The 55,849-nt window shown below is 46.4% G+C and overlaps 1 protein-coding gene across 2 annotated transcripts; it reads left to right on the top strand.

The window, feature by feature from the left end:
• The first annotated feature begins 16,011 nt into the window (after positions 1-16,011).
• Positions 16,012-42,437, top strand: bcl10 (BCL10 immune signaling adaptor). Of its 2 annotated transcripts, none has more exons than XM_078219014.1 (3): positions 16,012-16,213; positions 34,038-34,323; positions 38,889-42,437. In XM_078219014.1, exons 1-3 carry the CDS (start codon positions 16,163-16,165, stop codon positions 39,254-39,256), a joined length of 705 nt encoding a protein of 234 aa, XP_078075140.1. In that variant the 5' UTR covers positions 16,012-16,162; the 3' UTR covers positions 39,257-42,437. The 2 variants fall into 2 exon arrangements, with proteins under 2 accessions (XP_078075140.1, XP_078075139.1); XM_078219013.1 differs by having other exon boundaries at positions 38,886-42,437.
• Positions 42,438-55,849: the final 13,412 nt, after the last annotated feature.

The raw sequence follows: 55,849 nt of genomic DNA, 5'->3' as shown, positions 1-55,849 counted from the left end.
CCACCTTCTCAAGGGCAAAATTTATTTATTAGTGTCACAAGTAGGCTGACATTAACACTGCAGTGAAGTTACTGTGAAAATCCTCTAGTCGCCACACTCCGGCGCCTGTTCGGGTACACTGAGAGAGAATTTAGCACGGCCAATGCACCCTAACCAGCACGTCTTTCAGACTATGGGAGGAAACCGGAGCACCTGGAGGAAACCCACGCAGACACAGGGAGAATGTGCAGACTCTGAACCGTGCTGCAATTAGGACTGGGCCATAAAAGCTGCCTAGCCAGCGACACCCATATCCATAAATAAATTTTTAAAATCTGCTTCAGAAACCATCCTTCACAAAGAATCCCTGGGAAATTCAGGAAACATCTCTTCACCCAGAGAGTGGCTAGAATGTGGATAGCACAGGGAGTGGCTGAGGTGAATATTATCGATACATTGACGGGGAAGCTGGATAAACACACACGGAAGAAGGGAATAGAAGGAGATGTTGATTGGATGAGATGGAGAGGGGGTGGGAGGAGGCTTGTGTGGAGCATAAACACCAACAGGAACATTTGGGCCGAATGGCCTGTTTCTGTGCTGTAAATGTGATGTCATTCTGTGTAATTAATACTGGTTTCTTGAACTGTGTGATGGCCACTTCATCACTGTAACTGAGAGTAAGTTGTGTAAGCAACACATTTCCCAGCTAATTGCAGCCACAATGGTAAAGATTTTCACCTGTCATATTAGCTGATTTGATCAGTCTCAGGGAGCAGACTAATAAAGGCAATTTGCCAGCTCCGTCTGCCTGGAAATAGAAAGATATCAAAGAGAAATAGTACAAGGATCAACTTGTCACTGAGGTACAGATAACCCGCCCCTCGGGGAACATGCAAAGTGAGCAATCATAGGCATAATGCCAAAAGCCAGTTTCACCTTGCCAGTACATTAGCTTACATCATTGCAAAAAACCAATTATTTTAAAACCAGGACTTGTATTTATGTAATGCTTTTATGTCTCAAATGCTACCAGCCAACAAGGTGTAGTCACTAAGATAAAGGCAAAATACTGCAGATGCTGGAATCTGAAACAAAAACAGAAAATGCTGGAAAATCTCAGCAGGTCTGACAGTTTCTGTGGAGAGAGAATAGAGCCAATGTTTCGAGTCTGGATGAACCTTCACTGTTTAATGCACACAGAAAGATCCCAGAAACAGCAATGTCATGTTGATTGAGGACTATATATTGGTCAGGGCACTTTAGGATAATTCCATAGTGCCATAGTTACATAGTCACATCCACTCGATTAGGCAGCTGGGGGCTTGGTTTGCCTTATCTGAAAGACTGCACCATCAGCAGTGCAGGACTCCCGCAGTACTGGACTGCGGAATCCGCATTGTGTCAAACGGGTCTTGAACCCAGAACTTTCTGATTCAGAGTTGAGGTAATACCGATTAAACCACAGCTGACAATGGCATTTGTACATAAACCTCAGGCTATTTTACATAATTCATTCCCTCCATCACTGACATACAGTGACAGCAATGTGTCACTTCCATCCATAGCAACTCACCATGGCTCCTTCAATAGCACCTTCCAAACTCACACCTTCCACCATCTAGAAGGACAAGAGTCACAGTTGCATGGGAACATCTGCATCAACTTCTGGAATTAAAACTCTACTGATGACCATGAAAGCATTGTTGATTGTTGTAAAAACACACCTGGTTCACTAATGCCCTTTAGAGAAGGAAATCTGCTATGCTTACCCAGCCTGGCTTACATGTGACTCCAGAGCCACAGCAATGTGGTTGATTCTTAAATGCCCTCTGGAATGGCAAAAAAACCCACAGACCACCCAGGATTGAACTAGGCACTGGAAACGTCACTGGGCAAACCCAGCCCTGTCAACCCTGCAAAGTCCTCTTTCTAACATCTGGGGGCTTGTGCCAAAATTGGGAGAGCTGTCTCACAGACTAGTCTGACATAGGCATACTCATGGAATCATACCTTACAGATAATGTACCAGCCACTACCATCACCATCCCTGGATATGTCCTGTCCCACCGGCAGGACAGACCCAGCAGAGGTGGCGGCGCAGTGGTGTACAGTCAGGAGGGAGTTGCCCTGGGAGTTCTCAACACCGAATCTGGAGCCCATGAAGTCTCATGACACCAGGTCAAACCTCCTGCTGATTACCACGTACCATCCCCCCCTTCAGCTGATGAATCAGTACTCCTCCATGTTGAAGGAGGAAGCACTGAGGGTTGTGGGTGCAGAATGTACACTGGGTGGGGATTTCAATGTCCATCACCAAGAGTGGCTTGGTAGCAGCACCACAGACCGAGCTGGCCGGGTCCTAAAGGACATCACTGCTAGACTGGGACTGCGGCAGGAGATGAGGGAACCAACAACAGGGAGAAGCATACCTGACCTCATCCTCACCAAGCTGCCTGCTGCAGATGCATCTGTCCATGACAGTATTGGTAAGAGTGACCACCGCACAGTCCTTGTGGAGACAAAGTCCTGTCTTCACATTGAGAATAACCTCCATCGTGTTGTGTGGCACTATCACCATGCTAAATAGGACAGACTTTGAACCGATCCAGCAACTCAAGACTGGGCATCCATGAGGCACTGTGGGCCATCAACAGCAGCGGAATTGTACTCCAGCACAATCTGTAACCTCATGGCCCAACATATCCCCAACTCAACCATTCCCACCAAGCCAGGGGATCAACCCTGGTTCAATGGAGAAGTGCAGGAGGGCACGCCAGGAGCAGTACCAGGCATACCTAAAGATGAGGTGTCAACCTGGTGAAGCTACAACACAGGACTATTTGCATGCTCTTTCAGAGAGTCGGTGCAGATTCCATCGAACCATAGAATCCCTGACAGTGCAGAAAGAGGCCATTCAGCCCATTGTGACTGCGCCGACTTTCCAAAACAGCATCCCACTGAGGCCCTCCTTCTGCCAAATCCCCACAAACTCACGCATTTACCGTGGCCAATCCACCTAAGCCTGCAGATCCTTGGGGTGTGGGAGGAAACCGGAGCACCCAGAGGAAACCCACGCAGACACGGGGAGAATGTGCAAACTCCACACAGATAGTGACCCGAGGCCGGAATCAAACCCGGGTCCCTGACGCTGTGAGGCAACAGTGCTAACCACTGTGTCACCTGCTGCCCCTTAAATATCAACATCTGCTGCATTGGGATTCTAACCCAGGTCCCCAGAGCGTTATTTTGGGTCTCTGGATTGCTAGTCCAATGATCATACAACTATGGCCTTGCCTCCCTTTGATGGGCTGAATGCCCTTCTGCGCTGTTGAGATTCTGTGGTTCTACAGTTCTATAACCTTCTTTCCATCATAAGGTCAGAAGTGAGGATGTTCGCTGAAGGCGAATGGTTCAACACCATTCGCTACTCCTCAGATACTGAAGCAGTCCACGTCCAAATGCAACAAGTCCTGGACATTATCCAGGCTATGGGCTGACAAGTGTCAAGTAACATTCATACAGACAAGTGCCAAGCAATAACCATCTCCAATAAGAGAGGATTGAACTATTGACATTCAATGGCATTACCATTGCTGAATCCCCTACTATCAACATCCTGGGGGTTACCATTGAAACTGAACTGGACTAGCCAGATAAATACTGTGGCTACAAGAGCAGGTCAAAGGCGAATCATGTGGTGAGTAACTCACTTCCTGTCTCCTCAGAGTCTGTCCACCGTCTACAAGGCACAATGAGGTGTGTAATGGGATTCTCTCCACTTGCCTGGAGTACAGCTCATCAACTTTCAACAAATTCAACAGCATCCAGGATAAAGCAGCCACTTGAGTCCTACCCCTTCCATAAACATTCAATCCCTCCACCACCGATGGACAGTAGCAGCCATTTGTACTGTCTACAAGATGCACTGCAGGAGTTCATCAAGGTTCCTTAGGCAGCTCCTTCCAAACCCACAATCACTTCCATCTAGAAGGAGAAGGGCAGCAGATACCTGGGAACACCACCACCTGCAAGTTCCCCTCCAAGCCACTCACCGTCCTGTGTTGGAAATATATTGCCATTCCTTCACTGTCGCTGGGTCAAAATCCTAGAACTCTGTCCGTAACAGCACTGTGGGTGTACCTACATCACAGGGACCACAGCAGTTGAAGAAGACAACTCACCACCACCTTCTCAAAGGGGCAATAAATGCTGGTCTAGCCAGCGACACCCACACCTGGAAAAATTAATTTTTAAAAGTTCCCCTCCAAGACACACACAGTCACCAAGGAATTAGAAAGTCTATCAACATGAAAATGCAAGAGCCCATTATCAGCAAACCCATCCATTGAAATAAATATTAATGAGAGTCCAAGAAAGTGATATCCAATAGACGCATTTGATTGTTAAGGATCTAACCAGGTCAGTGGATAAAGGAATACTCTAAATAATAGCTTGACTTGAACAAAACATTTAACACAAAGAGGGGATCAAGAATGAAAATGAAAATTGAATACTGTCTTGAAAATAGGAACAGAAGGAAGCTATAATGTGGAATTATTTAACTTGGCAAGCAACAACTAGTGCAATCCCTCTAGGGTCTGTTCTGAAACTTCCAGTGTTCCATTTATAAATAGCTCAAGCAAGGGGTATTACAAGAAAAATGTCTGTTTTGGTTCCAATGCAGATTTCTGAAAGATGGGGTATGCATGGAGGGAGTCATGTGCACATAATTAACATCTGCAAATGACACATGGCACTGGCAAATATAAGGTAATGTCGGCACTTAAAAATGACAACTATTTGTGATACAGTGACAACTATTATCTTCCAAAACATTGAGATGACAGCTGAGCAATCCTTTAAAGTCTTTGCACAGCTGGAATGAGGATTGTTAATACTTGATAATGAGTTGACTGGACTGCGTTTGGAGTGCAGAACCTATTCCTGAAGTAATTCCTGGATTCAAATAACGGTCGATTTAACCCATGGCTGTAGCATTAGTGTGAAACTATTTTGCTTTGCTGTGACTCTGCAGTTACAGTATTACTACAGCCTGAATCCGCAGTCCAGATTCCGAAATGACGCTGGAGCGGCACTTTGGCACAGTGGTTAGCACTGCTGTGTCACAGCTCCAGGGACCCGTGTTCAATTCCCGGCTTGGGTCACTGTCTGTGTGGAGTCTGCATGTTCTCTCCGTGTCTGCGTGGGTGCTCTGGGTGCTCCAGTTTCCTCCCACAGTCCAAAAGACGTGCTGGTTAGGTGGATTGGCCATGTTAAATTCTCCCTCAGTGTACCCGAACAGGTACCAGAGTGTGGTGAGTAGTGGATTTTCACAGTAACTTCATTGTAGTGTTAATGTAAGCCTACTTGTGACACTAATAAATAAAACTTAACTTAAATCCATTGATTCCCTGCAGCAAGATATTTTGGTTCACCTTGTTCCAAAGGCAGATTCATCAACACTTAAATTAGACAAAAAAAGTTTGGCTTTGGTTCCAAATTAAAACCACCATACATCACTTTCAAACATGTAATACAAATGTACATTAAAAGCAGACAGCTCGAATTACTGAGAGCAGCCAGTTGGAGCAGTGATATTCATTAGAAAATGACAGAATTGATGAGTAATGGGCAAGTCATAGCCAACAAATGAAGCTGGTTTTATTCTTGAGGAGGTAATGGATGTGGTGAATTAGGGAGTTATTTCTATAGAATTTCAAAAAGCATTCAACAATGTTCCATGGAAAAGACTAAAAAATGCGATTACATAGAATTGAAGGGAGCCTAATAGAGTCATAGAGTCATAGAGGTTTACAGCATGGAAGCAGGCCCTTCGGCCCAACTTGTCCATGCCACCCTATTTTTTAAACCCCTAAGCTAGTCCCAATTGCCTGCATTTGGCCCATATCCCTCTATACCCAACTTACCCATGTAACTGTCTAAATGCTTTTTAAAAAACAAAATTGTACCCACCTCTATGACTACCTCTGGCTGCTTGTTCCAGACACTCACCACCCTCTGTGTGAAAAAATTGCCCCTCTGGACCCTTATAAGATCACCCCACAGCCTTCTATGTTCCAGAGAAAAAAGTCCCCAGTCTATCCAGCCTCTCCCTATAACTCAAACCATCAAGTACTGGTAGCATCCTCGTAAATCTTTTCAGCACTCTTTCTAGTTTAATAATGTCCTTTCAATAATAAGGTGACCAGAACTGTACACAGTATTCCAGGTGTGGCCTTACCGATGTCTTGTACAACTTCAACAAGACGTCCCAACTCCTGTATTCAATGTTCTGACCAATGAAACCAAGCAGGCTGAATGCCTTCTTCACCACTCTGTCCACCTGTGACTCCACTTTCAAGGAGCTATGAACATGTACCCCTAGATCTCTTTGTTCTGTAACTCTCCCCAACACCCTACCATTAACTGACTAAGTCCTGCTCTGGTTCAATCTACCAAAATGCATCACCTCGCATTTATCTAAATTAAACTCCATCTGCCATTTGTCAGCCCACTGGCCCAATTGTTCAAGATCCTGGTGCAATCAGAGATAATCTTCTTCACTGTCCACTATGCCACCAATCTTAGTGTTATCTGCAAACTTATTAACCATGCCTCTTAAATTCTCATCCAAATCATTAATATAAATGACAAATAACAGTGGACCCAGCACTGATAACATCAATAGCAAATGGATAGGAGGATAGGAATCTGGGGAGTAGCGATGATGGATATGGATAGAACATAGAACATAGAACATAGAACATTACAGCGCAGAACAGGCCCTTCGGCCCACGATGTTGCACCGACCAGTTAAAAAAAAAACTGTGACCCTCCAACCTAAACCAATTTCTTTTCGTCCATGAACCTATCTACGGATCTCTTAAACGCCCCCAAACTAGGCGCATTTACTACTGATGCTGGCAGGGCATTCCAATCCCTCACCACCCTCTGGGTAAAGAACCTACCCCTGACATCGGTTCTATAACTACCCCCCCTCAATTTAAAGCCATGCCCCCTCGTGCTGGATTTCTCCATCAGAGGAAAAAGGCTATCACTATCCACCCTATCTAAACCTCTAATCATCTTATATGTTTCAATAAGATCCCCTCTTAGCCGCCGCCTTTCCAGCGAAAACAATCCCAAATCCCTCAGCCTCTCCTCATAGGATCTCCCCTCCATACCAGGCAACATCCTGGTAAACCTCCTCTGCACCCTCTCCAAAGCCTCCACATCCTTCCTGTAATGTGGGGACCAGAACTGCACACAGTACTCCAAGTGCGGCCGCACCAGAGTTGTGTACAGTTGCAACATAACGCTACGACTCCTAAATTCAATCCCCCTACCAATAAACGCCAAGACACCATATGCCTTCTTAACAACCTTATCTACTTGATTCCCAACTTTCAGGGATCTATGCACACATACACCTAGATCCCTCTGCTCCTCCACACTATTCAAAGTCCTCCCGTTAGCCCTATACTCAACACATCTGTTATTCCTACCAAAGTGAATTACCTCACACTTCTCCGCATTAAACTCCATCCGCCACCTCTCGGCCCAACTTTGCAACCTGTCTAAGTCTTCCTGCAAACTACGACACCCTTCCTCACTGTCTACCACACCACCGACTTTGGTGTCATCAGCAAATTTGCTAATCCACCCAACTATACCCTCATCCAGATCATTAATAAATATTACAAACAGCAGTGGCCCCAAAACAGATCCCTGAGGTACACCACTTGTAACCGCACTCCATGATGAATATTTACTATCAACCACCACCCTCTGTTTCCTATCCGCTAGCCAATTCCTGATCCAATTTCCTAGATCACCCCCAATCCCATACATCTGCATTTTCTGCAGAAGCCTACCATGGTGAACCTTATCAAACGCCTTACTAAAATCCATATATACCACGTCCACTGCCTTGCCCCCATCCACCTCCTTGGTCACTTTCTCAAAAAACTCAATAAGGTTAGTAAGGCACGACCTACCTGCCACAAAACCATGCTGACTATCACCTATCAATTCATTACTCTCCAAATAACTATAAATCCTATCCCTTATAATTTTTTCCAACATCTTGCCGACAACAGAAGTGAGACTCACCGGTCTATAATTCCCGGGGAAGTCTCTGTTCCCCTTCTTAAACAATGGGACAACATTCGCTAACCTCCAATCTTCTGGTACTATACCAGAGGCCAACGACGACCTGAAGATCAGAGCCAGAGGCTCTGCAATCACTTCTCTTGCCTCCCAGAGAATCCTTGGATAAATCCCATCCGGACCAGGGGATTTATCTATTTTCAGACCCTCCAGAATATCCTGCACATCCTCCTTATCAACTGTAATACTGTCTATTCTACTCCCTTGCAACCCAGTGTCCTCCTCAGCTATATTCATGTCCCCTTGCGTGAACACCGAAGAGAAATATTGGTTCAATGCTTCACCAATCTCCTCCGGTTCCACACATAACTTCCCTCTGCCATCTATAACTGGCCCTAAACTTGCCCTAACCAACCTTCTGTTCTTGACATACCTATAGAACGCCTTAGGATTCTCTTTAACCCTATCCGCCAAAGTCTTCTCATGTCCCCTTTTAGCCCTTCTAAGCTCGCTCTTCAACTCCCTCTTAGCCAATCTAAAGCTTTCTAGTGCACTACCCGAGTGCTCACGTCTCATCCGAACATAAGCCTCCTTTTTCTTTTTAACCAACAAAGAAACTTTTTTGGTGCACCACGGTTCCCTAGCCCTACCAATTCCTCCTTGCCTGACAGGGACATACCTATCACAGACTCGCAGTAGCTGCTCCTTGAAAAAACTCCACATGTCGGACGTTCCCAGTCCCTGTAATCTCCTAGTCCAACCTATGTTTCCTAATTCTCTCCTAATAGCCTCATAATTACCCTTCCCCCAGCTAAAACCACTGGCCCGAGGTTCATGCCTATCCCTTTCCATCACTAAGGTGAACGTAACCGAATTGTGGTCACTATCACCAAAATGCACACCATAGAAACAAAGAAACTAGAAGCAGGAGTAGGCCATTTGGCTCTTCGAGTCTGCTTCGCCATTTATTTTGATCATGGCTGATCATCGAATTCAATATCCTGATTCTCCCTTCCTCCCATATCCCTTGATTCCATAGAAACCATAGAAATCCTACAGTGCAGAAAGAGGCCATTTGGCCCATCGAGTCTGCACCGACCACGATCCCACCCAGGCCCTACTCCCATATCCATACATATTTACCCGCTAATCCCTCTAACCTACGCATCTCAGGACACTCAGGGGCAATTTTAGCATGGCCAATCAACCTAACCCGCACATCTTTGGACTGGGGGAGGAAACTGGAGCACCCGGAGGAAACCCACACAGACACGAGGAGAATGTGCAAATTCCACACAGACAGTGACCCAAGCCGGGAATCGATTCCTTTAGCCCAAGAGCTATATCTAATTCCTTCTTGAAATCACGCAATGTTTTGGCCTCAATTACTTTCTGTGGGAGTGAATTCCACACATTCACCACCCTCTGGGTGAAGAAATTTCTCCTCACCTCAGTTCTAAAAGGTTTATCCCAAAGGGTTGTGAATCTGTGGAATTCGCTACCCCAAAGTGCGGTGGATTACTGGGACAGCGAGTAAATTTAAAGAGAAGTTAGACAGGTTTTTAATTGGTAAGGGTTGAAGGGTTATGGGGAGAAGGCAGAAAAATGGGGATGAGGAGCATATCAGCCATGATCGAATGGCGGAGTGGACTCAATGGGCTGAATGGCCTAATTCTGCCCCTATATTTTATGAACTTATCCTCAAACTATGACTCCTAGTTCTGGACTCCCCCGCAATTAGGAACATTCTTTCTGAATCTATCCTGTCCGACCCTGTTAGAATTTTATACGTTTCTATGGGATCCCCTCTCACTCTTCTAAATTTCAATGAATATACTCCTAACTGCCTTAATCTCTCCTCATATGACAGACCTGCCATCCCAGGAATCAGCCTGGTAAACCTTCGCTGGACTCCCTCTTTAGCAAGGACATCCTTCCTCAGATAAGGACACCAAAACTGCACACAATACTCCAGAGGCGGCCTCACCAATCCCTATACAATTGCAGCAAAACATCCCTATCCCTTTACTCAAATCCTCTCACTATGAAGGCCAACACACCATTTGCCTTCTTTACTGCCTGCTGTACCTGCGCACTTACTTTCAGCGACTGATGCATGAGGACACCAAGGTCTCACTGAGTATCCACCTCTCTCAATTTACACCCATTCAAGTAATAATCTGTCTCCCTATTATTGCTACAAAAGTGAATAACCTCACATTTATCCACATTCTACTGCATCTGCCATGCAAATGCCCACACACTCAGCCTGTCCAAATCATGCTGAAGCATCTCTGCACCTCCTCACAGCTCACCCTCCCACCCAACTTTGGATCATCTGCAAATTTGGAGATAATACATTCAGTTCCCTCTTCCAAATCGTTAATATATAATGTGAACAGTTGGAGTCCTAGCACAGATCCCTGCGGAACCCCACTAGTCACTGACTGCCAATCAGAAAAAGACACATTTATGCCAACTCTTTGCTTCCTGTCTGCTGACGAGCTTTTTGTCCATCTCAAGAAGTTACCTGCAATCCCATGCGCTTTAACTTTACATAGTAGTCTGTTATGTGAGACCTTGCTGAAAGTCTTCTGAAAGTCTAAATAATCCACATCCACAGGTTCTCCTCGGTCAACTCTACTAGTTACATCCTCAAAGAGTTCCAATAGATTTGTCAAGCATGATTTTCCTTTTGTAAATGCACGCTGACTTTGTCTGATTATACCACTGCCTTCCAAATGCCGAGTTATGAAATCCTTGACAATAGACTCTAGCAACTTCCCCAGTACCGACGTTAGACTCACTGGTTTATAGTTTCCTGTTTTCTCTCTACCTCCCTTTTTGAATAATGGGTTTACATTAGCTACCCTCCAATCTGTAGGATCCGGTCCAGAGTCCAAAGAATTTTGGAAAATAACCACCAACGGATCTATTATTTCCAGGGCCACTTCCTTAACTACTCTGGGATGAAGATTATCAGGACCTGGAGATTTATCCACCTTCAATCCCATCAATTTCCCAAAAACCATTTCTCTACTAATGCTGATTTCTTTCAGTTCCTCACTAAAACTTATTTCTCTCAGCACTTTTGATATATTATTCATATCTTCCTTTGTGAAGACTGAAGCAAAGTACAAATTTAATTCCTCAGCCATTTCTTTATTCCCCGTTATGAATTTTCCCGTTTCTGACTGTAAGGGGCCATCATCTGTCTTTGTCAACCTTTTTCTCTTTACAAACTTAGTGGATTATAGCTGATTAATTCCTTTGTGGACTATTACTGATTAATTACTTACTTACATAAATTGGCCAGGTGTGGTTATTGGCCAGGTGTGGCTATTGGCCAGGTGTGGTTATTGTACAGGTGTGGTTATTGACCAGATGTGGTTATTGACCAGATGTGGTTATTGGACAGGTATGATTATTGACCAGGTGTGGTTATTGACCGGGTGTGGTTATTGGACAAGTGTGGCTATTGGACAGGTGTGGCTATTGGCCAGGTGTGGTTATTGAGTAGGTGTGGTTATTGATTGGCTAGGTATGGTTATTGAGTGGGTGTGGTTATTGGCCAGGTGTGGTTATTGAGTAGGTGTGGTTATTGGCCAGGTGTGGTTATTGATTGGCTAGGTATGGTTATTGACCGGGTGTGGTTATTGACCAGGTGTGATTATTGACCTGGTATGGTTATTGACTAGGTGTGGTTATTGACCAGGTGCGGCTATTGGACAGGTGTGGTTATTGACCAGGTATGGTTATAGAACATAGAACATAGAACATAGAACATTACAGCGCAGAACAGGCCCTTCGGCCCACGATGTTGCACCGACCAGTTAAAAAAAAAAAAAAAAACTGTGACCCTCCAACCTAAACCAATTTCTTTTCGTCCATGAACCTATCTACGGATCTCTTAAACACCCCCAAACTAGGCGCATTTACTACTGATGCTGGCAGGGCATTCCAATCCCTCACCACCCTCTGGGTAAAGAACCTACCCCTGACATCGGTTCTATAACTACCCCCCCTCAATTTAAAGCCATGCCCCCTCGTGCTGGATTTCTCCATCAGAGGAAAAAGGCTATCACTATCCACCCTATCTAAACCTCTAATCATCTTATATGTTTCAATAAGATCCCCTCTTAGCCGCCGCCTTTCCAGCGAAAACAATCCCAAATCCCTCAGCCTCTCCTCATAGGATCTCCCCTCCATACCAGGCAACATCCTGGTAAACCTCCTCTGCACCCTCTCCAAAGCCTCCACATCCTTCCTGTAATGTGGGGACCAGAACTGCACACAGTACTCCAAGTGCGGCCGCACCAGAGTTGTGTACAGTTGCAACATAACGCTACGACTCCTAAATTCAATCCCCCTGCCAATAAACGCCAAGACACCATATGCCTTCTTAACAACCTTATCTACTTGATTCCCAACTTTCAGGGATCTATGCACACATACACCTAGATCCCTCTGCTCCTCCACACTATTCAAAGTCCTCCCGTTAGCCCTATACTCAACACATCTGTTATTCCTACCAAAGTGAATTACCTCACACTTCTCCGCATTAAACTCCATCCGCCACCTCTCGGCCCAACTTTGCAACCTGTTGGGTTGGTGTGAGTAGGTGTGGCTACTGGCCAGGTGTGGGTATTGGACAGGTGTGGCTATTGACCAGGTGTGGGTATTGACCAGGTGTGGTTATTGGCCAGGTGTGGCTATTGACCAGGTGTGGCTATTGACCAGGTGTGGTTATTGGCGAGGTGTGGTTATTGGTCAGGTATGGTTATTGAGTAGGTATGATTATTGGCCAGGTTTGGCTATTGACCAGGTGTTGTTATTGAGTAGGTGTGGTTATTGGGCAGGTGTGGTTATTGGACAGGTGTGGTTATTGACCAGATGTTGCTGTTGACCAGGAAAACAAGGACACCTACGTCGGACTCCTATTTATCGACTACAGTTCAACCTTCAACACCATTATACCAACAAAACTCATTTCCAAACTCTGTGACCTGGGGCTCAGTTCTTCCCTCTCTGACTGGATCCTCGACTTCCTCACCTACAGACCGCAATCAGTAAGGATACGCAATGACATCTCTTCCACGATCATCCTTAACCTTGTGCCCCACAAGGCTGTGTCCTCAGCCCCTTACTATACTCCTTATACACCAATGACTGTGCGGCCAAATTCCCCTCCAATTCGATTTTCAAGTTTGCTGACGACACCACCGTAGTGGGTCGGATCTCAAACAATGATGAGACAGAGTACAGGAAAAAGATAGAGAATCTGATGAACTGGTGTGGCAACAATAATCTCTCCCTCAATGTCAACAAAACGAAGGAGATAGTCATTGACTTCAGGAAGGGTAGTGGAGAACATTCCTCTATCTATATCAATGGGGATGAAGGGGAAATGGTCAAGAGCTTCAAGTTTCTAGATGTCCACATCACCAACAACCTGTCCTGGTCCCCCATGCCGACACTATAGTTAAGAAAGCCCACCAATGCCTCTACTTTCTCAGGAGGCTAAGGAAATTTGGCATGTTCACTATGGCTTTCACCAATTTTTACAGATACACCATAGAAAGCATTCTTTCTGGTTGTATCACAGTTTGGTATGGCTCCTGCTCTGCCCAAAACCGCCAGAAACTACAAAAAGTCAGAAAAGTAGCCCAATCCATCACGCAAACCAGCCTCCCAGCCATTGACCCTGTCAACACTTCCCGCTGCCTCGGAAAAGCAGCCAGCATAATTAAGAACCCCACGCACATCAAACATTCTCTCTTCCACTTTCTTCCATTGGGAAAAAGATACAAAAGTCTGAGATCATGGACCAACCAACTCAAGAACAGCTTCGTCCCTGCTGCCATCAGACTTTTGAATGGACTTACCTTAAATTAAGTTGATCAAAGCAAATCAAAGAACATGCAAACTCCACACACACACACAGTCACTCAAGGGTGGAATTGAACCTGGGTCCCCGGCACTGTGAGGCAGCAGTGCGAACCACTGTGCCACCCTAATAAGTGAACCAGATGGTTTCTCACATTGAGAGTTTCATGGTCATTTCTGACACTAGTTTTATATTCCAAAGTTATTAACTGAATTTAAATTCCACCAGCTGCCACAGTGGGATTAGACCCTTTGTCTCCAGAGCCTCTGGATTACCAGTCTAGGGCACTACCGTCCTGCAGTGTAAAACTAGGTGCATCAATATAATGTTGGCCTGATTAATCCAATCAGGAATTCAGGAGAAACCTCTTTCCCCAGAGATTAGGGAGAATGTGGAACAGAGAGTGGGTAAAATGTGGAACTCACTCCCACAGGGCGTGGGGAGAATGTGGGACTCCCTCCCACAGGGAGTGGGGAGAATGTGGGGCTTGTTCCCACAGGGAGTGAGGAGAATGTGGGACTCACTCACACAGGGAGTGGCGAGAATGTGGAACTCCCTCCCACAGGGAGTGGGGAGAATGTGGAACTCACTCCCACAGGGCGTGGGGAGAATGTGGGACTTGCTCCCACAGGGAGTGGGAGAATGTGGGACTCCCTCCCACAGGGAGTGGGGAGAATGTGGAACTCACTCCCACAGGGCGTGGGGAGAATGTGGGACTCCCTCCCACAGGGAGTGGGGAGAATGTGGAACTCACTCCCACAGGGTGTGGGGAGAATGTGGGACTCCCTCCCACAGGGCGTGGGGAGAATGTGGGACTCCCTCCCACAGGGAGTGGGTAAAATGTGGAACTCACTCCCACAGGGAGTGGCGAGAATGTGGAACTCCCTCCCACAGGGCGTGGGGAGAATGTGGGACTCACTCACACAGGGAGTGGGGAGAATGTGGGGCTTGTTCCCACAGGGAGTGGGGAGAATGTGGAACTCACTCACACAGGGAGTGGGGAGAATGTGGGGCTTGTTCCCACAGGGAGTGGCGAGAATGTGGGACTCCCTCCCACAGGGAGTGGGGAGAATGTGGAACTCACTCCCACAGGAAGTGGGGAGAATGTGGGACTCCCTCCCACAGGGAGTGGGAGAATGTGGGACTCATTCCCACAGAGAGTGGGTAAAATGTGGAACTCACTCCCACAGGGCGTGGGGAGAATGTGGCACTCACTCACACAGGGAGTGGGGAGAATGTGGGACTCCCTCCCACAGGGAGTGGGGAGAATGTGGGACTCCCTCCCACAGGGAGTGAGGAGAATGTGGGACTCACTCACACAGGGAGTGGGGAGAATGTGGGACTTGTTCCCACAGGGAGTGGGGAGAATGTGGGACTTGCTCCCACAGGGAGTGGGGAGAATGTGGGACTTGTTCCCACAGGGAGTGGGGAGAATGTGGGACTCACTCCTATGGGGAGTGGGGAAAATGTGGGACTCACTCTCACAGGGAGTGTTTGAGGTGAATAGTATCGATACATTTCAGGGGGAAGCTGGATAAACATATGAGGGAGAGAGGAATAGAAGGAGATGCTGATAGGCTGAGCGGAAGTAAATTGGTTCCAGGTTTGTGTGTGGCCTGAATCCAGCAAAAACCCATTGGGATGAACGACCTGATGAGTGCTTTGAATTATTTTGTAACTTTTAAATTGCCATCAAGACAGTTCTACTTTTCCCAAAAAGACAAGACTTTTTTAAAGGAAATAGTTGACAGAAAATGATTTTGACCAGATAAGAGCGTTGCAGTCAATGTACCCTTTATTTCTGAAGGAGAGGTTGTATTTTATCAATGTAAAAGCTGTGGCAGTGTTATCTTTAATGAAACTTCCGCTCTCTGGTGTCTCTCCCACAATCTCAACCCCCAGAGTTTGGGCTGAAACGTTTTGAAACGTCAGCACTGCCAAAGGAAACTGCTAAACGCGGGGAAGTTGTCATTGGCTCGAATCACAACCGGCTTCCCTTAATAGTGAGTTGAAAAAAGTACCAGGAAGTGCAGAGTTTAACAATACAATCATGCTGCTTCTCGTGAGAGAGAATTGGTGAATTACCACCAGGCTGGGCTGGGCATTTCACACTGTGTGTGGGTGAGGATTCCCCAGTGTGTGGACAGAGCACAGAGACTCTCCTCCACCCGGAACTCTGCGCTAATGGAGTCTGTGCAACTTACCGAAGACGAGATGGCTGAAATAAAAAAGGAAGTAAGTGGATGGCCGCTCCTTTGACGCTGTGGGAAGGAGCGGATTCCCTCCCTCCTGCCCTCTGCCGCGAATTTGCCGGCTCTTTACCTGCCCCCTTGTCCGCTTAAAGGACAGGACAGGTGAGAGAGCCGCAAGGCTGACATACGTGGGGTGCTGGGGGAGACAGACTGGCACACCTAGGGCACAGTGGGGCTTGCGTGCCTGGGGTAACTGGGGCAGTATGGATGGGTACATCTGGGCACTGAGGTATGGATACACCTGGGCACAGGTACACCTGGGCACTGAGGATACAGGGTGGCACAGTGGCAAGGTGGTTAGTACTGTTGCCTCACAGCACTAGGGACCCGGGTTCAATTCCTGGCTTGGGTAACTGTGCGGAGTCTGCATGTTCTCCCCATGTCTGTGTGGGTTTCCTCCGGGTGCTCCGGTTTCCTCCCACAGCCTGAAAGACGTTTTGGTTAGGTGCATTGGCCATGCTAAATTCTCCCTCAGTGTACCCGAACAGGCGCAGGAGTGTGACGACTAGGGGATTTTCACAGTAACTTCATTGCAGTGTGAATGTAAGCCTACTTCTGACACTAATAAATAAACTTAAATTTAACCTGGTCACTGAGGTATGGGTACACCTGGTCACTGAAGCTGCCGTAGCTGGGGCAATGTGGACCTGTGCACTTGGGGAGTGACAGGGTGACTGCACATGGGGCACCATGGGTGAGGAGAAATTTCTTCACCCAGAGGGTGGTGAATGTGTGGAATTCGCTACCACAGAAAGTAGTTGAGGTCAAAACGTTGTGTAATTTAAAGAAGAAATTAGATATAGCTCTTGAGGCTAAAGGGATCAAGGGATATTGGGGGAAGGGGGAATCAGGATATTGAATTCGATGATCAGCCATGATCAAAATGAATGGCGGAGCAGGCTCGAAGGGCCGAGTGGCCTCCTCCTGCTTCTAGTTTCTATGTTTCCATGGGCTGGGCACATCGGGGCACAAGCTGAGGTATGTGGACTGGCATGGGCAAGCTGGCATGGGCATTGTAGGGAGTCGCCCACCTGGGCACTGGGTTATACCTGGGACAATGCAAGGCCACCACTCTTCATTTCATTCCGGTCCAGACAGGCCTCACTAACTGGACTGAGACTCCACATGGACTGGCCTCATTGTAAACACTGTCTCGGTGTCATCTATCCAAATTTACAAAACTCGAAACCAGAATTATTCCATTCAGATCTTCCCTTTGGCTTGGGTTAATAATATCCCAGTCATTCCTACATTGGAGGGGTTTTTTAAAATTTGGAATAATGCTTTTTGGAAAACCTTTGTTGAAGTGTCATGTGTTTTTCAGTATTAACAATGGCTCTTTTCTCAAGTTTAAAAATAGCCAATGTGATTGTGGTTAGAAGCAGGCTGACAGTATGTACAGAAAGAAGGACTAACACACACATCAACCTGTGAACAGGGCTCCACTCCCCAGAACACTAATCTTGTTGGGGAAATGTTGACAAGTGCTTTAATTCTCTGGAATGCTGGCTGCAAATTTGACTTATTTTAATTTTGTTCATTCTTTTCTCCTTTTCTCATACTGACCTTGAAGGAAATAGAATAGAACCATAGCGTTTATATGGAGTAAAGGGAAATATGAAGACATTAGACAGCAAATTAGAGGAGTAAATTGGAAGGAGGTATTCTCGGGGAAATGTACTGAAGAGAGGTGGCAGTTTTTCAAGGAATGTCTGTCTAGAGTTCTACAGGACAACGTTCCGAGCAGACAGGGAGGTGTTGGTCGGTTAAAGGAACCGTGGTGCACGAAAGCTGTGCGGGACCTAGTCGAGAAGAAAAGGAAAGCGTACAAAAGGCTCAGAGAGCTTGGCGAAGATAGGGATTTAGAAGAGTGTACGGCTTGTAGAAAGGGACTAAAGAAGGAAATTAGGAGAGCCAGAAGGGGTCACGAGAAGGCCCTGGCAGGTAGGATTAAGGAGAACCCAAAGACGTTCTATAAATATGTGAAGAGTAAAAGGATGAGATGTGACGGAATAGGGCCTATAAAAGGTGAAGGCGGGAAAGTCTGTACGGAACCAGTAGAAATGGCAGAGGTGCTCAATGAGTATTTTGCCTCGGTTTTCACAGAGGAGAAGGACCTGGGTGGATGTACTGCGGGCTTGCGGTGGACTGAAAGGATTGAGTATGTGGACTTTAAGAAAGAGGTTGTGCTGGAATCTTTGAATGGCATCAAGATAGACAAGTCACCGGGTCCGGATGGGATGTACCCCAGGTTACTGTGGGAGGCGAGGGAAGAGATTGCAGAGCCTCTGGCGATGATCTTTGAGTCGTCGATGGAGACGCGAGAGGTGCTGGAGGATTGCGGATGTGGTTCCTATTTTCAAGAAGGGGAATAGGGATAGCCCAGGTGATTACCGACCGGTGAGTCTAACCTCAGTGGTTGGTAAACTGATGGAGAAGATCCTGAGGGACAGGATATATGAGCATTTAGAGAGGTTTAGTATGTTCAAGAATACTCAGCATGGCTTTGTCAAGGGCAGATCGTGCCTTACGAGCCTGGTGGAGTTCTTTGAAAATGTGACTAAACACATTGACGAAGGGAAGGCGGTAGATATGGTTTATATGGATTTTAGCAAGGCGTTCGATAAGGCCCCCATGCAAGGCTTCTAGAAAAAGTGAGAGGGCATGGGATCCAAGGGGCTGCTGCCCAGTGGATCCAGAACTGGCTTGCCCAAAGGAGGCAGAGAGTGGGTATAGATGGGTCTTTTTCTAAATGGAGGTTGGTCACCAGTGGTGTGCCCCAGGGATCTGTTCTGGGACCCTTGCTGTTTGTCATTTTCATAAATGACCTGGATGAGGAAGCGGAGGGATGGGTTGGTAAATTTGCCGACGAAACGAAGGTTGGTGGGGTTGTGGATAGTCTGGAGGGATGTCCGAAGTTACAGAGGGACGTTGATAGGATGCAAGACTGGGCGGAGAAGTGGCAGATGGACTTCAACCCAGATAAATGCCTCTGCGTGCCCCCCTGTCGCCCGCCTCTGCGTGCCCCCCTGTCGCCCGCCTCTGCGTGCCCCCCTGTCGCCCGCCTCTGCGTGCCCCCCTGTCGCCCGCCTCTGCGTGCCCCCCTGTCGCCCGCCTCTGCGTGCCCCCTCCTCGCCCGCCTCTGCGTGCCCCCCCGTCGTCCGCCTCTGCGTGCCCCCCCGTCGCCCGCCTCTGCGTGCCCCCCCGTCGCCCGCTTCTGCGTGCCCCCCCTTTTTCACAGTAACTTCATTGCAGTGTTAATGTAAGTCTACTTGTGACACTCGTAAAATAAATTAAAGCTTAAACTTGAAACCAACCCCTTTGACCAAGCTTTTGGTCACCTTGTCTCATGTCACATTTTATTTGACCGTTGCTCCTCTGGATTATCTTTACTACATTAAAAACGCTGTTTAAATGCAAGTAATTGGCAACTGTATTTAGTTAAGAACAAATGCTTTGCTTCTTTTGTAAAATCTGATATTGAAAATACAAGTGGTAAAAGTGGCATTGGTGTGAAGATCGATAGATATTGCCACTTTGAGCTGTGAGTCTGAAGGTGAGAGTTTGTGAAGTGGAAAGAAAGGAAACATGGGTTCGAGCAGTCTGAGCTGTATTAGAAACTGCTAAAACTAATCCCTGAGAGAGGGAGAACCCGAGAATAAGATCAAAGAAATGAAAGACTGACATTTCTACAAATGATGTGTTGCATTTTGGAAAGTCAAACCAGGGTAGGACTTGTACAGTGAACGGCAGGGCCCTGGGGAGTGTTGAGGAACAGAGGGATCTAGGAGTACAAGTACATTGTTTGTTCGAAGTGACGACATAGGTAAACAGGGTGGTAAAGAAGGTGTTTTAGTACACTGGTCTTCATCAGTCAGGGCATTGAGTATTGGAGTTGGGACATTATCTTACAGTTGTACAGGACGTTGGTGAGGTGGCATTTGGAGTGTTGTGAACAGTTTTGGTCACCTTGTTATAGGAAAGACATTGATAAACTGGAAAGAGTGCAGAGAAGATTTACGAGGATGTCGCCAGTTCTAGTGGGCCTGAGTTACAGGGACAGGTTGGCCAGGCTAGGACTTTATTCCTTGGAACGTAGGCGAATGAGGGGCGACCTTATTGAGGTGTATAAAATCATGAGGGGCATTGATAGGATGAACACACGTAGGGCCCGATTTTACCAATCAGAGCCTAAGGGCGAGATCCGGCTGAAATACGGATCCGAGCTTGGAATCCTCTTTCCAGCGCGCCCATATGCGTTTTGCCGGCTCCGGTCCGATTCGTGCTGTGGGCGGGGTTTAGCGCTGCCGGACCGATCGGAGCTCTGAACTGTGCATGCGCAGTTCGAAAAAAAATCTGAAGCAGCCCGCCTGGGAGGGAAAGAAAAAAACAGAGAGCGGCTCTCTGACACAGACCATCTTGGGGGGAGGGGAGGGGGTGTGACTGATCATCCCCTGGGGGGGGGAGGGGAGAGGGTGTGACCGATCATCCCCTGGGGGGAGGGGGGTGGGGTGGGATGGGATGGAGTGGGAGGAGAGGGGGTGTGTCCAATCATCCCCTGGGGCGGGGGGAGGGGAGAGGGTGTGACCGATCATCCCCTGGGGGTGGGGGGGGGGGGGGTGGGGTGGGATGGGGTGGGAGGAGAGGGGGTGTGTCCGATCATCCCCTGGGGGGGGTGGGGGGGGAGGAGTGTGTGGGAGGAGAGGGGGTGTGACGTATCATCCTCTTGGGGGGGCGGGGGCCACTGCCACTCTGCGGCCGATCGGTGGGGAGGGGGGGGGCAGGGGGTTCCGCTGAGGTGAATAATGACAGTCGTGGTGTTTGAAGTATGCGGCCACTCCGGAGAGGAGGGATTTGTTCCTCCGGTGGGGAGGAAGGATCGGCTGCAGAGCGGCAGCGGAACCCCCTGCCCCCCCCCCCCACCGATCGGCCGCAGAGTGTCAGCGCCAACCCCCCCCCTCCCCCACCCCCCAGTGGATGATCGGTCACACCCCCTCTCCTCCCCCAGGGCATGATTGGTCACACCCCCTCCCCTCCCGCCCCCCAAAGGATGATACGCCACACCCCCTCCCCTCCCACCATCCCCCCCCTCCCACAATTCCCCCCCCCACCCCAGAGGATGATTGGTCACACCCCCTCTCCTCCTCCCACCCCCCTCTCCCTCCCCAGAGGATGACCTGGGTCAGGGAGCCGTTGCAGTCTCTGACCCCGCTCTTCGGAGGCTGCAGCGGTGACTTCGGATTTTTATTCGGCAGGTCGATTAGAGCACGGATCCGCATCGGACCAGAAGACGGTAAAGTGGGATTTGGCGGTAGAGTTGGGCGCGCAGTTCATTTAGTCGATTTAAATGCATGCTAATGCATTTAAATCGTCGGGCCGCCCGATTCAGGTGCGGGCCGGACCCGCGCCCGAATTGGGTGTCGGTAAAGCAGCGATCTGCTCGGAATCGGGTACAGATCGCGGTATAGGCCCGACACCTAACTTTACCCCGATTTTGGTAAAATCGGGCCCGTAGTCTTTTTCCCAGGGAAGGAGAATTGAAAACTAGAGGGCAAAGGTTTAAAGTGAGAGGGGAAAGATTTAAAAGGGACCTGAGGGGCAACATCTTCACACAGAGGGTGGTGCGTATATGAAATGAGCTGCCAGAGAAAGTGGTTGAGGCAGGTACAATAGCAACATTTAAAAAGCATTTGGATAAGTACGTGGACGGGAAAGGATTAGAGGGATATGGGCCAAACGTAGGCAATTGGGACTAGCTGGGAGAACACTGTGGTCGACATGGACTGTTTGGGCCGAAGGGCCTGTTTCCGTGCTGTATTGTTCTATGACTCTGTAACTGTAGAAGGATCATTTAGATCCGAAACATTAATCCTGTTTTTCTCCACAGATGCTGCCAGACCTAGAGTCATAGAGTCATAGAGTCATAGAGTCATAGAGTCATAGAGTCATAGAGTCATAGAGTCATAGAGTCATAGAGTCATAGAGTCATAGAGGTTTACAGCATGGAAACAGGCCCTTCGGCCTAACTGCCCAGTTTTCACCATTAAGCTGGTCCCAATTGCCCGCATTTGGCCCATATCCCTCTATACCCATTGTACCCATGTAACTGTCTAAACGCTTTTTAAAATACAAAATTGTACCCACCTTTTACTACTATCTCTGGCAACTTGTTCCAGACACTCACCACCCTCTGTGTGGAAAAACTGCCCCTCTGGACACTTTTGTATCTCTCACCTTAAATCCATGCCCTCTAGTTTTAGACTCCCCTACCTTTGCTGAGTTTATATAGCATTTTCTGTTTTTATGTGAGGAAAAACCTTGGGGCGGCATAGTGGCACAGTGGTTAGCACTGCTGCCTCACAGTGCCAGGGACCCAGGTTCAAATCCTGGCTTGGATCATTGTCTGTGCAGAGTCTGCACGTTCTCCCCGTGTCTGCATGGGTTTCCTCCGGGTGCTCCAGTTTCCTCCCACAGTCCAAAAGACGTGCTGGTTAGGGTGCATTGACCATGCTAAATTCTCCCTCAGTGTACCCGAACAGGCGCTAGAGTGTGGTGACAAGGGGATTTTCACAGTAACTTCTTTGCAGTGTCAATGTAAGCCTAGTTGTGACTAATAAATAAACTTTAAACATGACTGATTAGCATCTCCCTGAGAGTTTGGTAGAGGAAAATTGAGTCAAAGGGGATTGGATACCCAGCTGATGGGGGTGGTGGGAGGTAACTGTAGGCTAACGGGGAAACGGCAGATGGGAATTTAACCTCAGTGAGCTGGGTTGTACAGTTCTGTAAATAACATAACAATTGGTTGGAACTTTTAAAAATTCATTTATGGGAAGTGGGTGTCGCTGGCTAGGCCAGCATTTATTGTCCATCCCTAATTGCCCTTGAGAAGGTGGTGATGAGCCACTTTCTTAAACAGCTGCAGTCCCTGAGTTGTAGGTTCATCCACAGTGCTGTTAGGGAGGGAGTTCCAGGATTTTGAATCACTGACATTGAAGGAATGGCGATATATTCCAAGTCAGGATGGTGAGTGACTTAGAGGGGAACCTCCAGGTGGTGGTGTTTCCCATGTGTCCGTTGCTCTTGTCCTTCTAGATGGTAGTGAGCATGGGTTTAGAAGGTGCTGTCTAAGGAACTCTGGTGAGTTGTTGCAGCTGGTACACGTGGCTGCTGTGTATTAGAAATCATAGAATCATAGAAACCCTACAGTGCAGAAGGAGGCCATTCGGCCCATCAAGTCTGCACCGACCACAATCCCACCCAGGCCCTACCCCCACATATTTTACCCGCTAATCCCTCTAACCTACACATCCCAGGACTCTAAGGGGCAATTTTTCAACCTGGCCAATCAAACTAACCCGCACATCTTTGGACTGTGGGAGGAAACCGGAGCACCCGGAGGAAACCCACGCAGACACGAGGAGAATGTGCAAACTCCACACAGACAGTGACCCGAGCCGGGAATCGAACCCGGGACCCTGGAGCTGTGAAGCAACAGTGCTAATCACTGTGCTACCGTGCCGCCCCCACTATTGGTAGTGGAGGGAGTGAATGTTTGTGGATGGGGTGCCAATCAAGCAGGGCTGCTTTGTCCTGGATGATGTTGAGCTCCTTGAGTGTTGTTGGAGCTGCACCTATCCAGGCAAGTGGAGAGTGTTCCATCACATTCCTGACTTGCTTGTAGATGGTGGACAGGCTTTGGGGAGTCAGGAGGTGAGTTATTCCCCACAGGATTCCTTACCGGTGACCTACTCTTTTAGCTACAGTAATTGTATGGCTAGTCTATTCAGTTTCTGGTCAATGGTAACCCCCAGATGTTGTTAGTGGTGGATTCAGTGATGGTAATGCCATTGAATGTCAAGGAGCAATTGTTGGATTGGAGATTGTCATTGCCTGGCACATTGATGAAGCAGCTGAAGATGGTTGGGTCTAGGATCCTGTCCTGAGGAACTCCTGCAGTGACGTCCTGGAGCTGAGATGATTGACCTCCAACCACCACAACCATCTTCCTTTGTCCCAGGGATGACTTCAATTAGGGGAGAGTTTTTCCACTGATACCCATTGACTCCAGCTTTGCTAGGATTCCTTGATGCCATATTCGGTCAAATGCTGCCTTGTTGTCAAGGGCTGTCACTCTCACCACACCTCTGGAATTCAGCTCTTTTGTCCATGTTTGAACCAAGGCTGCAATGAGGTCAGGATTTGAGTGACCCTGGTGGAACCCAAACTGGGCGTCACTGAGCAGGTTGTTGCTGAGTAAATGCCGTTTGATAGCTCTGTTGATGACCCCTTTCATCAGTTGACTGATGATCGAGAATAGATTGTTGGGGCAGTAATTTGCTGGGTTGGATTTTTCCTGTTTCTTGTGTACAGGACATACCTGGGCAATTTTAACATTGCCGGGTAGATACCTGTGTTGTAGCTGTATTGGAACAGCTTGGATAGGGACATGACAAGTTCTGGAGCACAAGTCTTCAGTGCTATTGCCGGAATATCGTCAGGGCTCCCAATGATGCAATTAACCACGTTTTTAAAAAAAAATCACTTCTTATCCTCCAGTGTCTTGTAACTTTATTTCTTCCCCTTGCTGTTCTACAAAAGTGTTTGAGAAATGAAATATTAAAACCAGGAATTTTCTAGGGAAGAGTGTTCACTGGACTAAAAGCCTCTGTTGAGATTCTCAGGCTAATAAGCTACTGTACAACTGCATCTCCGAGTAAGATTGACTAGACTTTACATCCACTGATTAATAACTCGGTAAGCTTTCTTTCTCAAAGTTCACCAATTCTTGGCCAGGATTCAACAATTTCTGGAATGCTTACGCGTGTAATATTTTTGCCTCATTTGACCTTCAACTCACTGCCTCCATCCCAAGGTCATAGAATCGCAAAGCGCAGGTGAGGTCTTTCAGCCCATCGAGTCCACATCGACACATCAGAAACACCTGAACGTCCACTCAATCCCATCTGCCAGCACTTGGCCCATAGCCCTGAATGTTATGATGCACCAAGTACTCACCCAGGTACTTTGTAAAGGATGTGATGCATCCCGCCTCCACCACCCGCCCAGGCAGCGCATTCCACACCGTCACCACCCTCTGAGTAAAAATGTTTTTCCTCAAATCCCCCCAAACCTCCTGCCCCTCAACTTGAACCGATGTCCCCCCCGTGACTGACTCTTCAATTAAGGGGAACAGCTGCTCCTTATCCACTCTGCTCATGCCCCTCATAATCTTGTACATCTCAATCAGGTCACCCCTCAGTCTTCCCTGCTCCAATGAAAACAACCCAAGCCTACCCAACCTCTCCTCATAACTTCAATGCTCCGTCCCAGGCAGCATCCTGGTGAATCTCCTCTGCACCCCCTCCAGTGCAATCACATCCTTCCTATAATGTGGCGACCAGAACTGCACGCAGTGCTCCAGCTGTGGCCTCACCAAAGTTCGATACAACCCATCATGACTTCCCTGCTTTTGTAAGGGTGCGAGTGAACTGCTTCACACCCAGGAAAGATGCATGTTTATTAGCCTACAATTGACTGATTTCCATATGATTGGGGAATTCGGCACCCTGCTTCCCCCTCCTGGATGCTTCCCTCCTCTCTGGCGAGACGTCACGTCAGTGTGAATCACTGCTGCCATGCAGTAGCCGGGGCCAGGCACCATGACCACACCAGGGTGGGGGGGATCGGAGGCCATTGAAGCCCCTGGGTGGTCGGGAGGGAAGCATGGCAGTGCCCACCTGACACTGGTCGTTGGGCACTTTATGTGGGGTGTGGGGCCAGAATGTAGATGGGGCCAGAATGTAGTTGGGGCCATGCACAGTGGGGGCTATAAATAGTACCTATGCGGGGGGGGGGTTGGGGTTCATGCAGGGATGGATCACAAAGGGGCTACGGGGTCATGATGGTGAGGGGGGAGCATGTCGAGGATCTGCCGGGGAACCCATTAGGAGGGCTCTGATACCAGTGACCCGTGTTGGTGTGGCGGGGGGAGACCATGCAGCCGATAAGGGAAGGGGGGGGGTCCGATGTCCGAGGAGGGCGAGGGCCGGGAGAGCGATGCTGTGAGGTGTTCCTCTGCGGACGAGATATTGAATGATCTCTGCCTGTCTTTTCATGTGGGTGTGAGAATCACATTGAACTGCGAGTGGGGAGAGGCCTTCCTGGTGGCTGGATTAATTTTTATCCCTCAAACAACATCACAAACAGATTCAGGGGGAAGTTGTGGATTTCTTGAGCCTCTACCTGCAGGTAGTCAGGACTGTGTAAATTTTCCTCCGTGTGTTAGGTATAGATTGGGATCACGGTGGTTGTTAAACCTCCGTATAGTGGTTGGAGAATGTAACTGAAGGCGTGCCTTGGATCACAGAATCCTGTTGCCCAAATAAGGCATGCATGACATTGCAAGTTTGATATGTTGATTGATGTAATGAACATGGTAAGCTGGGGTTTCCTGTCTGTTACATCACATTTATCATTTCTGTTAGGAGTTCAGGTTTCCCATAGATACCACCCTGCTTGTACCGATTTCTGGGGGAATCTCCCTCCAAAAGACTCGATTCTCCCGGGGAAAAAGTTTCTCCTCATCGTGGTTGTAAGTGGGAGACGGCTTACTTTTAAACGGTGTCACCTGGTCCTCTCAGGATCTCTTGTGTTCCAGTAAGATCACCGCTCACTCCTTTTCTGAGGAAGGATTTTTTAAAAACCTGACAGGTCAGAAGGAGGCCACTGGACCCATTGTGTCTGCAACAACCCCACCCAGGCCCTATCCCTGTAACCCCCACATATTTACCCTGCTAACCTATACATCCCGGGACACTAAGGGGCAATTTAACATGGCCAATCCACCTAACCCGCATATCTTTGGACTGTGGGAGAAAACTGGAGCACCCGGAGGAATACCATGCAGACACGGGAAGAATGTGCAAACTCCACACAGACAGTGATCCAAGTCAGGAATTGAATCTGGGTCCCTGGTGCCATGAGGAAGCAGTGCTAACCACTGTGCCACTGTTCTTGCACTGGAGGGAGTGCAGCGAAGGTTTACCAGGCTGATTCCAGGGATGGCGGGACTGATGCATGAGGAGAGATTGAATAGGTTAGGATTGTTTTCGCTGGAGTTCAGACGAATGAGGGGGGATCACAGAGACTTATAAAATTCTAACAGGACTAGATTGTAGATGCAGGAAGGATGTTCCCGATGGTGGGAGAGTCCAGAACCAGGGCTCACAGTCTGAGGATTCAGGGTAGACCATTTAGGACGGAGATGAGGAGACATTTCTTCACCCAAAGTGTGGTGAGCCTGTGGAATTCAGGAAGTAGTTGATGTCAAAACATTGAATGTATTCAAGAGGCGGCTAGATATAGCACTTTGGGGCTACAGGATATGTGCACATTTGGAAGAAAATGGACTAGTTAGTGACAGGCAGCATGATTTTGTACGGGGAAGGTCATGTCTCACCAACTTGATTGAGTTTTTTGAAGGGATGACAAAGATAATTGATGAGGGAAGAGCTATGGATGTAGTTTATGTGGACTTTAGTAAGGTGTCCCAATTGGCAGACAGGTACAAAAACTAAAATCGCATGGGATTCAAGGTAGGCTGGCTAGATGGATACAGAACTAGCTTGGTCATAGAAGACAGAGAGGTGATGCATTTTGGAGGATCAAATTTAGGTGTGAATTATACTGTAAATGGCAGAACCCTTAGGAACATTAACATACAGAGGGATCTGGGCGTGCAGGTCCATAGCTCCCTAAAAGTGGTAACACAGGTGGTCAAGATGATTAAGAAGGCATATGGCATGCTTGCCTTCATCAGCCGGGCATGGAGTACAAGAGTTGGGAAACCATGTTGCAGCTATATGTGGTTAGGCCACATTTGGAGTATAGTGTGCAGTTCTGGTCACCACACTAATAGAAGGACGTGGAAGCTTTGGAGAGATGCACAGAAGGTTCACCAGGATGTTGCCTGGTCTCGAGGGTGTTGACTATGACTCTTCCCCCACTCTATCCTCATAGCCCCACACATTTACCTTGCTAATCCATCAAACATGCATATCCTGGGATATTAAGGGGCAATTTTGCATGGTCAATCCATGTAATCCGAACAACCTTGAAGTGTGGGATGAAAAATTACCAGAAGAACGTGGAAGCTTTGGAGAGAGTGCAAAGAAAGTTCACCAGGATGTAGCCTGGTCTCGATGGCATTGGCTATGAGGAGAGGTTGAATAAACTAGGATTGTTTTCACTGGAAAGACGGAGGCTGAGGGGAGATCCGATAGAGATCTACAAAATGATGAGAGGCACAGACAGGGTGGATAGTCAGAGGCTTTTCCCCAGGGTGGAAGTGTCAATTACAAGGGGGCGCAGGTTCAAGGTGAGAGGGAGAAAGTTTAAAGGAGACGTGCAGGGGAAGCTTTTCACGCAGAGAGTGGTGGGTGCCTGGAATGCGCTGCCAGAGGAGGTGGTGGAAGCAGGTACATAGCAACATTTAAGAGGCACCTGGATGGGAACGTGAATAGGGAGGGGATAGAGGGATACGGACCGAGTAAGGGCAGAAGGTTTTTTTTTCTCGTTTAATTAGGGCATCATGATTGGCACAGGCTGAAGGGCCTGTTCCTGTGCTGTACTGTTCTTTGGTCTCTTTGTTCTTTGTTCTAATACTGGTGCGTGTCCTTGGAGATAAATCCCCTCGTGAAGTTAGGTCAACAATGGCTTTCCCTTAGAGGAGAGACTAAAATTGGGGACTAAAGAGGTCTCTCATTTGAGAGGGAGATGAAAATTTTTTTCTCTCGAGAGGGTCACGGGTCTTTGGAACTCTCTTCCCTGGAGAGCGGTGAAGGCAGATCACTGAATATTTTTAAGGCAGTGGTGGATAGAATCTTGACCAGCAAGAGTGACAAAGGGTACAGGGGTCGACAGGAAAGTGAAGATAAAGCCATAGTCGGATCAGCGATGATCTTACTGAATGATGGAGCAAGCTTGAGGGGCTGAATGGCCTGTTTCTGTTCCTAATTTGTATGTATATTTGGTCGAAAAATAAGAGACGTCTTTAAAAAAATGGAGGCAAGTTTGAAAATCCAATGTCTGGAGAGAGAGCGTTATTTACAAAGAGCAACATACTAAGTGAGTGTACTAAGGAGGAAGAGAGCTGATTAAAGGCTGCTTTATATTGGAGAGTAAGCTATTGGCGGACTTATTAGTCAGTATTTTATATCTGTTCTCCGAATGCAGAAAAGGGACAGAATGGTGGACTGAAAGTTGTTGGATTTATAGAATCCCTGCAGTACAGAAAGAGGCCATTTGGCCCATCGAGTCTGTACCGACCACAATCCCACCCAGGCCCTATTCTCGCAACCCTCATTTACCCTGCTAATCCCCCTGACAGTAGGGTCAATTTAGCATGGCCAATCAACCTAACCCGCACATTTTTGGAGTGTGGGAGGAAACCGGAGCACCCGGAGGAAACCCACGCAGGCACGGGGAGAACGTGCAAACTCCACACAGACAGTGACCCAAGGCTGGAATTGAAACTGGGTCCCTGGCGCTGTGAGGCAGCAGTGCTAACCACTGTGCCACCGTGCCTCCCATAAATCCACCATTCTCCTGGTGGATTTAATACAAGTTCTTTTTAATGGTAATCGAGAAAACAATGAGACTTTACCCATCCCTTGTTGCCTGAGGGCAGTTAAGAGTCAACCACATTGCTGTATGCCAGACTGGGTAAGGACAGCAGATTTCTTTCCCTAAAGGACATTAGTGAACCAGAAGGGTTTTTCCAGAAATCGAAAATAGCTTCATGCTTGCCATTACTGAGACTGGAGGTTTATTAATTGAATCTTAATTCCATAAGCTGCCATGGTGGGATTTGAACCTGTGTTCCCCAGAGCATTAGCTTGGGCCTCTACAACACTGATCCAGTGACATTACCACTACACAGTCATCTCTGCCATTGTTGATGTGGCACAGATTGGGAGGGAGGCAACTGAGAGTACAAATATTTATTAGTGTCAAAGTAGGCTTACATTAACACTGTAATGAAGTTACTGTAAAAATCCCCTAGTCGCCACACTCCAGTGCCTGTTCGGGTGCACTGGGGGAGAATTGAGCATGGCCAATCCACCCTAACCAGCACGTCTTGAGAATAGAGAGTTAAGAATGAACACAGACTAAGACAGATGGGAAAATATTCTTCATGGTGACAGATGAGGAACCTGGGAGAGAGAGGGATCTGGGATTCCAGGTAAACTAGTTTCCAAAAAGCTACTGCACGGACAAAATAATCATCGAGGCTAATAGTGAGTGTGAAGAAGGTTGAAAACAGGAAGTGATACTTTGTAGAGATTTGCTCAGAATGCTCTGCAGTGTATTCAGTGTTGGGTACATTGGCCAGATAGATTCCGTCCTGACCCCTGTCGTTACGAGTGATTTTTATTAGTTACTAATCCAAATATGTAATTCGAGAGTGCAAGAAATAGAAGCAGGAGTAGATGACATGACCCATCCAGCCTGCTCCACTATTCAATATAATCATAGACATAGAACATAGAACAGTACAGCACAGAACAGGCCCTTCGGCCCACGATGTTGTGCCGAGCTTTATCTGAAACCAAGATCAAGCTATCCCACTCCCTATCATCCTGGTGTGCTCCATGTGCCTATCCAATAACCTCTTAAATGTTCCTAAAGTGTCTGACTCCACTATCACTGCAGGCAGTCCATTCCATACCCCAACCACTCTCTGCATAAAGAACCTACCTCTGATATCCTTCCTATATCTCCCACCACGAACCCTATAGTTATGCCCCCTTGTAATAGCTCCATCCACCCGAGGAAATAGTCTTTGAACGTTCACTCTATCTATCCCCTTCATCATTTTATAAACCTCTATTAAGTCTCCCCTCAGCCTCCTCCGCTCCAGAGAGAACAGCCCTAGCTCCCTCAACATTTCCTCATAAGACCTACCCTCCAAACCAGGCAGCATCCTGGTAAATCTCCTCTGCACTCTTTCCAGCGCTTCCACATCCTTCTTATAGTGAGGTGACCAGAACTGCACACAATATTCCAAATGTGGTCTCGCCAAGGTCCTGTACAGTTGCAGCATAACCCCACGGCTCTTAAACTCCAACCCCCTATCCAATCATGGCTTCAACTCCATTTTCCTACCCACTCCCCACATCCCTTAATTCCCTACGAGACCAAAAATATGTCTGCCCCAGCCTAACGAAGCAGCTTCCACAATCCTGTGAGGTGGAGAATTCCACAGATACTCAACCTTGTGAGTGGAGAGATTGCTTCCTATTTCAGCCCGTTATCCTGGGGCACTGTTCCTGTGTTTCAGATTCACCAACCATCGGAAACAATCTCTCAGCATCCACCCTGTCAAACCCCTTCTCAATTTTCTCGGTGTCAGTGAGATCTTGTCTCATTTTTTTAAATTCCCAGAGAATATAAACCCAATTTACTCCGAGGACGACCCCCCCTCATCCCAGGGAGCAACTTAGTGAACCTTCGCTGTACTGTGTGGAAGTTTATCCTTTCTTAAATGTGGAGATCAAAACTCCACACAGCATTGCAGAAGTGGTTTTACCAAAACCTTGTATAACTCCAGTAACACTTCCTTATTCTTGTACTCCAAGCCACTTGCAATAAAGGCAACATCCCATTTGCCTTCCTAATTGTTTGCTGAACCTGCATGTGAACTTTCTACATTTTCTGCAAGCCCTTTGAACATCAACAATTACAAGTTTCACATCATTTAAAAATAGTCTGATTCCAGAGTATTAAGACCATAGTGAATAGCTTCACACTCCCCGATATGCTTCTCCATTTTCCATCTTGTTGTCTACTCCCTCAACCTCTCTGTATTTCTTTGCAGCCTCTCTCTGACCTCTGCACAACTTGCCTTCCCACCTAGCATTGTATCATCCACAATCTGAGATGATGAGATAGAGAAAATCTATCAGAGTCACTAAAATAGATTCCCATCATGTCTAAACAAGAGTGATCACAGATCACAATTCAGCAAAGGGGGACCAAGGGGTTGATTAAGAAGGGGAAAAAGAGTATGAAAGTAAGCTGGCAGAGAACATAAAAATTGACTATAAAAGCTTCTTTCGGTATGTAAACTATAAAAGCTTCTTTCGGTATGTAAAGAGAAAAAGATCGGCAAAAACAAATGTAGACAGTCAGAAACAGAGAATTCATAACGGGAATAAAGAAATGACCGAGGAATTAAATTCATATTTTGCTTCAGTCTTCATAAAAAAAGACATGAATAGTATTGCCGGAAGTTCTGAGACAAACCAGTTTTAGTGAGGAGCTGAAGGAAATCAGCATTAACAGAGAAATGGTTTTGGGGAAATTGATGGAATTGAAGGTGGATAAATCTCCAGGCCCTGATAATCTTCATCCCAGAGTACTTAAGGAAGTTCCCCTGGAAATAGTAGGTCCCTTGGTGGTTAATTTCCAAAATTCTTTGGACTCTGGACTGGTTCCTACAGATTGGAGGGTAGCTAATGTAAGCCCGCTATTCAAAAAGGGAGGTAGAGAGAAAACCGGGAACTATGGACCAGTGAGCCTAATGTCAGTACTGGGGAAGTTGCTGGATTTCATAACTCAATATTTGGAAGGCAGTGGTATAATCAGACAAAGTCAGCATAGATTTACAAAAGGGAAATCATGCTTGACGAAATCTATTGGAATATTTTGAGGATGTAACTAGTAGAGTTGACCAAGGAGAACCAGTGGATGTGGCTTATTTAGACTTTCAGAAGGTCTCACATCACAGACTACTATGTAAAGTTAAAGTATATGGGATTGCAGGTAATGTCTTGAGATGGATATAAAGGTGGTTAGCAGATAGGAAGCAAAGAGTTGGCATAAATGGGTCTTTTCCTGATTGGCAGACAGTGACTAGCGGGGTATTGCAGGGATATGTGCTTAGGGCGGCACGGTAGCACAGTGGTTAGCACTGCTGCTTCACAGCTCCAGGGTCCCGGGTTCGATTCCCGGTTCGGGTCACTGTCTGTGTGGAGTTTGCACATTCTCCTCGTGTCTGCATGGGTTTCCTCCGGGTGCTCCGGTTTCCTCCCACAGTCCAAAGATGTGCGGGTTAGGTTGATTGGCCAGGTTAAAAATTGCCCCTTCGAGTCCTGGGATGTGTATGTTAGAGGGATTAGCGGGTAAATATGTGGGGGTAGGGCCTGGGTGGGATTGTGGTTGGTGCAGACTCGATGGGCCGAATGGCCTCCTTCTGCACTGTAGGGTTTCTATGATTTCTATGATTATATTCATTAGAGTTTAGAAGAGTGAGAGGGGGTCTCATAGAAACTTATAAAATTCTGACAGGGTAGGTTCAGAAAGAATGTTCCCGAGGTGGGGGAGTCCAGAACTATGGGTCAAAATTTAAGGATAAGGGGTAAATCTTTTAGAACTGAGGTGAGGAGAAATTTCTTCACCCAGAGGGTGGTGAATGTGTGGAATTCATTATCACAGAATGTAGTTGAGGCCAAAACGTTGTCTGATTTCAAGAAGAAATTAGATATGGCTCTTGGGGCTAAAGGGATCAAGGGATATGAGAGGAAGGGGATATGAGGATATTGAATTCAATGATCAGCCATGATGAAAATGAATGGTGGAGAAGGCTCAAAGGGCCGAATGGTGTACTCCTTCTAGTTTCTGCGTTTGTTATTGTGAATGCTTCATTGAGGTACAGATTTGGTAAGTGGGAGGCGGTGTGGGTTGGTGTTTTTTGTTATGTGTGGAGAGTGTAATTACTGACAACTTTATTGTTTTGTTTGCAGGCTTTAGAAAATCTGCGGCCGTATCTGTGTGATAAAATAATTGCAGAGAGACACTTTGATTACTTACGAGCAAAAAGGATACTGTCAAAGGATGATACAGAGGAGATTTCTTACCAGATAGCGGGCAGGCGAAAGGCAGGAAAGTTACTTGATCACCTAACAGAAAATCCGAAAGGCCTGGATACACTGCTCAGCAGTATCAGGCGTGAGGGCACGCAGAATTTCCTCGTCCAGAGAATAACAGATGAGGTGCAGAAGATTAAAAATGAAAAGCTGATCCAGAAAGGTAAAAACATATTTTCTCTCTCTCTCTCCATCAAAGTATGTGTCTGCATTTCTTCTCCTTGGGTATAGAGTTAAAATTGTATTTTCCCTCACCGTTCGATAACTTTGATAGGTGTTATAATCCAGGTCAGAAACCCCAAGGTTTTTTTATGAAGTGAGCCCAGACCAAAAGTTTTGTACTTTGGTAACGGTAAGCATAAGATGTTTCACTCCAGGTATGATTCAATGACCCTCTAGGGAGCTTTTATCAAACAAAGTTTATTTAAGAATACAGTTAACATATAACATAATTAGCAATCACTTTTACCAATTACAAACTAAAAATAATAACCATGACATTGTACATACCTTAACAGCTAAATGTGCTGTTCCAACCAAACAAACCCTGTTCTAGGTTTAGCACAGAAGACAAGTATGCTCATGTGATGCTGGATTTTGCAGCTTTCCAACCCCTGCTGTGGACTCCTGGACGTTGAGTTGAAAACACTGAAGCCTTCCGGCCCTGGAACTTTCAGCACATTTCAAGAGTCAGAGGCACTCCTTGCCTCCAGCTATCAGCTCGCCAGCCACCAAGAGCTGCATTTCCAATACCAGGGAGAGAGACAGAAACACACTCTGGGACTCCCTCGTTATTGGGAACATTCATTCTGAATCTACTCTGTCTAACTCTTAGAATTTTATAAACTTCTATGAGATCCCCTCTCACTCTTCTAAACTCCAGTGAATATAAGCCTAACCGACTTAGTTTCTCCTCATATGACAGACCTGCCATCCCAGGAATCAGCCTGGTAAGCCTTCGCTGTGCTCCCTCTATAGCAAGGACATCCTTCCTCAGATAAGGACACCACAACTGCACACAATATGCCAGGTGTGGCCTCACTAACACCCTGTACAATTGCAGCAAAACATCCCTATCCCTATACTCAAACCCTCTCACGGTGAAGGCCAACATGCCATTTGCCTTTTTTACTGCCTGCTGTACCTGCGCGCTTACTTTCAGTGACTGATGCACGAGGACACCAAGGTCTGACTGAGTATCCACCTCTCTCAATATGCATCCATTCAAGTAATAATCTGTCTTCCTATTATTGCTACCAAAGTGGATAACCTCACATTTATCCACATTATTCTGCATCTGCCATGCACATGCCCACACACTCAGCCTGTCCAAATCACACTGAAGTATCTTTGCCTCCCCCTCACAGCTCACCCTCTCACCCAAAGTTGTATCAACTGCAAATTTGGAGATAATACATTCAGTTCCACCTTCCAAATCATTAATATATAATGTGAACAGTTGGGGTCCGAGCACAGATCCCTGTGGAACCCCACTAGTCACTGACTGCCAATCAGAAAAAGACCCATTTATGCCAGCTCTTTGCTTCCTATCTGCTAACCAGCTTTCTATCCATCTCAAGACATTACCTGCAATCCCATGTGCTTTAACTTTACATAGTAGTCTGTTATGTGAGACCTTGTTGAATGCCTTCTGAAAGTCTCAATAAACCGCATCCACTGGTTCTCCTCGGTCAACTCTACTAATTACATCCTAAAGAATTCCAATAGATTCATCAAGCAAGATTTTCCTTTTGTAAATCTATGCTGACTTTGTCTGATTATACCACTGCCTTCCAAATGCTGTGCTATGAAATCCTTGTAATGGACTATAGCAGCTTCCCCAGTACCGACGTTAGGCTCACTGGTCTATAGTTCCCTGTTTTCTTTCTACCTCCCTTTTTGAATAGCGGGCTTACATTAGCTACTCTCCAATCTGTAGGAACTGGTCCAGAGTCCAAAAAGTTTTTGAAATTAACCACGAATTAATCTACTATTTCCGGGGGCACTTCCTTAAGTATCTGGGATGAAGATTATCAGGACCTGGAGATTTATCCACCTTCAATCCCATCAATTTCCCCAATTTAGGTTAGGACTTTATTCCCTGGAGCGCAGAAGAATGAGAGCAGATTTGATAGACGTGTATAAAATTATGATGGGTATAGATAGAGTGAATGCAAGCAGGCTTTTTCCACTGTGGTTAGGGGAGAAAATAACTAGCGGACATGGGTTAAGGGTGAGGGGGGAAAAGTTTAAAGGGAATATTAGTGGGGGCTTCTTCACACAGAGTGGTGGGAGTGTGGAATGAGGTGGTGAATGCATTTAAGAAAAACTTGGACAGGTACATGGATGAGAGGGGTGTGGAGGGATATGGTCCAGGTGCAGGTCAGTGGGACTAGGCACAAAAATGGTTCAGCACAGCCAAGAAGGGCCAAAAGGCTTGTTTATGTGCTGTAATGTTCTATGATTCGAAAACCACTTCTCTACTAATGCTGATTTCCTTCAGCTCCTCACTAAAACTTGTTTCTATCAGAACTTCTGGCAGTATTATTCATGTCTTCCTTTGTGAAGATTGAAACAAAGTACAAATTCCTTGGCCATTTCTTTGTTTCCCGTTATGAATTCTCCCATTTCTAACTGTCTTTGTGAATCTAATACTATCTCTAATCTCCCTTTGGCCACAATTCCCCTACCACTCTTGTGTCAAACAGGAATAAACATCTTCTGGAGTTCACCTATTCTTCTTTAAATACCTGCCATTACCTGTCCACTGTCTTTCCTTTCAGTAATGTTTCCCTGTCCATCATAGCCAATCCATCCCTCATACCATCATAGTTAGCTTTATTAAGATTCAGTACCCTGGTCTCAGAACCAACTCCATCACTTGACAAAGAATTCTACCATATTATGGTCACTCATCCCCAAGGGTTCTCTCACAACTAGATTGCCAACTAATCCTTTCTCATTGCACAACACCCAGTCCAAGATGGCCTGTTCCCTTGTTGCTTCCTCAATGTATTGCTCCAGAAAACCATCCCGTATGCACTCCAGAAATTCCTCCTCTGTTGTACTGTGACTAATTTGACTCTCCCAATCTATATGCAGATTAAAGTTGCCCAGTATTACAGATGTTCCTTTAGCATATGCATCTCTGATTTCCTGTCTAATGCTTTTCCCAACATTACCACAACAGTTTGGTGGTCTGAAGACCACCCCCATCAATGTTTTTTGCCCCTTGGTGTTTCTTAACCCATACAGATTCCACATTGTGTGGGCTAATATTTTTCCTAAATATCGTATCGATATCATCTTTGATCAACAATGCAACTCCACCACCTTTTCCTGTCTGTCTGTCCTTCCTAAGCACTGCATAACCCTCAATGTTTATTTCCCGTCCTTGGTCATCTTGGAGCCACGTCTCTGTAATGCCAACTATATCATATCCCTCTACATCGATCTAGATGAGCCTTCTTCTGCTCCAATGAAATGTTGAGAAGGCTGAAGGTGATATTTTTGATTTCCTTCACAAACCCTGTTCTCTGGTCACCAATTCCATCAGCTTCCTTTGCCAATGTCTCTGCCTTTGCAGTCTGCTCTCAACCTCGGGAACTTATTAGGCCCTGAATCACGCTTCGAATCCCATGCCCTCTTCGTCACAAAGACTGTCTCCATAATGTAGCCCATCCCCACCCCTGCAACAGCTCATCTGAAACTTTCATCCCTGCCGTTGCCATCTCTCAGACGCCAGGCCATCCTCCCGTCCTTTGGAAATTTCAGTTCTTCCATAATTCTGCTGTCCGCACTCTTAACTTCATTCTGTGCTCACTGATCTACGTCAACTCCCACCTTGTGAAGATTCACTTTAAAAATCCTCATGCTTGTTTTCCAGACACCTTGCCACTCTGTACCTCTGAAATCCCATCCAACCCTACAATCCTCTCTCAAGCCTGCGATTTTCCAAACTTGAGAATGGGACCTCCTGACCTTATCCTGCCCCCAACTCCCTGGAGTGAAAATTGGGTGTAACAGAGTCAAAGGTTGGCAGGAAAACAATAGCTGAACGATGGCCTGCCTTCAAAGAAGAGGCATCAGTGAAGAATCCTAGAATCCCTCCAGTGCAGAATGTGGCCATTCGGCCCATTGAGTCTGCACCGACTCTCTGACAGAGCATCTTACCCAGTCCCTCTCCCCAGCCCTAGCCCCATAACCCAGTGTATTTACCATGGCCAAACCACTTAACCTATGCATTTTTGGAGTGTGGGAGGAAACCGGAGCACCCAAAGGAAACCCATGCAGACACTGGGAGAATGTGCAGACTCCGCACAGTGGCCCAAGGCCGGAATCAAATCCGGGTCCCTGGGGCTGTGAGGCAGCAGTGTTAACCATTGTGCCACCGTGTCACTAGTAGTTTCGGATACAATCAAAGTATATTCATTCAAAAGAGAAAGGCAGGACAAACAAATCCAGAGCTCCCTGGATGATTAAAGGGACATAAATTAAGATGAAGAGAAAGTGAGCCAGGTCTACCCTGCCAGGAAGTTTCCAAAATCGAGCAACTGGCCTCGGTGAAAATCCAGCCTCTGATTTGTTGCTTTTTCACGGAATTGTGTCCCTCTGATAGATTTTCTTTTCTAGTTAAGGAATTAAAATTATAAGCCACATCAAATCGATATTCATCGAGTGTCATGTATCTCTCTCCTCCATTTTTTTTTTCTCTTCCACCTGAAGCAGGAACCTTTTCGAGCAGTTGCGAGACGTCCAAAGAAATATCCGGAACAAACAACCTGTCTGTGTTTTCTTCTGTTGAGACCAGCACTCAGAGGACAGAAGCAAACATTCTGTTTCACCCGGAAGGAGAGTACAGCCCAGTGCCGTCTGCCTCACCAACTCACTCTCCGTTAGACTTACAATCTATGTCCTTGCTGGAGAAGACAGTCGTATTGAGTAATGTGGAAACCATGCCTACAACATTAAGCCTCCCCAGGCCCGGGGAACCTGGAGCACCTTCTCTTCCTCCTGAACTCGAAGCTGAATCTGAGGGAGCGTGTAGCAATTCCAGTGACACTGAATTCTTACCCTTGAGGTCACGTGCGCCATGACCTCAAAATCCCAAAATCAGTCTTTGCTAAAAGCATATGGATATGGACGTACAAAAGGAAAGACTGATTCCATTTTGTTAAGCATCAAGGTATATTACGAAGCCAAACTAGACCCAAAATCTTTTTTGTTTTGACATCAATGTGAGGATAAGATGTTTCACTTCAGGTGTGATTCTATTGACACACTAGGAAGCTTTTATGAAAACAAATTTTATTTAACAATACAGTTTAATTATAACAAATGAATTAGCTTAACATTTAACTGATAGTATCAGCAAGAACTTTCAAAAGTTAATTGGGGGAATCTGTGGGAAGGCAAAGGGACGTCTGGTAAGTGGGAGGCTTTTAAAAATGTGTTAACCAGGGTTCAGGGTAAACACATTCCTCTTAGAGTGAAGGGCAAGGCTGGCAGAAGCAGGGAACCCTGGATGACTCAGAATATTGAGGCCTTGGTCAAGAAGAAGAAAGAGGCACATGACATGCATTGGCAGCTGGGATCAAGTGAATCTCTTGAAGAATGTAGGGGGTGTAGGAGTAGAGTTAAGAGAGAAATCAGAAGGGCAAAAAGGGACATGAGATTGTTTTGGCAGATAAGGCAAAGGAGAATCCAAAGAGCTTCTACAAATACATAAAGGGCAAAAGAGTAACAAGGGAGAGAGTAGGGCCTCTGAAGGATCAACAAGGTGTGGATCCACAAGAGATGGGTGAGATCCTAAATATTTCTCATCAGTATTTACTGTTGAGAAAAGCATGGATGTTAGGGAACTTGGGGAAATAAATACTGATGTCTTGAGGAATGTACATATTACAGAGAAGGAGGTGCTGGAAGTCTTAAAGCGCATCAAAGTAGATAAATCCCCAGGACCTGATGAAGTGTATCCCAGGACATTGTGGGAGGCTAGGGAGGAAATTACGGATCCCCTAGCAGAGATGTTTGAATCATCGATAGTCACGGGTCAGGTGCCTGAAGATTGGAGAGTGGCAAATATAGTGCCTTTGTTTAAAAAGGGCTGCAGGGAAAAGCCTGGGAACTACAGGCCAGCGAGCCTCACATCTGTGGTGGGTAAGTTGTTGGAAGGTATTTTGAGAGACAGGATCCACAGGCATTAGAGATGCAAGTACTGATTAGGGACAGTCAGCATGGGTTTGTGAATTGAAAATCATGTCTCAATCACAAATTTGATTGAGATTTTTGAAGGGGTGAACAAGAAGGTAGATGAGGGCAGTGCAGTTGATGTTATCTACATGGACTTTAGCAAGGCCTTTGACAAGGTACCGCATGGTAAGTTTTTGCATAAGGTTAAACCTCATGGCATCCAGAGTGAGGTAGCTAAATGGATACCAAATTGGATTGATGAAGAAGCCAGAGGGTGGTTGTAGAGGGTTGTTTTTCAAACTGGAGGCCTGTGACCAGCGGTGTGCTTCAGGGATCGGTGCTGGTTCCACTGTTATTTGTCATTTATAGTAATGATTTAGATGAGAATATTGGAGGCATCGTTAGTAAGTTTGCAGATGACACCAAGATTGGTGGCATTGTGGACTGTAAAGAAAGTTATCTCAGATTGCAATGGCATCTTGATCAATTGGGCCAGTGGGCTGATGAATGACAGAAGGAGTTTAATTTAGATAAATGTGAGGTAGATTGAATCAGGGCAGGACTTACTCAGTTAATGGTAGAGCGTTGGGGAGAGTTACAGAACAAAGAGATCTAAGGGTACATGTTCATAGCTCCTTGAAAGTGGAATCACAGGTGGACAGAGTGGTGAAGAAGGCATTCAGCATGCTTGGTTTCATTAGTCAGAATATTGAATACAGGAGTTGGAACATCTTGTTGAAGTTGTACAAGACATTGGTAAGGCCACACTCTGAATACTGTGTACAGTTCTGGTCACCCTATTATCGAAAGGATATTATTAAACTAGAAAGAGTGCAGAAAGGATTTAGTAGGATGCTACTGGTACTTGATGGTTTGAGTTATAAGGAGAGGCTGGATAGACTGGGGACTTTTTTCTCTGGAACATAGAAGGCTGAGGGGTGATCTTATAGAGGTCTATAAAATAATGAGGGGCATAGATCAGCTAGATAGTCAATATGTTTTCCCAAAGGTAGGGTAGTCTAAAACTAGAGGGCATAGGTTTAAGATGAAAGAGGAGAGATACAAAAGTACCCAAAGGAGCAACCTTTTCACAGAGGGTGGTGAGTGTCTGGAATAAGCTGCCAGAGGTAGTAGTAGAGGCGGGTACAATTTTGTAATTTAAAAAGCATTTAGACAGTTACTTGGGTAAGATGGGTATAGAGGGATATGGGCCAAATGTGGGCAATTGGGATTAGCTTAGAGGTTTTTTAAAAAAAAAGGGCGGCATGGACGAGTTGGGCCGAAGGGCCTGTTTCCATGCTGTAAACCTCTATGATTCTATTTGATCAATACTTAAACATGACAAGATACAATTCTTAACTGCTAACCAATCTCTATTAGTTCCAATTCGAGCAATATTCCTCTTATAGACTTCAAACCCAACTTGAAAATCAGCTAGCAAGCCACCAGGCTGTCATGCTTGTTAACAGTTCTAGAGCCCTTGAACATCTCTGGAGAGAGAAAGAGACAGAGAGACGCCTGTCTTCTGACGAGCCAAAAGCAGCCTCCAGAGAGAGGCTGACTACATTTTCCCTGTAAGCTTAGCTGCGCCCATTAACACATGACTGCCTCTGTCAAGCAACCTAATCCAAACCCTACTCTGAAACCCCAGGAGAAAAACCAAAATAAACAAAAATGCATTAACTCCGATTTAAAACAAATACATTCCCAGCTAAAATCAATTATTAGCCTGCATTCTCTAAGGCGTTTTGTTTCCCGGACGGGCTCGCCTTCGATGGAACTGGAAGATCCCATCGACAGACAGCTGGAAAGTCCCACCTTCTCATCCTATGGTAACTCTCACACACGACCAGTTACAACCCATTTGTTGCACGCTTTTTAATAATCTCCAAGTAAAAAATGTTTAGCTTCAATGATAAACCTTGACCGTTAATTGTGTGTACCTAATTGTCACATCGGTCATGATCGGTGTTGGGTTCAGTTATGTGATGTGTGTTCTTTTGGTTTATAAGATGTTTTAACAAAATTCATGAACTGACCTGAGAAGGAATTATGTTCTCAAATCTTTTATTAATTTGGATTGCTTTTGGGGTGAGGGGGTGGGGTTGGCGGAGGGAGGTGGAGGGGTGGGGGGGGGGGGTGGGCGGTGGTTGGGGGAGGGGGGGTTGGTGGTGGTGAGAGGGTTCTTTCTTTTTGTCTCAATTTAACAGAGATCCCCATAGGAAAAACAGGAAAGGGCTGCATTTATCAAGCAGCTGATCACACTTTCACAGACACTTTCAAAAGCACTTCATACGGAACAAATTATATTGCAAGTAACTTTTGGCTGTTATGTAGATAAACCTGGTGGCCATTTAGTGCACAGCAAGACTCCAAACAGCAGGGAGGTGAATAGCTAATGGCAGGAAATGTCGCCCAACAAATGCCAATCTCCCCGCTACTGGAAGCGATGCCCTCTGTATCTGAAATGGACAGGAGCTGTTAATGGCTCACCAGAAGGCAGGATCTCCAAACCTGGAGCATGTCCTTCAGAACGATATTAACACGTTAACCTATATATGTGTCTCAAAATGCAAGGTGTTTTTGTGAAATTACGCCTGAAAATTAGAAATAGAATTAGAAGTGTTTGTGCTTTTTTAATTAAGATGATTTGTTTCTTTTTTCTGTTACTGCTTACTTTGTCGACTAACAAGAAACGTGTCCTTGTATTTGAATGTATTAAACTGTGAACCTCAGTTTGTATTTTGTTTCCTCCCACAGTCCAAAGATGTACAGGTTGGGTGGATTGGCCATGCTAAGTTACCCCTTAGCGTCCCAAGATGCGTAGGTTAGATGGATGAGTGGGGTAAATATGTGGGTTACGGGGAAAGGACCTGGGTAAGATGCTCTGTCAGAGAGATTGCGCAGGCTTGATGGGCCGAATGGCCTCCTTTTAAAGTTTATTTATTAGTCACAAGGCTTACATTAACACTGCAATGAAGTTACTATGAAATTCCCCTTCTGCACGGTAGGGATTCTATGATTCTAAATATGTACTCGGTGAATTTCACAGTAACTTCATTGCAGTGTTAATGTAAGCCTTGTGACTAATAAATAAACTTTAACTTTACTATTTGCTTCAACCGTTCCTGTGGTAGCGAGTTCCACATTCTGTTCTTTGGGTGAGGAATTTTCTCCTGAATTTCTGATGAGGTTTCTAATATCGATGGTCTCTTCCCCACAAGAGGAAACATTCTCTCTCTCTCTCTCTCCACTTTATTAAGTCACCCCTCTCCTCTCTGTGAATGGCTCACAGCCCAACACAGCAGGGGGTACAGTTTCAATCCCCAATCTGCCCCGTGAGCTCGCCAGGGTCATGGGTTGGCCTTCACCGGGCTTGGAGAACAAAGAACAGTGCAGCACAGGAACAGGCCCTTCGGCCCTCCAAGCCTGCACCGATCACGTCGTCCTCTATAGGCCTGTATCCCTCTATTCCCCACCCGTTCATGTGTCCAACCAGATAAATCTTAAATGTCGCTAACTTGTCTGCCTCAACCTCTGTACAGCTGTAATATGTTCCTTAACCAGTATTGCAACTCCCCCACCTCTTTTACCTTCCCCTCTGTCTCACCTAAAAAACATTTATCCCGGAACATTTAGCTGCCAGTCCTGTCCTTTTAACCAAGTCACCGTTACCGCAACCACATTCAAATTCCACGCATGAGTTGGGGCTCTGAGTTCATTTGTCTTGCCTGTCCTTGCATTATTTAGCAGATGCATTCCAGGCCCACTGAGTTTGACCTCCCCCAGTCTGCTCTTCCTCTTAGCCAGCCTGGCCTTGGTCCCATGCTCATCCGCAGCCTCTACACTTGCTGACCTATTCTTCTGATTCCCACATCAACTTGCTGCTATTTATTTGTTTCCTGTCTGTCCCTTAAGTACCAGCGCTCCCTGCTTGGTACTGTCACCCTGAAGGATTAGCTGGTTAATCAGCAGAGGGTGCCCGTGATGCCCATCGGGAACCAACTCTTCAGGGGAAGAAATAGGAGAAAATTCAGGAAATGGTTGCAACCCAGAAGGAGGCCATTTGGCCTATTGTGTCTGTACTGGCCCTCTACAAGAACAATTCACCTAGTGCCACTCCTGTGCGTTTTGCCAGCAGCCCTGCAAATTTTTCCTTCATGATAATGATCCAATTCCTCTTCTGGAAGCCATGATTGAATCTCCCTCTGGGACAGTGCATTCCAGATTCTAACTCGATCTCCCTCTGGGACAGTGCATTCCAGATCCTAACTCAATCTCCCTCTGGGACAGTGCATTCCAGATCCTAACTCAATCTCTCTCTGGGACAGTGCATTCCAGATCCTAACTCAATCTCCCTCTGGGACAGTGCATTCCAGATCCTAACTCAATCTCCCTCTGGGACAGTGCATTCCAGATCCTAACTCAATCTCCCTCTGGGACAGTGCATTCCAGATCCTAACTCAATCTCCCTCTGGGACAGTGCATTCCAGATCCTAACTCAATCTCCCTCTGGGACAGTGCATTCCAGATCCTAACTCAATCTCCCTCTGGGACAGTGCATTCCAGATCCTAACTCAATCTCCCTCTGGGACAGTGCATTCCAGATCCTAACTCAATCTCCCTCTGGGACAGTGCATTCCAGATCCTAACTCAATCTCCCTCTGGGACAGTGCACTCCAGATCCTAACTTAATCTGCCTCTGCATAAAGAGCAGGTTTTCCTCATGCTGCCATTGTTTCTTTTGCCAATTATCTTAAATCTGCACCCTCTCATTCTTGAACCTTCCAGCAATGGGCACACAGTTTCTCCCTATCCACTCTGCCCAGACCCCTCATGATCTTGAACACCTCCATCCAATCACCTGTCAACCTTCTCTAAGGAGAACAATTCCAGCTTCTCCAATTAGCCGATGTAACTGAAAAATTGGCCAAAGGATACTCTCAATACTACCTTCATTAGTGTTTATTTGTATTTCAACCTATTCAGTACTGAATTATTTTAATAATCTGGCTGTTGTGTGCCTGGATCTCGTTCCTTGTACTCTTGTAGGTGAAACAGCGTAATTCAGGAATTGGCCCTTTCTCTTCTGAAAGATTAAACTTTTCTAAGGTACTTCTTGACATGGGAGGATCAGTACTTCGAATTGGGGCTGCTGCTTGTGGGTCTGTTTTTTGCATTTTAAAAATCTTGCAAACTGATTAGGAAGTTCGTACAGAACACTTGCACTACTCTTGTCCCAGTGGCCAAGCTTTCGATCACCACCCCCTCTCTTCCCCCCCCCCGCTCCCCCCACCCCACATTACAGGATCCAAGTGAGGAGGTCTCCATTTTCAAATCTTACACTTCTGTAAATGATTTGCTGTATTTTGCAGACTTGTTGAAAGTGTACAATAATAGCAATGTTCATATGGTTGTTGCTTGACTAGTTTGCTTTAGATTTTGAGCCATATCTCACCGGCCTCTGATGTGGGGTATTTAATTCGACATTATGTGCCAATATGCTTAACTCAGAATGCAACGCTGACTGTGGACATTTGTATCAATCACTACTACTATGCAACGTACAGATCAATGGTGACCAATGTTTTGTTTCAGTCATTTGAAATAAAGGTCCCAGTTTGCTAACTCCTGGTCTTGCTGTGATTCTTCTTGCATTGTTCTCCATGTATCCTTTTCAGTTTTTCATAAAATATAAGAGCAGAATTAAGCCATTCGGCCCATCAAGTCCACTCCGCCATTCGATCATGGCTGATATTTTCCTCATCCCCATTTTCCTGCCTTCTCCCCATAACCCTTCAACCCATTACCAATTAAAAATCTGTCTAACTCCTCCTTAAATTTACTCACTGTCCCAGCATCCACCGCACTTTGGGGCAGCGAATTCCACAGATTCACAACCCTTTGGGAGAAGTTGTTTCTCCTCAACTCTGTTTTAAATTTGCTGCCCCTTATCCTAAGACTATGACCTCTCGTCCTAGAATGCCCCACAAGAGGAAGCATCCGCTCCACGTCTACTTTATCCATACCTTTTATCATCTTGTATACCTCAATTTGATCTCCCCTCATTCTTCTAAATTCCAGAGAGTATCGGCCTAAACTGTTCAATCTCTCTTCATACACCAAACCTCTCATCTCTGGAATCAATCTAGTGAACCTCCTCTGAACTGCCTCCAATGCCACTCCTCACTCCCATTTCCACTGAGGGATTACTCTAAATGCAAAAATGAATCTTCAGGCACAGTGAATTGAGAGAGTAATTATTAACATTCATCGTTAATAAAACCTTGCATCAGAATTTGATTTCCTCCAGTTTTGATTTCTGTCTGAAACAGAATCCATTTTTGACAGACTGACAATGACCAAACGATGTTGCCGATATTGGTGTCTCTTTAGGCTGTTGTATGGGGCGTGCTGGGTGGTCTGTGCAGTTACAAGTTGGGTTTTGTGGGGAGCATCTAATCTTCAAGACTAGAAAAACGAGGGAGGTTCAGGATGGTTTTGAAAGGAAGTGAGACATTGTGGAACATAGAGAGCTATTAACAATGTTCACTTATTTCTTTGTACATGAGATGTGGGTGTCACTGGCTAGGCCAGCTTGAGAAGGTGGTGGTGAGCCGCTGCCTCAAACTACTGGTGTAGGGGGGAGTTCCAGGATTTTCATCCAGTGACAATGAAAGAAGGGCAATTATATTTCCAGGTCAGGAAGGTGTGTGGCTTGGATAAACTTGCAGATGGTGGTGTCCCTCTGCAACTGCTGCCCTTGTCCTCCTAGATGTGGAAGTTGCTGGTTTGGAAGGCGCTGTTGAAGAAGGCGAGGTGAGTGTTATAGATAGCACACACTGCTGCCATTATGTGTGAGTGGTGGAGCGAGTGAATATTTAGGTTGGTGACTGGGCTGCTAATCAAGCCGGGCTGCTTTGCCCTGGATGGTGTTGAGCTTCTTGAGTGTTGTTGGAGCCGCACCCATCCAGTATTCCATTACAGTCCTGACTTGTGCCTTGAAGATGGTGGACAGGCTTTGGGGAGTCAGGAGGTGAGTTACTCACCACAGGATTTCTAGCTTTTGTCCCTGACCTGTTCCTGTCGCCACAGTATTTATATGCTTGGTCTAGTTCAATTTCTGGTTGATGTGAACCCCAGGGTCACCCCTCAGTCTCCTATACTCCAAAGAAAAAAATCCTGGCTTGTCCAGTCTCTCCCGATAACTCAGTCCCTTGAGTCCTGGCAACATCCTTGTAAATCTTTTCTGCACTCTTTCCAGTTTAATTACATCTTTTCTATAGCAAGGCAACTAAAACTGAACACAATAGTCCAGGTGTGGCTTCACCAACATCCTGTACAACTGCAACATAACTTCCCAACTTCTATATCAATGCCCTGATTGATGAAGGCCAGCATGGCAAAAGCCTTTTTCACTTTTTCACCGTGCACCTGAACTCCAAGGTCCCTCTGTTTCACGATACTCCCTAAGGTCCTACCATTCACCGTGAAAGTCGTGCCTTGATTTGACTTTCCAAAATGCAACACCTCACACTTATCTGTATTGAACTCCATTTACCATTTCTCAGCCCACTTCCCCAGCTGATCAAAATCCTGCTGCAATTTTTGACAACCTTCCTCACTGTCTACAATACCACCTATTTTAGTGTCATCCGCAAACTTACTGATCATGCCTTGTACATTCTCATCCAAATCATTGATATAGATAACAAACAACAACGGGCCAAGCACTGACCCCTGAGGAAAGCCATGAGTCACAGTGCTCCAGTCCGACAAGCATCCTTCCACCATTACCCTCTGCTCCCTACCATCAAGCCAATTGTAAATCCAATTTACCAGCTCTCCCTGGTGATTTATATGATCTAACCTTCCAGAGCAGCCTACCATGTGGAACTTTATCAAAGGCCTTACTGAAGTCCATATAGACTACGTCTACCGCCCTGCCCTCATCAACCTTCCTGGTCACTTCATCAAAGAACTCCAACAAATGTGTACGGCACGATCTCCCATGCACAAAGCCATGTTGACTACTCCTAAACAAACTCTGTCTTTCCAAATGCCTGTATATCTTATCCCTCAGAATCCTCTCTAGTAACTTACCTACCACAGACGTGAGGCTTACCGGTCTATAATTCCCAGGTTTTTCTTTGCAGCCCTTCTTAAATAAAGGCACAACATTTGCTACCCTTGGGTCTTCTGGTACCTCACCCATGGCTAACAATGATGCAAATATCTCAGCAGGGCTCCCTCAGTTTCTTCTCGAGCCTCACGCAGTGTTCTTGAATATACCTGGTCAGGACCAGGAGATTTACCCACCTTCATACATTTTAATACATCCATCACCTCTTCTACTGTAATGTGAACTGTCCCCAATATATCACCACTAACTTTCCCAGGTTCCCAAGTCTTCATGTCTTTCTCTATGGTAAACACAAAATCAGAGTCCACTTGCCAACCAATCAGTTGCCTTTTCTCATACAGTATAAAGTTATTGTTTCCCCTGGTGTTGGTATTTTTCTGATTATCCTGATGAGTGCAAAACAGAAAGCTTCAACAGATTGTCTTATTTCAGGAACACTCAAGTTATGTTGCTGAGATACGTGAGATTCTACACAAACTGTAGCCATTTTAAGACATCCCTAATGTTGTGGCAACGACTCGGAGACCAGGGGCATTCACAGCACTGTCTCCATCTCTTCCTGACTCATCCTCACCATCAACCTGAGATAATTCATCCCCTTTTGGCCTTTCATCAAAGTATCTCCTTTGTGTATAACAATGTTGTGGAGGACACAGCAGACCCCCACCATCAGGAAGACCACAGTGGGGTGGGAGGAAGTGGGGTGGAAGGAGGTGGGGTGGGAGGGTGGGGTTACTGTCATGCCCCCTGAACAGCCTAGGCGTTGGAAGTTCATTCGAAGACGGCAAGTATCTGCTGCACTCTGACCCTAGGGCTGGCATGACCCGCGTTGAGCCTCCCCTCTCCCTCAGATCTTGGGACCCTCACAGGTGTGTTAAGAAATCTCTCGAGAGGATTACCCTTCTTGTCTAAAGGTCAACCCGAGTGAAGAGATGGAATTTTATAGTTTATTTTATTAGTGTCACAAGTAGGTTTACATTAACACTGCAATGAAGTTACAGTGAAAATCCGCTAGTCGCCACACTCTATGCCTGTTCGGGTACACTGAGGGAGAATTTAGCATAGCCAATGCACCCTAACCAGCACGTCTTTCAGACTGTGGGAGGAAACTGGAGCACCCGGAGGAAACCCACGCAGACATGGGGAGAAATGCAGACTCCACACAAACAGTGATCCAAGCCGGGAATCGAACCCTGATCCCTGGCGCTGTGAGGCAGCTGTGTTAACCACTGTGCCATCGTGCCACCCATAATTTGCCAATTCCTGAAGATATGTGCGTCATGGTTCTGCCTGGATATCTGGCACATGACCAGCCGTGTGTGGGCACAGAGTGGAATCTGTTAATGTGCAGGGCTGGCCTGCGGGAGCCTGTGTGGTTACGTGTGTCCAGCAATGCCTCCTTGAACCCTGGGGAAAGCAGCAATGGCAGTGAACCCTCGCACTCTCTCACTCTGGCTTTAGGCATCATGGGTAAAGGATAGGTAATTGTTGGTCCTCTGGAACATTGCACCTTGATGTGATGGGTACAACCTCAGGCTAAAGGGACGATCCTTTAAAACAGAGATGAGGAGGAATTTCTTCAGCCAGAGAGTGGTGAATCTGTGGAACTCTTTGCCACAGAAGGCTGTGGAGGCCAGGTCATTGAGTGTCTTTAAGACAGAGATAGATGGGTTCTTGATTAATAAGGGGATCAGGGGTTATGGGGAAAAGGCAGGAGAGTGGGGATGAGAAAAATATCAGCCATGATTGAATGGCGGAGCAGACTCGATGGGCCGAGTGGCCTAATTCTGCCCCTATGTCTTATGGTCTTATGATGGTGTACGGCTGGCTGGACTATTCCCCCCGGCTGGGCTATTCCCGCCAGGTCACTGGATGCTGCCTGTTGTGAAAAGGTTCAGCGACACTGTGACATTCAGGGGCTTCAGGAGCACCTTCCCCCCCACCCCCCTGCCTCCCCCTGCCTCCCCCCCCCCCCCCCCCCCCCCCAACCTCCCCCAAGGCAGTTGGACAAAACCTCTCTTCTCCAACAACTCACAGAGGGATGTGTCCGAGAATCGGCACCACTCGCCCCTGGTTGACGGAGAGAATGTTCGTTGAAGTTTCAATGGACCCCTCAATGGTCAGAGATTCATTGTGAAGCGAGACGATGTAGAAGTTTGCATTGCCCAGTCAAATGAGCATTCCCTGCTCGAACCGCTCCCAGCTACAGAGACAAAACTCACCCTGGCAAACCAGCCCTCGGAAACTGTCATTGAAGTTGTGATTCAGGCTCCTGACCTTTGACCTGCTGTCGCTCGGTCCTCGGTGAAACCAACGGTAAGACATAAACATAGAAAAATGGAAAATAGGAGCAGCAGGAGGCCATTCAGCCCAGCGAACAGCATGATTATGTTGGGAACTGGTGCACAAGGACACCCAGGTCCCGCTGCACACTCCCGTCTCCTAATTTACAACCATTCAGGTAGTAATCTGCCGCCTTGTTTTTGATTATGTTGTCTGTACAGCGCGCAAGAAACAATACTGTTCACTGTGTGCTCATACATGTGATAATAATAAATCACATCTAATCAAATCAGGAACGGCGCCTGATATCATCGCGTCACACAATAAACTCGGCAAACTGGGAAGCCCTCCCGTTCACAGAGCGTATAATTCCGCCCGCTGATTCACCAGCCTTTGCCAGTGTTTGCCAGTGTTGGTGTAACGTGTCCAGCAGCTGGAGTCCAGGCTGGTGGAGAGTTTGTGAAAATGCAGCCACAGCTTGCAGAGGAATGGAATGCTACAGTTCATGAATAACTGAAACTCCATGCAGTGTAAGTGATTGCTGGAAAATAATTAATAAGATCCGTCTGAAGTGAGATCGGGAGAAAGTACAAGCAGTAAACTGTCCAAAGATCAAACTGAGCAGCATTATTGACAGCTTGTGAGCAAACGGCTGAAAGAAATTTTTATCTGGAGGGAAAGTTAGCATCTTATTATCCCAACGTTACATTTGACCACATTGGAATCCAGAAAATGAGCGAGCAGAGCGGATGACTGGATCGTGGACTAAAATGAACCATTCTTTGCCAAATTTAAGAGAAAAAACGAAATGGAAGAATTGAGTTATGATAATTGTGTATGTTTTCATTCTTTTATTCAATCACAGGGTGTTTGTATTACCCATCCCTAGTTATAAGAACATAAGAACATAAGAAACAGGAGCAGGAGTAGGCCATCCAGCCCCTCGAGCCTGCCCCGCCATTCAATAAGATCATGGCTGATCTGAAGTGGATCAGTTCCACTTACCTGCCTGAAGGGCGGCACGGTAGCACAGTGGTTAGCACTGCTGCTTCACAGCTCCAGGGACCTGGGTTCGATTCCCGGCTTGGGTTATTGTCTGTGTGGAGTTTGCACATTCTCCTCGTGTCTGCGTGGGTTTCCTCCGGGTGCTCTGGTTTCCTCCCACAGTCCAAAGATGTGTGGGTTAGGTTGATTGGCCATGCTAAAAATTGCCCTTAGTGTCCTGAGATGCGTTGGTTGGAGGGATTAGTGGGTAAATATGTAGGGAATTGGGGCTAGGGCCTGGGTGGGATTGTGGTCGGTGCAGACTCGATGGGCCGAATGGCCTCTTTCTGTACTGTAGGGTTTCTATGATTTCTATGATTGATCCCTATAACCCCTAATTCCCTTACCGATCAGGAATCCATCTATCTGTGATTTAAACATATTCAACGAGGTAGCCTCCACCACTTCAGTGGGCAGAGAATTCCAGAGATTCATCACCCTCTGAGAGAAGGAGTTCCTCCTCAACTCTGTCCTAAACCGACCCCCCTCTATTTTGAGGCTGTGCCCTCTCGTTCTAGTTTCCTTTTTAAGTGGAAAGAATCTCTCCCTCTCTACCCTATCCAGTCCCTTCATTATCTTCTAGGTCTCTATAAGATCCCCCCTCAGCCTTCTAAATTCCAACGAATACAAACCCAATCTGCTCAGTCTCTCCTCATAATCAACACCCCTCATCTCTGGTATCAACCTGGTGAACCTTCTCTGCACTCCCTCCAAGGCCAATATATCCTTCCGCAAATAAGGGGACCAATACTGTACACAGTATTCCAGCTGCGGCCTCACCAATGCCCTGTACAGATGCAGCAAGACATCTCTGCTTTTATATTCTATCCCCCTTGCGATATAGGCCAACATCCCATTTGCCTTCTTGATCACCTGTTGCACCTGCAGACTGGGTTTTTGCATCTCATGCACAAGGACCCCCAGGTCCCTCTGCACAGCAGCATGTTGTAATTTCTTTCCATTTAGATAATAATCCAATTTGCTATTATTTCTTCCAAAGTGAATAACCTCGCATTTGTCAACATTATACTCCATCTGCTAGATCCTCGCCCACTCACTCAACCTGTCCAAATCTCTCTGCAGACCTTCTACGCCCTCCACACGATTCACTTTTCCACTTATCTTTGTGTCGTCTGCAAACTTTGTTACCCTACACTCAGTCCCCTCCTTCAGATCGTCGATATAAATGGTAAATAGTTGAGGCCCCAGTACCGATCCCTGCGGCACGCCACTAGTTACCATCTGCCACCCAGAAAAGCACCCATTTATTCCGACTCTCTGCTTCCTGTCGGATAGCCAATCCCCAATCCACGCTAACACCCTACCCCCAACTCCGTGTGACCCAATCTTCTTCAGCAACCTTTTGTGAGGCACCTTATCAAACGCCTTTTGGAAATCCAAAAACACCGAATCCACCGGTTCCCCTCCGTCAATCGCGCTAGTCACATCTTCATAAAAATCCAACAAGTTCATCAAGCACGACTTTCCCATCATGAATCCATGCTGCGTCTGCTTAATCGAACCATTCTTATCCAGATGGCCTGCTATTTCTTCTTTAATGATATTCCAGCATTTTCCCAACTACAGACGTTAAGCTAACCGGCTTGTAGTTACCCGCCTTTTGTCTATTTCCTTTTTTAAACAGCGGTGTAACATTAGCCGTTTTCCAATCCGCCAGCACTACCCCAGAATCCAACGAATTTTGATAAATGACCACTAACGCATCCGCTATTACCTCTAACATTTCTTTCAGTACCCTGGGATGCATTCCATCTGGGCCCGGGACTTGTCCACCTCCAGTCCCGTTAGTCTACCAAGCACTGCCTCCCTGGTAACATTAATTGTATTGAGTACCTCTCCTCCTACCAACCCTCTATCGTTAATATTCGGTAAACTATTTGTGTCTTCCACCGTGAAGACCGACACAAAAAACTTATTTAAAGTTTCAGCCATTTCCTCATTTCCCACTATTAAATCCCCCCTCTCGTCCTCCAAGGGTCCAACATTCACTCTTGCCACTCTATTCCTTTTTATATATTTGTAAAAGCTTTTACTATCATTTTTTATATTTAGAGCTAGCCGAGCTTCATAACCTATCTTTCCTTTCTTTATCGCTTTCTTAGTCGTTCTTTGTTGTTTCTTAAAGTTTTCCTAATCGTCCGATTCTCCACTATTTTTGGCCACTCTGTACGCATTGGTCTTTAATTTAATACTCTCCTTAATTTCCTTCGTTATCCACGGCTGGTTATCCCTTTTCTTACAGCCCTTCTTTATCACCGGAATATATTGTTGCTGAGTACTGAAAAGGATCTCCTTAAAAATCCTCCACTGTTCCTCAGCTGTCCTACCTACCAGTCTGCTCTCCCAGTCCACCTTAGCCAATTCAGCCCTCATCCTCTCGTACTTCCCTCTGCTCAAACAGAGGACAGTGGTATGGGACCCTACTTTCTCCTCTTCCATTTGTATCAGAAATTCGACAATATTGTGACCACTTGACCCAAGAGGGTCCTTCACAAAAACATCCTTAACTCGACCTACCTCGTTACACATTACCAGATCTAAGATAACTCGTTCCCTCGTCGGTTCTGTAACTTACTGTTCAATGTAACTATCCCGACAGCATTCTAAGAACTCTTCCTCCATCCCACCTCTTCCAACTTGAGTCAGCCAATCAATATGCAGGTTGATGTCCCCCATGATTATTGCCATTCCGTTTTTGCATGCATCCATTATTTGCTTGTTTATAGCCCTCCCCACCTCAACATTATTATTTGGGGGCCTATAGATCACGCCTACTAGTGTCTTTCTCCCCCTACTATTCCTTATCTCTACCCATAACGATTCCATGTTTTGTCCCTTAGAGCCTATGTCATCCCTCACTACTACCCTGATATTATCTTTTATTAACAGAGCTACCCCACCACCTTTTCCTTCCTGTCTATTACAAAGAACAAAGAACAATACAGCACAGGAACAGGCCCTTCGGCCCTCCAAGCCCGCGCCGCTCCCTGGTCCAAACTAGACCATTCTTTTGTATCCCTCCATTCCCACTCCGTTCATATGGCTATCTAGATAAGTCTTAAACGTTCCCAGTGTGTCCGCCTCCACCACCTTGCCTGGCAGCGCATTCCAGGCCCCCACCACCCTCTGTGTAAAATATGTCCTTCTGATATCCGTGTTAAACCTCCCCCCCTTCACCTTGAACCTATGGCCCCTCGTGAACGTCACCACCGACCTGGGGAAAAGCTTCCCACCGTTCACCCTATCTATGCCTTTCATAATTTTATACACCTCAATTAAGTCTCCCCTCATCCTCCGTCTTTCCAGGGAGAACAACCCCAGTTTACCCAATCTCTCCTCATAACTAAGCCCCTCCATACCAGGTAACATCCTGGTAAACCTCCTCTGTACTCTCTCCAAAGCCTCCACGTCCTTCTGGTAGTGTGGCGACCAGAACAGGACGCAGTATTCCAGATGCGGCCGAACCAACGTTCTATACATCTGCAACATCAGACCCCAACTTTTATACTCTATGCCCCGTCCTATAAAGGCAAGCATGCCATATGCCTTCTTCACCACCTTCTCCACCTGTGACGTCACTTTCAAGGATCTGTGGACTTGCACACCCAGGTCCCTCTGCGTATCTACACCCTTTATGGTTCTGCCATTTATCGTATAGCTCCTCCCTACATTATTTCTACCAAAATGCATCACTTCGCATTTATCAGGATTGAACTCCATCTGCCATTTCTTTGCCCAAATTTCCAGCCTATCTATATCCTTCTGTAGCTTCTGACAATGCTCCTCACTATCTGCAAGTCCTGCCAATTTTGTGTCGTCCGCAAACTTACTGATCACCCCAGTTACACCTTCTTCCAGATCATTTATATAAATCACAAACAGCAGAGGTCCCAATACAGAGCCCTGCGGAATACCACTAGTCACAGGCCTCCAGCCGGAAAAAGGCCCTTCCACTACCACCCTCTGTCTTCTGTGACCAAGCCAGTTCTCCACCCATCTAGCCACC

The sequence above is a fragment of the Mustelus asterias genome, chromosome 8 (assembly GCF_964213995.1).
Source record: "Mustelus asterias chromosome 8, sMusAst1.hap1.1, whole genome shotgun sequence".
Lineage (NCBI taxonomy): Eukaryota > Metazoa > Chordata > Chondrichthyes > Carcharhiniformes > Triakidae > Mustelus > Mustelus asterias.
This window is presented reverse-complemented; position numbering and strand designations above follow the sequence as displayed.

Excerpts from the sequence above, each read along its gene's own strand:
- bcl10 (XM_078219013.1), top strand. The coding sequence starts at position 16,163 with ATGGAGTCTGTGCAACTTACCGAAGACGAGATGGCTGAAATAAAAAAG. Across the intron at positions 16,214-34,037 it reads TGGCTGAAATAAAAAAGGAA|GCTTTAGAAAATCTGCGGCC; the intron begins GTAAGTGGATGG and ends TTTTGTTTGCAG. Across the intron at positions 34,324-38,885 it reads TGAAAAGCTGATCCAGAAAG|CAGGAACCTTTTCGAGCAGT; the intron begins GTAAAAACATAT and ends TTCCACCTGAAG.